General features: G+C 32.0%; 8 protein-coding genes and 1 long non-coding RNA gene across 13 annotated transcripts; 3 read left to right on the forward strand and 6 right to left on the reverse strand.

The window, feature by feature from the left end:
• Positions 1 to 511: 511 nt before the first annotated feature.
• Positions 512 to 1,211, reverse strand: LOC107028407 (RING-H2 finger protein ATL46-like). The gene has a single exon (XM_015229466.2). It carries the CDS (start codon positions 1,139 to 1,141, stop codon positions 707 to 709), a length of 435 nt encoding a protein of 144 aa, XP_015084952.1. The 5' UTR covers positions 1,142 to 1,211; the 3' UTR covers positions 512 to 706.
• Positions 1,212 to 13,477: 12,266 nt separating this feature from the next.
• On the forward strand, positions 13,478 to 14,261 carry LOC107027701 (RING-H2 finger protein ATL72-like). Its single transcript, XM_015228796.2, has one exon. The coding sequence runs from the start codon at positions 13,582 to 13,584 to the stop codon at positions 13,975 to 13,977; it is 396 nt and encodes a 131-aa protein (XP_015084282.1). The 5' UTR covers positions 13,478 to 13,581; the 3' UTR covers positions 13,978 to 14,261.
• Positions 14,262 to 22,771: 8,510 nt separating this feature from the next.
• On the forward strand, positions 22,772 to 25,050 carry LOC107008007 (50S ribosomal protein L18). The gene is made up of 2 exons (XM_015206893.2): positions 22,772 to 23,030; positions 24,506 to 25,050. Exons 1-2 carry the CDS (start codon positions 22,815 to 22,817, stop codon positions 24,899 to 24,901), a joined length of 612 nt encoding a protein of 203 aa, XP_015062379.1. The 5' UTR covers positions 22,772 to 22,814; the 3' UTR covers positions 24,902 to 25,050.
• A 172-nt stretch (positions 25,051 to 25,222) lies between these two features.
• Positions 25,223 to 29,951, reverse strand: LOC107008008 (UMP-CMP kinase 3). Its single transcript, XM_015206894.2, has 10 exons — positions 29,763 to 29,951; positions 28,899 to 28,960; positions 28,182 to 28,233; positions 27,248 to 27,365; positions 26,890 to 27,046; positions 26,708 to 26,788; positions 26,460 to 26,567; positions 26,289 to 26,360; positions 25,572 to 25,622; positions 25,223 to 25,457 (listed from the first exon to the last, which is right to left on the reverse strand). Exons 2-9 carry the CDS (start codon positions 28,926 to 28,928, stop codon positions 25,611 to 25,613), a joined length of 630 nt encoding a protein of 209 aa, XP_015062380.1. The 5' UTR covers positions 28,929 to 28,960; positions 29,763 to 29,951; the 3' UTR covers positions 25,223 to 25,457; positions 25,572 to 25,610.
• Positions 29,952 to 33,191: 3,240 nt separating this feature from the next.
• LOC107016167 (pentatricopeptide repeat-containing protein At1g06270) lies at positions 33,192 to 35,332 on the reverse strand. The gene is made up of 2 exons (XM_015216657.2): positions 34,713 to 35,332; positions 33,192 to 34,509 (listed from the first exon to the last, which is right to left on the reverse strand). The coding sequence occupies exon 2, from the start codon at positions 34,367 to 34,369 to the stop codon at positions 33,368 to 33,370; it is 1,002 nt and encodes a 333-aa protein (XP_015072143.1). The 5' UTR covers positions 34,370 to 34,509; positions 34,713 to 35,332; the 3' UTR covers positions 33,192 to 33,367.
• Positions 35,333 to 35,496: 164 nt separating this feature from the next.
• Positions 35,497 to 37,109, reverse strand: LOC107029345. The gene is made up of 2 exons (XM_015230740.2): positions 36,020 to 37,109; positions 35,497 to 35,744 (listed from the first exon to the last, which is right to left on the reverse strand). Exons 1-2 carry the CDS (start codon positions 36,804 to 36,806, stop codon positions 35,629 to 35,631), a joined length of 903 nt encoding a protein of 300 aa, XP_015086226.1. The 5' UTR covers positions 36,807 to 37,109; the 3' UTR covers positions 35,497 to 35,628.
• Positions 37,110 to 40,242: 3,133 nt separating this feature from the next.
• LOC107002202 (phosphatidylinositol N-acetylglucosaminyltransferase subunit P-like) lies at positions 40,243 to 52,573 on the forward strand. Of its 5 annotated transcripts, XM_015200141.2 has the most exons (7): positions 40,243 to 40,424; positions 41,228 to 41,289; positions 46,359 to 46,401; positions 50,629 to 50,881; positions 51,406 to 51,478; positions 51,926 to 52,044; positions 52,228 to 52,573. In XM_015200141.2, exons 4-7 carry the CDS (start codon positions 50,677 to 50,679, stop codon positions 52,347 to 52,349), a joined length of 519 nt encoding a protein of 172 aa, XP_015055627.1. In that variant the 5' UTR covers positions 40,243 to 40,424; positions 41,228 to 41,289; positions 46,359 to 46,401; positions 50,629 to 50,676; the 3' UTR covers positions 52,350 to 52,573. The 5 variants fall into 5 exon arrangements, with proteins under 5 accessions (XP_015055627.1, XP_027771236.1, XP_015055619.1 ...); XM_027915435.1 differs by lacking the exon at positions 41,228 to 41,289; XM_015200133.2 differs by lacking the exon at positions 46,359 to 46,401 and having other exon boundaries at positions 40,244 to 40,424.
• Positions 47,312 to 48,840, reverse strand: LOC107002227. The gene is made up of 2 exons (XR_001454505.2): positions 48,713 to 48,840; positions 47,312 to 47,558 (listed from the first exon to the last, which is right to left on the reverse strand). It is a non-coding gene; the product is annotated as an uncharacterized LOC107002227 (long non-coding RNA).
• Positions 52,574 to 53,223: 650 nt separating the features above from the next.
• On the reverse strand, positions 53,224 to 60,877 carry LOC107002195 (dynamin-related protein 1E). Its single transcript, XM_015200118.2, has 15 exons — positions 60,491 to 60,877; positions 60,043 to 60,106; positions 57,708 to 57,815; positions 57,190 to 57,291; positions 56,852 to 56,902; positions 56,704 to 56,765; positions 55,782 to 55,872; positions 55,579 to 55,643; positions 55,200 to 55,394; positions 55,000 to 55,119; positions 54,850 to 54,920; positions 54,273 to 54,498; positions 54,144 to 54,194; positions 53,673 to 54,050; positions 53,224 to 53,595 (listed from the first exon to the last, which is right to left on the reverse strand). Exons 1-15 carry the CDS (start codon positions 60,620 to 60,622, stop codon positions 53,467 to 53,469), a joined length of 1,845 nt encoding a protein of 614 aa, XP_015055604.1. The 5' UTR covers positions 60,623 to 60,877; the 3' UTR covers positions 53,224 to 53,466.
• Between the last annotated feature and the right edge of the window lie 2,738 nt (positions 60,878 to 63,615).

Below are 63,615 nucleotides of genomic sequence, written 5' to 3' on the forward strand. Positions count from 1 at the left end.
CTCCCTACCCCCCTTTACCTTCTACCCCCTACCCTTTTACCCCCTATAATATGTAAAAAAAAATTATATTAAAATAATTAGATACAACTAATAGAAAAAAAATAATTATGAAAAAGTACCTAACTGACTCAATAGATTTTTAATTTCCATACATTCAATGAACCGATCTTTCCGGCAGTTGTAATTAACGTTTGCAATTATTGGTGTACTTTATTGATTGGATACTAAAAACTCATTTACTCTTAGTATAATTTGTTTCTCTTCTTTTTTTTAATAAATACAAATTTCAACGTCATTTAAATAGCACATTTTACATATATTTTTGTATAAAATGACAGAATTCAAAATTTCTTATTATTTTTTTAATTAAAATATATACCAAATTAAAACCACGCTTCAATCACGCATTGTTGGTCAAAAACAACAACCGCTCATAATAAACGTACCCCCACCACTATCCACTCTCTCTTTTCCTATTCAATTTTGACTATTAATGTAGTAATAAAGAAAATAACAAAAAAATTCTTTCTTCTTTTTCTTTGAGCAATACATATAATAATTTCTTCAGTTCTTTACCTACAGAGACAGCTCAAACTAACAATTAATAGACAAATATACCTAAACTAAACGAGAAACAAAACATTCTCGTCGAAGGCTAAAAAAAATTAAATCAAATCTGAATTAGTCGGATTACGATAAACAAAATTCAAAGATGGCCTAAAACACCGCTCTCGAACAAAACTAACATGAATTCTTCAGCACGAGTATTGATCTTAGCAATAAATTCTTCACAACGTGAAAGCACAAAAGAAAAAAGGGTGTTTTGACCTTGCCTCTTGGGAAGTTCATCAGTAACTTGCCTTCTGCAGATTGGGCACGTCCAATTCCACTCTAGCCACGCATCCACGCACATCGCGTGGAATGCGTGGCCACACTTGGGCAGTTGTCGACACTTGTCGCCACCGTTCACCTCGTCGAGGCACACTGCACAGTAACAGTAACCGATTTCCTCGACGACGACGTTGAACGGCGGCGGCAGATAGTTGTCGGGACTGAACCAACGGAATTTGATAGTGGAAATTAAGAAAATAGCGATGGCGGTAGCGGTAAACGTGGCTAATGGCTCAAAATCAAAATACATGTTTCTCTCTCTATCTATCTATGTTTTGATGTGAACGCGTTATATTAGAGCCGACAGTACTATTATACAAAAGTTACAAGCAAATAAATACAATAAGTTTTGGATTTATTATTTGCTAGGTCTATCCTGTCCTTTTTTTTAATTAATATCAGTATGATATTTATATTAAGAAATTTATAGTATTACTTTTGAAATATTACTAGTTGGGAACTTCAAAATATAAGTTGCAAAGAGTACTACCACGTATTTCATACACATACCGTACCACCGTAAAAACAATTAATTTTTTATTTTATTTTTTCATTCGATATTTTGTATTTTATTTTTTCACTCGATATTTTGTATTTATATGACTTTGTTAAATTTATATCAAGTAGGGCCTCAAGTCGGAAGGGGTAGCCGGGTAGCACACTTAGTAAGGATATTCTTATACTCAAACTTAAAAATATGTAATTAAAAAAAAATGATTTTATACATTACATTACATTTCTAAGTGATACAGATAATTTTAAATTGCAAAAAGTACTCTCTTTAAAGTGTGGTATGGGTAAATTCGAAGAGAGCGGGCTTTGCTTTGAAACCAAGTCACCTTTAGGGTGATTTTCAAGTTGTAGTTACTTGTAATGAAATGAAAAAAACTTTAATGACTTTATTGAAATGAAAAAAATAAAATAACTTTTACTAGGTAATTTTATTAAATCGAATAATCATTCGAAAAATAAACTCTAACAAAAATGGAAGGGGGAAATTTAATTATTGTTTTAACTAAAACAGAAATCGAGTTGATTGTAGAAAAAAAAATTAATCAAGCTTCCTGATTTGTTCAAAAGAAAAAAAAACTTCTATTTAATTGTATACTAATGTGTTTCTTTTTAATGGTAGGAAAATGCTAAATAATCAGAATTTGGTCAGAAAATTTAAAAAATTATAGTATTCTTTTATGGAAAAATTTCACATATAGCCACTTAAAAATAACTAATTACTCTGCATAGCTATAGTTTGATAATTACAATTTGTAGCTACATGCTATTTGGAGGAGAAAGGCGAGCGAGACTGGGAGACAAAGGAGAGAAGCGAGAGAGAGGGGGAAAAGAGTTGGAGAAAGGTGAATTGTATATGTATATTGGTTAGATAATTGTATATATTATACATATGTAATTGTATATATGGCAAGAGATTGGGAGAGGGAGGAGAGAGGCGAGCGAGACTAAGAGAAAGGGGAGAGAGGCGAGCAACATCGAGAGAAGGAAAAGAGTGGGAGAGAGGTGAATTGTATATGTATATAATTGTATATAACTGCATATTATACATATACATTTGTATAAATGACAAGCGAGTTGGGAGAGGAAGGAGAGAGACAAGCGAGATTGAGAGAGGAAGGAGAGAGGCGAGGGAGAGAGGGTAGAGATTGGGAGAGAGGTGAATTGTATATGTATATAGGCTAAAAAATTGTATATTATACATATTTATTTGTATATCCAGACGAATTATACATATACAAACATGACTAATTATACAAACTCGAAATCAGCCCACGTAATTAATGTATAATGTTAGTCGCGAGTAGTAATTATAGCAAACTATAGCTATAATGAGTAATTAAATAGTATAAATTTGTTTATCCGCGTTATTTTTCTTTTTTTTATTTAAAAATAAATTGATATTCTTTTTTTTTAATTAAAAAATATTAAAATTAAAAGGATAAAAATATTTAAAAGATAAATAACATAAACAAAATATCATTCTGATCAAATTTTCTGACCGAAAGCCAGAGTTTTTTTATAAAATGATTATAGAAGTTTTGCATGGCAAACATCAATGTAATCACCAAGACATTGACTCTCTTGAATTTTGAAAAAATCTTAAATTTAGTTAATTTTTATTATATACGTGGAAATATGAAATTATGCAATTTAAGTGGGGCACAATCCAAGAGTGCATGTGCCGAAGCTCGCAGCAGCCAAATGAGAATTACCGTGTTTGTGAAAAGTGCTGAGTGAGATAATTCACTTACGCAACTATACTATATTGGTCAGAGATAATACAAGTGTTTGAATAAGCAAATTAGACTTTTATTAGGAATTGAAATAAATACCATAATTATACCTTATTATAATTAAATTTATTTAAATCTTATTTCAAATTCGTAAACTTTTTTTTATGACTTAGATGTGTACTTAACAAATCCGGTTAATAAAATAAATTAATTTTTAACCTATTCAAAATTAAATAAATTAGCTGGATCAAAACAAACACGGAACTCATCAATGAAAAGACGCGCACAATACACAAGTACAATAAGTTCAAAAGCATAGAAAATATCAAAGATGCCCTCATCACCAGATATGAGTGGCACTTCGTTATATACTCCCTCCATTTTAATTTATTAGGTAATTTCAAAATTTTGTGATTTAAATAAATTAATTTTAATTTTAATTTTTCATATGACATATTTAAGATCATAATATTAAAATTTTCTTTTGTATATTTACGTAACGTTAGTTTAAAATTAGAAAATTAAAAAAAAAAATTATTTTCTTAAATTTTGTGTCAAGTCAAATCGGATCATTTTTTTGAAACGGAGAAAATACTTTTTATTTAATTTATAAATATAAATTTCATTTTAAAAATAAAATCTCTCACCTATGAATCATCGATCAAACTTCAATTATTTGATTTTTAAAAAGTGAAAAAGTCATATAAATTGAGACAGAAAATACGAGTTACGAAGAAAAAGAGAATTATTGTTCCAAGGGACCTGTTCTAAACCTAACTTTACATCACTGTTTAACTTTTTCAAAGAAATGAGGGGGCAAATTTTTGCAAGACGTCGGAGAAGCGAAATATATCAAATCACTGTACTGCTTGATATTTAAGCTAATTTGAATTTTCAATAGAATGAATGTGAAATAAAAAAAATAGTCAATAATACATATGCTTCGTAATAATCTTTTAATGAATTACAGGAAAAATCATTTCCTCCTATGAATAAAGTTAAATCATGATACTAAATTTGATACATAGATTATAAAAAGAATTTCTAAATTACAGGGAAGGAAAAAAAAAATCAAGTTCGGGGCAAAATTACGCTTTCGATCAAAGTCATCATGAGTTCTTCTGTAAAAGGACTAAAAAACTTGACCATAAAATCTTCACTCCGGGTAATAAGATAGGACAAAACGGTATTTTCACCTTGTTTCTTAGGTAGGTCATCAGTAACTTGCCTTCTGCAAATTGGGCACGTCCAATTGCGCTCTAGCCACGTGTCCACACACTCGACGTGAAAAACATGGCCGCATTTCGGTAGTTTCCGGCAATCTTCACCGCCGATAACATCGTTCAGACAAACGACGCAATTCTCTTCGCTGTAGTTTTCTTCCACCGTGAACGGCGGCGGTAGGCGATTGTCGGGGTTGAACCACCGTAATTTGATCCCGCAAATTATGAAAACGGTGACGGCGGTGATGGTCGTTATTAATAGCTGAAAATTAAAATCCATTGGATTCCGATCAGGAATTTCCCCAAGTGGTATGTTTGTAAGAAGAAAGAAGAAAAAGGGAAGGTAAAGTGGATAAATACAAATGAATGATCTGTCGAATTGGAAATTGGAACTGTGTTTTGACAAACAAAAAAATACACAACGAACTTGACCAGACTGGATGCATCGTAGATTCCTTTATCTTTCTTCCTTTTTATATTTTATTTAGATTTAGAAAATTAATTAATCAAAGCGAAATGGATAAGACTAAGCCGGTGATTAGACTCCTTAAGTCATATATATATATATATATATATATATATATGTCATGACTCGTTTGACGTAAAAGATTAAAAATAATAGATAAAAAAATAGTGATGAAATAAAAAAAATTATATAGTTTGATTGTCATATTTGAGATAACTTATCTCACTATTTACATCATACTGATGAAATAAGAACTCATCTCACTATTTATATCATATTGATGAAATAAGTTATTTCTTATACACGGAGAGATAAATTATCCCACTAGAATAGCTAACCTCGGGATAATTTATCTTGTGATATCCAACAAAATGACTCCTTAATATTCACACAAAAATCTTTATTTACACGGATAAGAAAATACTTACATCATTTATTCAAATTAGTACAACCATGATATTGACATCGAAAAAGGATCACGTATTAACAATGCTTCAAATAAAAATCACCATTAATGGCATAATTATATAAGGTTTTAGTTAAATTTTAAACAAATGTGTGACCTTTTCTTGGATTTAATCACATAAAATTAACCAACCTAAAAAAGTTTGATACGATAAAGAAAAAATTGTTTGAATAGTAAGCACTTCCCACTTTCAATCTTAAAATTATGAGTTTGAGTTACCAAAGAAGCAAAATCATGAACAGAAAATAAATTAAAATAGAAAAAAATTAATGCAATTTAATAATAAAATTTTCACAGACCAATTTGAACTAATAAATTTAAATAATTTGCGTCTCTACGAAGTGAGCATCTTGCTGTTTGGTTAAGTAAAGTGTTAACGTAAATGAGATGAAGCATAATTTGAGTATTTCCCGGGACGTGTACACCATGTTTCATACTTCTATGTCTTAACGTTGTGGCCTGTGCTAGTTATTGTTTGATGAAACAATAATTTATTTATTTTCATTTAGTTGTGTTAATTTAAAAGAGATTTTTGCAATTTTAGGTTCATTTTTTAAAATTATACTGGATAAAATTTTTATGTGGATCAATAGATAAAACGAAAATATGAAAGTAATTTTAAATTCGAAAAATTATCTGAAACACACACAACACATCACAAATTCACATCTGGAAAATCCATTTTACCCTATGAATTCGCCTTAAATTCACATATTTTAAAATTATATAAGAATATTACTTTCTTCATTTCCATTTATTTGTCCTTACCTTTTTTTTTGAAGTCAATTTTAAAATCAAACATGCCAAGTATATATTAGGTGAACTACAGCTGGTGATTGGTATTTGCCATTAGGAGTACTTCTCTTTATAGTCTTGGTTGTATTTGAAACTAAAGATGAATGAATTACGTGTAGTGGTCCTTTTATATTAAATTAAACACCAATTTTATTACTATGTTGTTCACCTAATTAACTCATATATACAAATTCTAGATCGCCAAATAATTTGGAAGGAAATGTAGTGTAATCGTCATTCATATTCAAATCGTGTTCAAGTTGAACATTCGACATAAAATCTTATGATTCATATATTATTATGCATTTTATTTGTCACTTTGTTCTATCATAAGATTTTTAGTTGAATGCCTAAATTCTATGAATTAGGAGTAAGAAAGGTAAAAAAAAATAATCAAAAATTTCAAAAGAGCAATAAAATTCATTTAAAAATAAAAATAACAATATTTAAAAACTCAAATTAACGCTTGAAATGAGGTTTAACTGAAATAAGGCTCACCTTACCAGGCGCATAGAACTTGGGCCTTCCCTAAAAAAAGATATTTTAAAAAAAAGTTTTTTCATTACTTTTCTTTTGGAAGTTAATTTTTTTTTTTTAAAAAAAAACGTTTTTTAAAAAAGTTAAAAGAAAAAAAATATATTTTCGCACTCAGACATGTGGTCCCAAGTAGCTACTTAAGTTATTGTTATGACTTATACTATATGTTAAAAGTTAAAAATAATGGCGTAAATATCTATCTCTCTATAGGACCATCTTAATTTGTTGTGGTTCTCTTTGTTTTTAGTCCAAAAAAAGTTAACCCCGAGGGATAGCTTGGCTGACAAAAGTCTGATGACAAAGTTTTTTATGTCGTCAGTTTAAGCCTCAACATGATTACTGGAGGTATTACAAATCGATCGCGTCTTCAGAACTTCGTGAAACTAATCGTGGTGAACCCGTCTTAAAAACAGCGGAACCCGATGGGTACATCTAGTCGGATTCGCAAAATCATATTCGAAAATCACGGCAAAAAAAACAAAAGTTCAAAAAAAAGTTGAAAATATACAGGCGGAACCCGATGGATACAGCTAGTCGGATTCGCAAAGCGATATTTGAAAACCACGGAAAAAAAAACAAAAAGTCCAAAAAAAGTTGAAAATATTAAAGAGAGAATATAATCGAGGTAAACGTGAAATAGGGTTACACTTACTAGTCCTTGTCAAGTGTACGATATAAGAGTCTCTTAAATGATATGAAGCCACTATATTAATAATGTAAAAATTAATAGTTTTTCATATAATTTCAATTTATGAAAATTGAGTCTCTAACAAGAATTGAGAATGCAGTAGTTTTACTAACATAGAGAATTATAAAGTTAGATATGTTTCTCCTCATCTTCTTGTCGGCCATAGTTTCTACATCTGCATATAAACAAAAAAAACTTTACTTTATATAATAAAAAATGAAATTCTATAGTGGCTTGACAGTAGAATGTCTCTTAAAAGAGCTGAAAATGGACGGCAAGGCACATGCTTCATCGACTTCCTCAAGGAGACAAAATTCCATTAAATTATTAATTTATCTATAATTCTTTAGATCAAAATAAATTGAGTTAAAAATAAGTTAAAGTATGATTATGATTCAATCATCTAGCTTTAATTGTATAAAAGTTTCTTTGTTTGTTACTATACGATGAATAGAATATCAAATTAAAACAAAAGATATTTTCAAAAATTATTTTGGTAACATTTTTTTATAGATTAGTTTGGCTACATATTAGCTTAATTTTTGTTATTATTACAATAACCTGTATTTATAAGGTTAATAAACAGAAACAGAAATAAGATGAAGCAGAAAAAATATAAAATACAAGAATGAATCCGAGTCCACTGAAACTATTGTGTGTCCTTAAGAAATTTAATCCCCTCACTATACCCAAGGTTATGGATTAATTTCCCCCAAGATAAAACGGATTAAACCTGTTAAAGAAATAGCGGTACCTCAAACTTCTTTAACTTCAACGAACTTAAGAACAGTAACAAGTAACACAGACTCAGTCGATCGACAGTTTGATTTTTATTTGAGAGAAAAATAAATGCAGAGAAAGAAAAATTTTCAGTCTTTGAAAAATCGAAAATTGACTTCCTTTTATAGACATTTTCAGCAAGGAACATGTCTGTTCAGTGAAATCTGTTCAGACCCATTTTATCCAGAAAGTTGTGTCTTTTGGAAAAAATAACAACTTTTCGAAAAAATGTGTCTGTTAGAAAAATAACTACTTTTTGGAAAGTAACGACTTTTTGGAAAAGTAACGACTTTTCGGAATGTTACCGTTACCAGCACATTTATAAGAGATAATATTAACAGGATTTATTTGATTTAACAAAAACTGATTAAATAAATTTTGTCCAAAAAATTTATCAATCAATCACATCATTTGCCAAATCCAAATCCAAAGCCAAAGCCGAGCCGAGCGAGCAACGACGACGGTGGCGCGAGGGGGCATCTTCTTCTTAGCTCTTTTAAGAAGTAATGGAAGTGTTTACTTCTATAATGACAACAATTTCCATTTCTTTTGCCGATATGGGAGAAGTGACTTTTCATTTGCACTTTGCAAATGACTTTTCATTTTCCCTCCAAAGTAGTTCCCTCACTTTTCATATTCTCTCTTTTCTTTTCCCATTCACACTTGCTAAAACCCAACAATCCCCCACATGAATGGGAAAGGCTATTGTAAAAACATATGCATGAAAAAACTTGTGTGTCTTGTAGGTAAAGGTTAATCGCATCTGGATAAGTAGGTTTCCCTTTAAACTTTCCGTAGTGAACATATATCGGATATACTCGGTCAATCGGTAGATTTGATATCTTTGAACCGTCGAGCTTTGGTGTATACCTAGACAACATATGTCACACAATCAACCCTTGAACTGTTCTTAGTTCTCATTGTTTTGTTCGTTTCAGCCATGAACACATCTTGGATAGTAAGTGCTTAAAGAACTGGCCTTACCGGATTCTCCTTGAAGCGGCTTACACTTCACACTTACATAGGTGATTTCTAAATGTGTTATCCCATAGATACACCATTTGATATTCCCTGTATCAAACTTAGAAACCATTAAAAAGTCCTTATGTCTTTATCCTGGTTACTAAACATTGTCTCATCATGAGAATGGACCATAAAATAATAAAAATTTTTTTTTTTTCCTTTGACAATGTTGAACCGTCATCAATGACTTTGTTTTATCTCCTTGAACCTAGATCTTGGGATCTCCAGTCTTCTAGGTAGAGTTACCGCCACGATGACTTGTTCTCGGCCATAGTCCCATTCCCGTCGATGATTTCTCAACTCCCTCTCTATTTAGGCCTTTTGTAAGTGGATCCGACACATTATCTTTTGACTTCACATAGTCAATTGTGATAATTCCACTAGAGAGTAGTTGTCTCACAGAGTTATGTCTTCGTCTTATGTGACGAGACTTGCCGTTATACATAATGCTTCCAGCCCTTCCTATTGCAGCTTGACTATCACAATGTATGCATATAGGGGCCATTGGTTTGGGCCAAAATGGAATATCTTCTAAGAAATTCCGGAGCCATTCAGCTTCTTCACCTGCCTTGTCTAAAGCAATGAATTCAGACTCCATTGTAGAGCGAGCTATACATGTTTGTTTGGATGATTTCCAAGATATTGCTCCTCCACCAATAGTAAAAACGTATCCACTTGTGGATTTTGTTTCAGTTGACCCAGTAATCCAATTTGCATCACTATATCCTTCAAGAACGGCTGGATATTTGTTGTAATGTAAAGCATAGTTTTGAGTGTCATCTAAGTATCCCAAAACTCTCTTCATTGCCAACCAATGATTATGATTAGGATTACTTGTGTATCGACTCAGTTTACTGATAGCGCAAGCTATGTCTGGTCGTGTACAATTCATGACATACATTAAGCTTCCCAATACGCTAGCATAGTCCAATTGAGACTGACTTTCGCCTTTATTCTTTGCAAGATGAAGATTTACATCAATTGGAGTCTTTGCCCTTTTAAAATTCAAAAATTTGAATTTTTCAAGTATCTTTTGAATATAATGAGTTTGAGACAATGCTAGACCGTTAGGAGTTTTAAGAATTTTAATTCCTAATATCACATCAGCAACTCCTAAATCTTTCATATCAAACTTACTAGCAAGCATACGCTTTGTAGCTTTTATATTAGCAATGTCTTTGCTCATTATAAGCATATCATCTACATATAGGCATAAAATAACTTCCTGATTTGGAGTATCTTTAATGTAAACACATTTATCACATTCATTGATCTTAAATCCATTTGACAACATGGTTTGATCAAACTTTGCATGCCATTGTTTTGGTGCTTGTTTTAGCCCATAAAGTGACTTAATAATTTTTTTAGAGCTTAAACATATTAAGTTAATAAATGATAAATCAATATTAATACAAACTTAAACGAAATTAATTTTACCACCACTCTAAAGGAAGCTAATATATCGAGAAGATTATCTAAATTTTGATAAAGAAAAATATACATACTCAAATCAAAATTATTTTTAATGTATAGTTAGTTAATCTTTGTATCTTGAATCCTCTAGAAATTTCAAGATTCTCCGACCCACTCATTACTCATTAGATTGTCGTCTTATCATACCATGCCCTCCGAGTATTAAATTGGCATGATATTTGACATAATGTATTAAAATTACGATATTAATATTTTTAAATATAGTGGACTAAATATGATAATTTTTCATGAAAATTAAGTAATTTTTTAAATTGAACAATAACCACATCAAACCCAATAATTTTTTTAATTATAAAAAAATATTTAAATTTTAAAAAATATTTAAAATAATATATATATATATATATATATAAAAGACGGAATTTAACAATATATTTTCAATATAAAGAGAATAAGAGATAGTAATTGACAATGATACTCAGCCAACTGTTTGTACTAATATATTTTTCGGACATTTCTCGAAATTTAAAATTTATATCCACTAAAATCTCCCTAAATTAATATTTACTTATTAATAATTTCTAAGATTATATTCTCCTTGACCATATTTTTACTTTTAATTGTCTCAATTTACTTGTCTATTTTGACAAATTAAAAAAGGACAAAAAAATTTTCTATTTTCTTATTACATCCTCATTTACTTTTTAAAAGTTTAAACTTCCTACAACATTGATTAATTATCTTGAGTAAATTTATTTTGAAATCATAATTAGTAAGAGTAAAATTGTAATTTCATTATGCTAATCATTATTGTTTTAATATGTTTGTCATTTCTAAAATGAACAACTAAATAGGAACAGAGGAAAATAATATCTTTCAATTCTAATTTGAGTCAATAGAAAAAATCATCATTTCGATAAAATAACAAAATATTATTTTTTAGAAGATCTATATAAATATATCCCATTAATATATTTTTTTGGTAACTAATGGTTTTATTTAATTATAAGAGCAAGCATTTCAAATCGAGTTGCCAACACAGCAAGTTTAGTTCTTTAGATGAATCTCATACCACTATAGCTCTAACATATCATTGTTCAACACTTATAGCTAGGTAAAATATTCCTAAAGCAAAGCTGGGATGTTACGATAATTATGTAAGCTAACTCTTTTGACACATCAAAATATAACATGATCCTTTGTTGTTTCGACTATAATAACCCTCCCATTAAATTTTAATATTGTCTTTTCTAATCGCATCACAAAATTGGGAAGAGTTCTAGATGTAAGTGCTTCCTTTCGTGTAATTTATTCCAAATGTATTGTAGCATATTCAACTTTATCATTAACATTGTTTTTCAAATGATATCGACAATTTGTTCTAAACTCTGGACCTTTGAACATGTATTATTTTCACCCATCAAATAAGTTATTGACGTCCATTATATTGTCCTAATCGAGATCATTAACCATTACCTCAAGTTTATGAATGACGTTTCACAAGTGGATTCTTTCAAATTCTTTGAGATTTCATCCCTAAATAATTTTTCGGTGTCGAAGCACACTTTAAATTAATAAATATTAATTTATTAATTAAATAATTCCTATACAAAATAATAATATTTTGTGACCCCGCCTACTAATTTAGAGAGGTTTTAATTTAAGTTATTTTGATCGTATTTTTGTTAAAAATATTTTGATTTGTTAATTATTACTTATACTACGTGTTATGTATTTTATATATATATATATATATATAAATTTCACAAATAACTTGATAATTTATGCGTAAATTTTTGCAAAAATATAAACGATGAGACTCTTGAAAAATTAAAATATCACAAAATTTTAAATAACAATTCTGAAATAAAAGATATGATTATAATTGTATCCAATATTTGATTGGGATATTAATTAGTCTTTGAATTACTTATCTACATTTTCATCATAATAATAATATAAGTTTCTAATACACATGATATACTTAATTCAAAATGATTAATTTCTACTACTTATTCTTAATTGAACGACAATTTATTTGGAAAACTTATCCAACCATTTATATCACAGTGGTGGATAAGTTATCTCATATACATGATGAGATAAGTTATCTCATTATAGCTAATTACCCAAAGATAATTAATCCTGAAATAACTTGTTTCCAACTAAACTTGTAACATAATAGATTCCACCTTGTTTTGGTTGAGAACTTGTTATCCCACTATGTGTATGAGTTAACTTATCTATCATAATTGTATAAGTAGTGGGGATAAGTTATCCTAAACATGACTATAAACTAGACACGAAAAAATATCACATCACTATATCTTATTTCATAATTATTTATTTTTATGACTCGCACCAAATTAATGATATCTAAATTAATTATGTAATTGCCAAAAATAAAAAGGATTCTTTTACTGCTTCTTGTCCAAATTATTTTCACCTCGTTCTTGTTCAACACTAATGAAGCATTAGAGATATTCATCAATGGCGATTTTTTAGTTTTTCATAGATTAATAATCTCATAAAAAAAATTATTCATTACTTATTAAATTTTCTTCACAACATAAAAAGTTTTTTGGATCTGTGCTTCTGTTGCTTTAGAATGTGGTTGCCCTTCTTAGTTCGTTCAATCAACAATACAAAAATTAATTATAAACAAACTTGATTCATATACATTCATATGTACTTCAATATATTTAAATAATTCTCAAAGTTGTTAGTATCAAGATTATTTGAATGTTATTTAAAAAAATAAATGTTAGATCTATAAAAACGTGTTTTAAAAAATAAAAATTAAAAGAAACACTGAGAAATCATTAATCTTAAATTCAAAAATATTAGAAATTATTTTTTTTTTAAAAAAAATATTTTCAAAAATGATCTTGTTGACTATCTATGAATAATAGTTAATCTCTTTAAAAAATTCGATTTACTTTCATATGTGTTTTCTCTATCTTAGCCTTAGGACCTCAATAGTCAATACGGACAACTTACGCAGCGTTTTGGACGTTTCCTTTTAGGAAGCTATGGATTTTCAATTTGAGGTATTGCTCGCTGCCACAACCACCGATTTATTGATTTGCGGCATCAAATTCCGGTGGTTCTGCCGCCCCGACAATCACCTACCACCTCCGTTCACCGACGAAGCCAGATACTGCGCCGTGTGCCTCTACGACGTTATTAGCGGCGAGAATTGCCGGAAACTGCCGAAATGTGGGCACGTATTCCACGTGGAGTGCGTGGACGCGTGGCTACAAAGCAATCGGACATGTCCACTCTGCAGAAGGCAAGTTACTGTTCAGGGAAGAGGCGAAACCGTAATTTCACGGGCGGAGGATTTTATTTTGGAAAAGATTTATAATCCTATTACTGAGATAGTCACAGTGCTTGTGTCCGGCGGTATGTCTCTTGCACATCCATGAATCTATTCATCTTTTTTTTTTTTGGATCGGTGAAGAGAATCGAGCTCTGTATGATTTCTTTGGATCCAATCTAGCTAATTTTGAGATGTAAAAATTGGGGAAGTTTCTTTTTTTTTTCCTCTCTTAGTTAATCCATTTGTACCAAAATTTAGCCATAATGAATTGTATTAATATTAATTATCATAGTGAAGTTTTTTATACAGTCAATTGGATGGAGGAGATGTTTCATTTTTCGCTTCTTGTGTAAGCTTTGTTCAAAGAAAATTATACCCTTCCAGATCTCATTCAGTGGATATGTTATTGTTGCTGTTATATCGAGAAGATGATCAAAATAGTCCTATATACACTGGGCGATTTTGATGCTGTAAATTGTATCATGGATGAGATAGATCTAGGACTCTAATGGAAATATAGATGTTAGTTGTAAGGGCCTGTTTGGCCGTAGATTTTTCAAATAATATTTGGGAAAAAGTTTAGCAATTTGTGTTTATCTATATAATTTGTTATTATTTAATAATATTTTTAATAAATATTTTAAATTTTTAATTTTTTTAGTATTTTCGTCAGATCTCATTATTTGAGATGTTTTTGAAAATTGAAATTTTATCTCAATTTTTATCTTTTACAAAAAATACATTAATAATAGTTGTTTGTGTTGTATTACATATGTTTTTACGTGGACACCAATGTAGTGATGAAATATTAAATGACGATATGGTTATTAATGAAATAATGAACAATCAAGATAAAAAGTCATGTGTTTTGTCTACTTAACGATGTATGAAATGATACTTATTGGACCCACTTTAAACTACCACATTGTTCTAATGTCCATAACACTATTTGTTATTATTACAACGAATAGTCAATTAACTTATAATACAAATTTATGGTTAGTTTTGATAATTTTAAAAATTTATGAGTGTAAATCATATTTTTATAAAATAGTGAAATATATTTCTCAAATATTATAACTAAACACATGATTAAATTTCACTTAATTCTTATCCAAATAATATTTGTTAAAATTTTTTGAAAATATATAATCAAACTGTAACGAAGGAAAAAAATAAAAACTGAACGGACAAAGGTAGAAATGAAAATTTATAGGAACATATTTTAGAAATTCGAAGAAACTTTTGTATATAAGAAAACTTTTACAGTAACTAAAAGAATAAATCAATTTTTAGAAGAAAAAAAATGGCGCAAGTGGGTAGAAATGGCAGAAGAAAGAAAGGGTCCACCTTGTGTGGGACCATATTACATTAATTTTTTATATTTCATATAAAGGAATACTATTTTGGATAAATATAGAGGACAAAAATAATTGAACAAGACTACTTTTATCATTTTCTCTTGGTATATCTTGTCAAACTAAGTAATGATTTAAAATTCTAAATTTAAATAATTATTATTAATAGTTTATGTAAAAAAAATTTAGTACAAACGGAGCCAGGTTAAAATAAAGTGAGTGGGTATATATGTTATTGCCTATTGGTGAAGAAAGAAGTGAAAATGAAGTTTTTGGGTTGGATGTCTTGTTTCTCATTATGGAAAATAAATTACAATCATAAATAAATATGAAAAAATATATTTTTATTGATATAATATGGGTATATAATTTTGTTTCTCCTTTTATACTTTTCTCATGATAGATAAGGTCATTCATGATTTGAGAGATATCAGTAACGTATTTCTCGAACTAAAATAATTTGAATTTGATTTTTTTATAAATATTTCATGAATTTACGAAATGTTCGACATGACTTTTTAACCTTATATATCGACATAAACTAGAGTTTAGAATTAGAATAATCTAAAAAAAAAAATTAATTGGAATCGAATATTTGCAGACTTGCAACTAGAATTAAATCCATAGTAAGAGTATGAAATTGTGAGAATGAAGCTACATATTTTTATGGGTATGAAGAAGAAAGTATGAAAAAAATAATTAAAAAAAATGAATGTTTAAGGCAGATATATTTTCAACAAAATTGTATTCTATGGTCCAAATTATCTCTGCCAGGAAATGACATTTTAAAATTATGTGGAAAAGTTTATTCAAGCTCCCCAGTCTGGACAGTTAAATCTAGCTTGAGTTATTTTTTCTTTAAATTCTATAATTTTTTTATCGGAAATTTTCAAAAAAAAATTACCTATAAAATGTTTTATAATGCTGTGTTCTTCTATTACTACTTGTTTAATTTATGGAATCAAGAATTTTTCTATTTATTTTTCTCTTTTTATCTTTGGTAGATAAATTTAGAATTTAAAAATCTTATTAATAAAATATATTCGTAATAACTTTTTTTTAAGAATTGTATCAAGTTAACTAAAATGAAATAAAGTGAGTTCCAAAAATGCAGGTTGTGATTTACCTTATTCTGAACGAGTATTTATAGTTGTGGTATTATAATAATAACATATATAATATAATTTTATAAATAAAATTTGAATAGAGTAATGTATATGTAATTTTATCACTACCTCGTACAGAGAGTTATTGTATTGAATTATATAAAATTATTGATAAATTATTTTAAAGTTATTGTATTGAATTATACAAAATTATGTATAAATTATTTATAAATTGATGTTGATCTTTGGTAGGACATTTCAGGTGGGAGTGGTGATGGCATGAAACATTTAAATGGATGTACGGAATATATTAGACCGCCTAATCTTAATTAAAATACTTAATTTCATTTTAGATAAAGTGTTTTTTTTAATGAGATGAAAGATTCTTTTTGTTCTCTCCAATAATGGGTACTTCTATTATTTAGAATAAATAAAAATATTTTAATAGTTTAAGATGAAACATCAAAGTGGAATGCATTGGATAATGGATAACATGTTAGCATGTTTTCTGTCACTAAACAAGGTTGGATTTTTCCTTAATCATGTGTAGGCAATAATGATTAGAGAACTTAATTAATTGTTTTACATTTGTCAACCCATTTTTACATCTCCAATAGATATAATTACTATACTCCTTGTGTGTTAGTCTGATTCATGGGTTGATACATATTTCCTCTGTCGCAAATTATCGTTTTTTTTTTAATTATATTTAATTATTGTCCATTTTGATAAATTTAAAAATAACAAAAAAAGATTATTTGTTATATCCTAAATTAATTACTTTCAAAAAAAAAATGTAAAACTTTTTGAAAATCTTAAGTTTTTCAATCATTCACTTCGTAATAAGTAGTGTAAAATGATAAAACTGACTATGTCAATTATTGTTTTCTTAATAGGTGTATCTATTCAAAAGTGGACAAGTGATTAGGGACTGATAGAGTATGAAAGACCAAGGAAGTCGCGTAATTCTTAAAAGTAGGTTTGCAAATATGAAAATATGTCATAAAAATTGTGTGATTATACGAAATGTTTCCCCAACTCTCTACGGAGTCCTTGTAAAAATTTTACAGAAATTTTTGGATGCTCCAAGGCGCTAAATTCATGGGCTAATACACATGAAAAATCAAAAAAAGCGCGTATTCCTTAAAGTTGGCTCGTAAATACGAAAATATGTCTTAACAAATGATATGACTATACGTAATGTTCCTTCAACTCATTATGGAGGCTTTATAATGTTTTTTCAGAAAATTGTTTAGGGTGCTCCAGGACATCAGTCCGTCAGACCCATGGACTACAATAGACACGTAAAATCAAGAAAGTCACACAATTTTTAAAAATAGGCTCGTAAATACGAAAAAAACCTTAGAATGATGTAATTTTATGTAAAACCATCCCAACTCACTACAGAATGTTCTTAAAAAAGTTCTGAAACTTTTTTAAGATGCTCTTAGTCGCCTGATCCATGAGCTGATAAATACGAAAAATCAATAAAGTTGCGTAATTTTTAAAAATTGGCTCGTAAATGCAAAAATAAGACTTAAAAATGATTTGACTATACGTAATTCTCTCTCAACTCATCACAGAGGTTCCCATAAAGTTTTTTCGAAAAATTTCTGTGGGTGCTCCAAGACGTCATATTCATGAGCTAATACACACGAAAAAACAAGAAAATCGCCTAATTCCTGAAAGTTGTCTCTTTATTGTGAAACTATGCCTTAAAAATAATGTGACTATACTAATGCTCCCCAACTCATCACGGTGGTCCTTATAATAAATTTTCAGAAAAAAGTTTGATTGTTTTAAGGCGTCAGATCCATAGGCTATAACACATAAAAAAAATCAAGAATGTTGCATATTTCCTAAAAGTTGACTCGTAAATGTAAAAATATGCCTGAAAAAAGTGTGGCTTACACAATGCTCCTCTAACTCATTACAGAAGTCCTTATAAATTTTTTCAAAAAAAAGTTTAGAGTGTTTCATACACATGAAAATCAAGAAAGTTGCGTAATTTTTAAAACCTGGCTTGTAAATTGCAAAATATGCCTTCAAATGGTGTGATTATACATAATACTCCCTCTAACTTAGTGCTGGAAGTCATCATAAAATGTTTTTAGAAATTTTTTTTGGATGATCCAAGGTGGTAGATCTATGGAATAATACACGCAAAAAACAAAACAAAAAAAAAACCTTGTAATTCCTAAATATTGGCTCTTAAGTATAAAAATATGTCTTAAAAAGACAAAATGATATCATAATCCCTTATGTTTATATGAGTTTGTATTTTGAATCCTCTTACTTAACTATTTGTCAATTGAACCTTTAAATTCAATTAAATGAGACTTCCAAACCCGTCTAAATATGTGTGTACCTTACTCTCACTTAAATTAATGACATGTCATATCGATTAATGCCATGTTATTATTATTTTTATAACTATTTTAACTATTGACCAAAACGTTAAAATTAAAGAAAAATAGTAGTAATACCTTTTTTATTTTAAAAAAATAATAAAATTGTTATTTCTCTCCCATTTCCCCACCTTCCCAAACCAAGATGCAGCGTCCTCAATTCACCAATTCTACCATCTACATTCCCTTAAATTTTTTCTTCTTTGGGAGCTACTAAGCTCTAAAATTCAATAGGAGAAGATTTTCACATTATTTATTGATCTACTTATACGATATTATATCTCGATAATTGACAGTTACTAATTCATTTGAATTAATTGTAATTTTTTTGGATCTGAGATCTTGTGGTAAATTGTTGGGGGCTTCCTCGAATAAGAAGAAGAAGAGCACACGTAGTAAAAATCAGAGCGAAACGCAGAAAAAATATTCTTTTTCACTATGTGGTACGACACACTTTAAGTGAGTCAGCAAAATAAATGTTACGTAAGCTAGGTCAATAATTAAAGGAGTTTAAAATTTTCAATTTATTTAAATTTGAGGGTTTAATTGTCAAATGATTAAGTAAAAATGTTCAAAATATAAATTCATACAAATATCAGGATCCATTAAATCATTTCGTCGTCTTAAAAATGATTTAACTATACTTAATGTTGTTCCAATTCATAATGTATTTTACTTTCTTACATTTAATTGAATGTCTCGAAGAAAAAAGTGACTATAATAGAGTAAAACTTCATACATCAAATTGAAATTGATTATAGTCATCTTTGGTAAATTACATAGTAGTCATTTTTATAAGTTAATCTCTAAAAAAAATAGACAAATAGATTTTGTCCTCGGCTTGTGGGCTTGTACAAAGCACCAACATAGGACGAAGGTCCAACAGGTTAGAGCTTAGTAACATTAGGAGCTGGCCTCTTAAATGGTCCTATGCAAGTTCATTTGGGCTTCTTGGGCCAGTACTTTGAATACATAGAGATCCATATAATATGAAGCAACTTTCATATATAACAAATACAAAATTTATATTTGTATGTTATAGTAAAATTTACATAATTGTATTCCATAACAAACATAAATATGTATAATTCGCTATACATATACGAAGAAACCAATTGTATATTTCATATACAAAAGAAAACAGTTGTATACAAATCAATTGTATAATTTGTGTATCTATAAAACGAGAAAGAGAGAAAAATAAAAGAGAACTGAGAAGGGAAATATTCGTATTGTATAATTATAAGTGTATGGGACGAAGATATATGTATTTGCATGTGTATATACAATTTTCGCTCGCTTTATACAAACAGAAACGCAATTTATACATTTCGTTTCTGTTTGTATAAGCGATAGAGGCGAGGGTGGCGAGCGAGATCTGGGAGAGTGGCCAGTGAGATATGGGAGAGGGAGAGAAGGGAACGAAAATATATGTATATATACAATTTTTTCTCGTTTTATACAACCAGAAGAACAATTTATACATTTCGTTTCTTTTTGTATAAGCGATAGAGGAGAGGGTGGCGGTGAGATCTGGGAGAGTGACAAGTGAGATCTGCGAGAGGAAAACGAAAATATTTGTACATATATAATTTTTTCTTGCTTTAAACAAATCCAAACACATTTTATACATTTGTGTTTGTATAAAAGTGAGAGGGAGAGTGGCGAGCGAGAGTTTGTGGCAGAGAGGTGACTAACAAACAGTTTGCTACAAGGCACAATTAAATCAAAGTGTGATTATAACATTTAATTTGATTTATTAGTTTGCCTTTATATACAATTTTCCCTATAATATGACACACCTCGTTAAGTACTTATTCACCTTAGAGTCCATTTGGATTGATCTAAAATAAAGAGAAAAGTACGCGGCTAAGCAAACTTATACTATTTAATTACTCACCATAGCTATAGTTTGCTATAATTACCACTCCTGACTAACATTATAAATTAATTACTTGGGCTGACTTCGAATTTGTATAATTAGTCACGTTTGTATATGTATAATTCGCCAGGATATACAAATACATATGTATAATATACAATTATTTAACCTATATACATATACAATTCACCTCTCTCCTACTCTTTTCCTCTCTCACTCGCCTCTCTCAATCTCGCTCGCATCTCTCCTCACTCTCCCAATCTCGCTTGCCATATATACAACTGCATAAGTATAATATACAATTATATACATATATAATTCAGCTCTCTACCACTCCCTGCCCTCTCTCCTCCTTCTCCCAGTCTCACTTGCCTCTCTCCTCCCACTCCCAATCTCTCTTGCCATATATACAAATACATATGTATGATATACAATTATCTCACTAATATACATATACAATTCACCTTTCCCCCTCTCTCTTTCCTCTCTCCTCTCTCTCCCAGTCTCGCTCGCCTCTCTCCTTCATATTACTTGTAGCTACAATTATCAAACTATAGCTATGGAGAATAATTAGGCTATTTTTAAGAGGCTATATATGAAAGTTCTCAAAAAAAAAAGTGTAAATTATATAAATCCCATAGTTTTAATATAAAATTACAATCTACCTCTAATAAGTTTCTAATCACATTAATTCCTTAGAAATTAAAAAAATTGGATTCAATAATTGAAGTTTGGATATATTAAATATTGTCTCAGATACATTAATATGTAGTTCAGATACATTAAAAGCTAGCTCGGATACATAATATGTAGCTCAGATACATTAATATGAAGTCTGAATACATTAAAAACTAGCTCAGGTACATAAAATGTAGCTCAAATACATTACATACTAACTCAACACATTAATATGCAGCTCAGGTACATTAAAGAAATAAAGAGATTTTGGAGATTTTCAAAAGTAATACGAGATAATATAAATAAGTGAAATGAAAAGTGTGTATTTCTGTAATTTTTCCCAAAAAAATTTAGGGCAAAAAAATCGGTACATAATTAGACATACTTAACTATCATATTTAATATAACATAAGTTCTAAATTCGAAATAAAAAATTGAACACAATACTCTTATGTCAAATTTTAACATAACATAAATAAATATGGTATCAAAGAAAAAGGAAAATATAAGTTCATAAGTTTATTCAACAATGAACTGTACTTTAATTTAAAAATTAGCATACTAACAAAATTATCCTTAATAATTTTTATTTTTTAGATAATAAGAAAAATTAAATCACATGAAGTAAAGATTGACAATGTGAAGGAATAAAATATGAGTGTGTATCTTTTTTTTGTTAAGTAAAAGTCGGTCATTATAGATATTTGAATTTTAAGATAATTATTCAATACCATATTCAAGAAAATGTGTATCTGATTTAACTTTTTTAAGTATATGGTATGGTAATATTATGAGTAATATTTTAAAATTATAGATAAATCAATTTTATTTGTTTTAAGAGTTGACTACTCGATGTTTTACATTGCAAGTTAATTTTTTAAGTTAGACTTGATAATTATCTTTTTGTCATATGTTTTATAATTTTTTGTTATTATATTTGTAGTATTATCTTTTTATCAAACATTCATTTCATGATGCTTATATAAATTTTGTACTTTTAGTTCTTATAATTAATTTAATTAACATATACTAACAAAAACAATATAAATAAACTTTTTTATGATATCAACTAAGAACATTAGTATATTTTCAAAAGATAAAATATTTTAAATATTCAATTTAATTTTAATTTTAAATAATTAATTTTTATTTTTAAAATTTAATATAACCTTATACTATAACAAATAAACAAATTAACATAATTATTAGATCAATAATTACTATTCTAATAATTACAATTATCTGATAACTTTTCAAAAAGACACTAACACGATTAGGAAAAGAGAAATGAAGAAGAAATTATATATAAAAAAAATGATTTGATATATCCCTCAACTTTGACATTTGAAATTGATATACCCCTCGTAATGACTCATATAATTTCTACTTATAAATAAATGGCTCACGTATAACAGACCCTTTTCCCTTATATGTATTAATATAGAAAACCGAATACTCATCGGTAAGGTAAGAGTAAGAAAAAAAAACTATTTTTGAATTAGGCCAATCCGATGTGTTCTTTGGTTAAAACAGATATTTCTCCCTTTACCTTAGTGAACAAGACTTCACCAAGAATGGCTTCTTCATTGGCACCTCTATCTTTCTCTCTTTCCTCCGAATTGCTTCCATCACACAAACCCAATTCTCTTTCATGGTCTTCTTCATTCCCCCAACTCAGAATTTCTGCTTCTTCAATTCCATGCCCTTCAAATCTCTCTTTTCATAAGGTATATTCTTTATTTCTTCAGCTCTTTCAACAATTTTAGTTTATTTTTTGGGAGAATCTTTTGTACTGTGATTTCTAGTTAATTCTGTCAATTTCTTGCCCTAATTTGATTTAATCTGCATACATATTTCTTTTTTTTTGTGTGTGTGTGTGTTATTGACTTTGGATAGTAACTAGGTCAAACAAAATGTGAAAGAGGGAAAAGTAGTTGGTGATATTTCTGCTCAAGTGCAGTCATATGTTTCCACCTTATCTGATTGAGAAAAACATAGGAAAATGTGATATTAGAAAGGAAATTCAGCTGAAATGACAATGTTCCTTTTGAAAGATTGGATTTTTACGAGATTTTAAGGGTCAATTTGAGGAACTCTGAAGCAAAACTCATATGACACAAATGTTAGTAATTTTTTAGGCAAAATAGAGATTGACCATTGTGGTTTCTAAGTTTTTGATTGAACAGCTACCTCTCTTGGGGAAGGGGAAGGGGAAGGGGAAGGGGAAGGAGAAGATTGTCGAAGTGAGGATGTAAAGATGGGCAAAGGGATTGTACAGACAGTTGCTAAATATGTTCCTTCTTTTCAACATTGCTTTTTGCACTCTTACGAGTTTGAATATCTTCACATTATCATGGTTAAGTAGAGAGTGGTCGATGAAGTCCCTGACCTGTTTTATATTGTAAGACGAGAACTGGAATGTATCTGCTTAATCATTAAGGCCTTTTTATATTGTAACTCAATGCTCACTGCTGCTTTATTGTGTATCCTGATATGAGGTAAGCTCGATCGACTAGTATTGCATTTACAATGTAGCTCTTAACATAAAAGATTCTCATAACTTCTTTTCTTTCAGAATCGGAAAACAGTTTTAGAAAAAAATGTTTTAAGATAGAGTTGGTACATACCAAGAACGAGATAGATCTTCCAAAGATAAAGTGGCTCTGTGTTTTCTCACCGATGGTTTTTTGCAGAGAAACCTTGTTGTAGTTACATTCACGATCTCACCTTTGCCAAGTATTGAGGCATCGTGTTTCTGTCCTCTTTACCCGCAATTATACTCCTGAAAGCAATACTCACATGCGGAGGTCACTTGGCTTGTTTATATGTTGTTTTTGTTACTTAATTATTAAACAGATCTGCTGATTTATGGGAAGTATCTGCTAGAATTGGGCATATGTGATGTACAGTGATCGGTGATGTGAGTGAAGTTTGAGTATGTAGTTGACTTCTAAATCGTATCCATTGTGTTTCTTCGTTGCTTACCTGATAGCATAGCTGCTTTGCTCAAAGAAGAGATAAGAGTTTGGATCAAAATATGAGGCATTCATATACAGTACAATCTCTGAATGTATAGCATATTCCAACATGTTTATCCTAGCTTAGCATGGATAACAGATCAGAAACTGCGGCATGGGTAACTGTTTCATGCGGATTGAAGAATGTACCTGCTCATTTTTTTTTATTATTTATTTTTTTGTAGAAATTTGTCGTTGAGGCTGCATGGACGAGAAGATCTCGGAGTGAAGCTGCAAAAAAGCCCAACAGGAAATCATGGAAACAAAGGACAGATATGTATTTGAGACCTTTTTTACTAAATGTTTTCTTTTCAAAACGATTTATCCATGCCAAAGTCATGCATCGAGGAACCAGCAAGGTGATCTCTGTAGCTACCACAAACTCGAGAGACTTGAGGAACACATTGCCATCGCTTACTGATAACGATGCTGCTAGGGTGATAGGCAAATTGATTGCGGAGCGATCAAAAGAAGCTGATGTATATGCCATTGCATATGAACCTGGGAAGAATGAAAGAATAGAAGGTAGACTTGGGATTATTCTTGATACTATTCAACAAAATGGCATCATATTTGTTTAAAAATTTCACCTTGTGTACACATTTTACTTGCAACTAGCTATATTAGTTATTTTCAGGATCAGTTATTCCCAACTATTAGAACATATACGTTTTCTTCTGTATTCTTCTGAGCTCGTCTTTGTTGCATATTATAATGTTACTTGCCAAAAGATTGTTCTGTTATTGTGGTCCTGTCTTCTTGGAGAAAATCCAAGAGCAAGATAGGACATTGTTCTTAAATTTCTGCAAATGAGAATGCCAACAGAGCATGCCCGACTAGCCAAATAATAATTATTACTACTTCTGAGTTTCAAGGATTTGTTCGTTACAAAAAGCACGAGAGACGAGAAACTCTTATAATCTTATTTATCAGATATCAGAATCGACAAGGATAACAATACAGAGACAATAAGCTAATAATACAACATTGTGTTTCCTTCAAAAGAAACAAAAAAATAGAGGAAAAACAAAGAAAATTTTGCATAAATTCGTATAAAAAAGTAGAATCTATAAAGATACATCGTTTTGCTGCTGAAGACACACAGCAAGCACCAATATTCAAACAATACTGATATACCTGGAGAGAAAGAAATGACAAAAGAAAATGTTAGTTATCAGTAAAATCAATTCACAGCAGCAGAAACAGATGCACACATTTACGCAAGCCCAAGTGTAGGGTTCTTTAAATTACCATAGCAATTAATTGTGATGCCTCTCTACTAATGAATTCTCAGGCAGCAACCTGTTACATACAAGAAAAATATGTATAAAATAACAAGAAAAAGGAAATAAAGGATATGCAGAACAACAATATTGTTTTTTGACAAACAAATAAAGACATCGTATAATGGAAAGACAGAATATATGCCCATACCAATCAATTGGTAATAGAAGAGATTCTTATGACTGCACAAAGTTAGAGAACTTCTAGTACTTTAAGTTTTATTTTGTATAAATGCTGGTCTGAGATGAATATTAATTGGATTAATATGGTTAATGAGGATTTAAACTGAAGATCAGCTCATATTATGAGCTCAATTAGCAGCCAACCACAGCGAATCATCCCATATACTCCATTATTATGGAGACGATTCTCCTGGATAAGGCAAATTTTTGGAGCAAATCTAACCATATCAATAATGATAAATAAAAATAATGCTCCATGAACTCAATATATATGCAGAAATTGTTTGAATTGTAAGGCAAACATTCACAGGATTCTCAACACTAAGTGATAATTTACTGATCTCATAATGTAGAATAGATCTAGCTATGCATAAGCCCTAACATTTGCAACAGAGGACATTTACTTCCCAATTACATTACATAAGCCAGCTATCCTTTTCCATGCAAGTTACTAGGTCTTAATATCATTTAAACATTCACTAAACCATCATTTCTACTTTACCTTCTCATTAGATGGGGCAAAAACAGCTTTAACGGCTTCAAATACTTCTCCAACAGGCTTTACAGCATCAATCTGAAGGCAAAAAAGATGTCAATTTCTGTTTAATATGCAGAGTCTCTCTCTCTGGAGTGGAGGGGAGGAAGAAAAAGAGGCTGAAAGATAAAACAGTACCTTTCGAACCTTCCCCTTGGAGTTGTAATGTTCAATAACAGGTAGACTAGATTCCATGTAAACGTTGAATCGCTTCTTTATTGTTTCAATATTATCATCTTCTCTTCCCTAAAGAACGAAAATTTTAAAGTTTTTGAGAAGAAAATCAATCACAATACTAGAAAAGAAGATTAACATAGAAGAAACAAGAATACCATAAAGGTTTGAAGAACTGTAAGCATGAGAAGAAGTCTTATAATATGTCTAACCTGGTTCCGACCTAAAAGGCGTTTCTCCATCTCTGCTTCAGGACAATCAAAGAAGAGCACAAACTCAGGCTCAATTCCAGTCTGGGAGACATTAAAATGTGATAGTTGAATTTCAATAACTCTTAATAAATAGGAGAATTATCAATATGCAGCTAAAAAGAGCTGTGGAATGAGGAACTCACGACCAACTCAAAAGCAGCACGATTCTCCTCATTCCGGGGGAAACCATCAATAAGAAATTTGTCATTGCCATTTTCCTGAATTGCTCGTTGGAGAAGCTTAATTGTTACCTCTGACGGAACAATCTTCCCTTCTTTAATCATGTTCGAAATCATCGTCCTGTACATTCAAAAGCACAGTACTGAGGATTAATCCTTTGTGTGCAATAAACACTGCTTGAAGCTATTGAACAAAACTCAAAGAGATGATGCAACTTAGCAACAGCTGTTGATCTACTACACAGAATGTTGGTTGAAATGACAAAGGGTAAAAAGTAAGGAGAAAGATAGAACAAGACACAAACAAAACAAGATATCCTACCCATTCTCTGAACCAGATTTTATTTCTGCTCGGAGAAGATCACCAGCACTAAGATGGGTGTACCCAAAGTGTTCAACAATATTAGCACATTGGGTGCCCTTACCACTGCCTGGGCCACCTGTCCAAGTTAATAGAGGAGACAAATCTTAGCACAGGATAAAAATCTAACATCAATGGTACAGATTGCATCAACAAATATGTATGTGCAATGAGGATGTGTATTTGATCCAGAAATCCGCACAGGTCGCACCCCCATAATAGGATATTTCCAAATAATTGTTTTATTCACAACGCCCAAACACAAAAAATCTTTTTTGAGTGAGTTAGATAAATAAGTAGAGCAATTAGCTTAACAGTATATTAAGTTTTATGGTGAAATAGATATACCTCCTTCAAATTTTCTCAAGTAACCCTCACAAGTTAATTACTACAAAACCCTCCTGTTAACTTGTATGTAAATAATCACAAAGATGAAGCCCCGTTACTTCAGAAAATCAATTCTACCATCACAATCTAAACTGGAGTAAAAAAATTTCAACCAGTCCAATCTGATCTGGCTTTTACACAATATAGCTTCTTGTTTCATTTTGATCAAAATTGGATGTAAATGCCCAAAGGATTCTTGCAGTCATACAGGCAATAGTTTATTAATACAATAAATTGGGGGCAGTTTCAACCAAAGAAGCTATAGTTACGGCGTCAAACCCTAAAAAGTTAGACATATAGACTGCCAAGAGCTGCATTTTAATCGGTATTAGTGGCAGCACTAACTGAACATGTAGATCAGATAACATATGATGGCAAACATATGATTCAAACATGTTCCACCTCTAATCCTCACAATTACATACAGGGACAAAATACTTTGCCAAACTATGAGGTGCCGTATCAAGAATGCCACAAGATCATGCAATGTTGGTGTCGAAAAACTCACCTAGAACAAAGATAACGGTGACCTTCTTGTTGGTTGGCAAGCTTACTGCTCCCTGCAATTCATTATTAAGAAGATATCAAATTAAGGAGGATGTAGCATCTGCGTGACACTGTGCAGGAGCAGAAATCATGGATAATTATACTATTTATTAAGAGTGGTGGTGGTAATTTATGTACGGGGAGGAATTTTTATATTCAACATAATGTTCTTATGATAATAGAATTAATGCCTAGCAAGAAGAACTCATAGAACTATATGAGAACTTCTATAAATAAAGAACTTCAGGGAGGAGAATGGGAGTTAGACCCCTATTTCCGTTCTTTCTTGGTGTCGCTGTTGGTACATACATCCTGCAAATCTAGAAAATCGGTATCTAATTTCACAGTGCAATTGTTGTAGCCCCATATGTTGTAAGACACACCACAACTCCACTATTTTAAGTCTTTAAAATCTCATAATTTTTTCTGCAGGTTTCTTTAATTATAGTAGAAGTTCTTATTTGCATTTGACAATAGAGAAGTTAGTGATAGCTTAAAGGTCAAGCATCCCTCCAATAATGTCATCCAGGGTAAAAAACATTTCACTTTTGTTTAGATTCCAGATGCTTAGACGATATGTTAATTAGAACTCATTCACAAAGGAAGTGGACACCAATAATCAAGGTAATAAGAATATTCTTTAGATATATGAAGCACATTTAGTTGTAAAGAAAGCTACCTGGTTAGCAGACTCGACAACAGTCCCCATGGATTTCTGGTAACTTGGTCTTACAAAATTGTCTGCAGAAAGACAGACTCAATCAATTACTCAGGAATGTTGACACTAAAAATAAAGGAGGGGGGACTGAACATCTAGAAGGAAAAGACTTGCACTTTCAGAGATCAGATGCTGGAATCTTCACTTAATATATTCCAGCTTCAGATCACATAAGAAAAATGAACATGTTCACATCAATAAGCTTCAGATAATATAACTGCTAGAGTTAAAAACAGAATCTTTCATGTCTCCAGAAAACGTACATCACAAAGCTTGAAGCAACACTTTTAATCTAAAGTATAAAACATCAATCTTCATAATAGATGTCAATCAAAAGCAAAAAAATCCAGAACCCACGTCTTTACATGCACCCGCCCCGCTTCATCATGAATTTATTCCTTCTCACATACATTCCCAAGTACCAGCCTAAACTATTCCCAAGCCTCGATACTATCCTAAAACAGTAGAAATTTTCCAGCAACTGAAATTAAAAGAGATCAAGTCAAGTTAAACAAAAAACCCACAAGTATTTAAAAAAAAATCAAATCTTTAAACAATAAATGTGTCGGTGCAAAATTGAGCACGCGCAAACCAGATAAAATTGCATGAGATCTGTTCAACCATAAACAAATTCCTAATCAGATCAAATCAAAACTAGCTCCCAAATACAAAATCAAATCTCAAGAATTCCAAAACAAAGAGATAAAATTCGGGTCAGATCGGAGCAAAGAAAATGCAGTAAATTGAAGAATGCAATGTATGAAATTGAGGAGATGAATAAAAAAGCGTAGATCGGGAAAAGAGAAATCAAGATCTGAAGCTTACCGAAGGTAGAAGAATGGTGGATTTGTGAAGACACAAAAAGGGAGGGAATGGTAATGTGAAGAGCTCGCGAGGCTCTTTGAGATATATTTATAGGCCTCGAACTAAATTTGGGAGAACCATTTTGAACGGTAAACTCTTCCCTTTTTCCTTTCCCACTCCACACGTTGCGTTGAATGGTTACTCTTTTTTTCCTTTTTCACTTTATAGTGAATTGACTAACCTAACAAATTTATACATTTCGAGCGACGTTTCGATACGTGATTTGAAATTATAATTTTATTTATATGTTTACATACATAATTTAAGAACATGATTTCAAATTCTCCTTATGAAATAAGTTTAGATATTTTTAAAAAAATTTAAAATGTAAAACTTAACTCATTCGTTTATATTTTGTAAAACAAATAATGATGGATGTGAAGAATTAGATTGTGTTATATCACATGAAAGAATTACATTAAAAGGATAATTAGCTAAAACTATCGCGAACTAGTAAAATTTTATGAAATTATGTGTATTTAAAAGTTTATAATTACAAATGTTTATTTATAAAAGGATCATGAAATAAACGATTTATCAATGTAGCACCTCAAGATATTCCAATATATCTTGATCGTGAACTATAGTTTGCTTATTTTTATAATATTATATAAGATTTAAGAAAATTTTGATAGATTTCACAACTTGTGGAATGAAAAAATAAATTAATTTAAAATATAAAAAATGAAAAATTGCATGTAACTTCAAATTAATTTGATTTCAAATAATGCCCTGTTATCCACTTTTAATCAGAAAGTGCACTATTTTTTTTTAATCTTTTCTTTTAATCTTGTACATCATTTTTGGCATAGACTAAGAAAGAATGGACCTATTCAATTTTAGATAGGATTATTTATTTGTTTACATTTGGAATCATACGAAAAAGAATTTAATTGTTTGTACCAGAATATAAGAGCTAGAAATAAGAAAATAATGTGTGACTTGTTTGTGCTCGTTGATAGCTACTTTACACTTGTTTTTTCTCTTTGTTTCTTCTTTTTGGCAAACTAATTATTAATTAAAGATATGGCAATATTTTTAATGGTACGTGAAGAAAGAGCTGGTTTGTTTTTTTGGTCTTTTACGCTATATTTGGATCATTGTTACCTATTATATTATATTGTATCGTTACTATACCTACAATGTTTATTTTTATTGTTATTTAAAATGTATTGTATTGAATTGTTAAATTTGATTGTTACTAAACAATGAAAACCCTCCTATTTTATGAAACAACGATTTGGTGTGTTCCAATTGTTACTTAATTTCTTTTTTTTAATTATATCTTTACATAATATTTCAAAATACTATTTTACCCTTAGCTTTATCTTAATTATTTGAATTTAGTCAAACCTCCTACTCTAGCATAATTAAGAATATTATAGTAAATTTATAAATTATAATATAGTAAGATACTACCAAACCAAACAATTAAAATGTTATTAAACAACAACAAACAATACAGTCTAACCAAATATTGTATCTACCATACAATACATTATAAAACAATGAATAACAATGATCCAAACAAAGTATTAGATTAAAGATTGTTTACAAGCTTATTTGCAAGGAGATGTTGTTTGCACTTTATAAAGAGTTAAATCTTAATTATTTATATTTTTTCTTTTATATACGAGTAGATATCAAATATTTTTTATATTACTTAAAATATATTGAGTTGAAGATGAATTGTATTTGTTCATACTAGTCGTAGAAAAGGATATTTATAAATATGTGCTTAAAATTCATAATTGAAGTTCATGGAAGATCAAACACCAATTTTTTACATAAATCGATCTATATAAAAGTGTAAAAAAATGTGTATAAGCATCTCTTATACACTTTTATACCGGATGTATGTAAAATATCGTGTATATAAGTACTGCTATGATAAAAATAATATTCTTGTAGACCATATATTTTTGTAAAAATCTTCATTTAGAAGTCAAATACACTCAAAAGGAAGAGTGTGAATAGAAAAAAAAAACTAATAGAAAGTAGGTATACTAAATGATTATGATTGTGGCACTTCACCCTTAGGCCTTGTATTCACCAGAATTACAAAATTTCACATCAACCCACTTTCAAGGCCGGTCTCATGTTAGGGTTAGGCCTCTGAGTCGACATCGGGTCCCTAGTCATGGTGGGGTCGTTGTTGGGTACGGGTTAGGCTTAATCCAGGTTTGGCTTGGATTTTGAGTCGGAGTCCGAAGCAAGGGTTCGTGTTTAGGGGGGGGGGGTCATAGTATTTGTCACTACTATATTTAAATGCTTTTGAAAAAAATTTTCCTTACAAATGGAACACTCAAAAACAAGTAAAATTTCGCTTATTTGTGCAAAAAAACATTTTTATATCATACCAAACTCACCCAAAGTGTGTATACTTTTTCCTTCCTATGAACTACTGTTAAAAGGTCTCGACTTCAAGATTGAAATACTTTTGACATTTTTATCCAAATGTACAAAATATTTTAAACAATTACATATAAGAAAATTATAGAACTTTCTTTTGTGACAGAAGAAAAGGTCAAAAGAGTACTTGTCAAGGCACCAATTTAAAAATTCAATGCTAACTTTCTAGTCAAGCAAATTCGAAAGTTCAGAGGAACGCTTAAAGAACCTTCAAAGTTGATATATAGCTAACATGTTTTCATGTGATAAAAGCTTGTTTTTTAAAAAGTTCTAAAATAAATTATTTTCCATACTGGAGTAATAAAAATTAAAGGGTCTTTATCATAAATTCCTGAAATAACACACACCCTGTCAGAATATGAAACTTGCGTTCAAAAGAATATGAATATTACAATAGCAAATAGAATATTCTTGCTCTTTTACCAATCAAAAATTACTCTTACTTTTTTAAAAAAATTATAATAGTAGTGTACTGGCCAGCTTGCCGTACCTTAACTATTTCATTGGGTATATGTTTTCTTCTATCAACATATATATATCAGGTTAATCTTTCGAAAAGAAAATATTGTTTCTTGCCTTCACTAAAATTTAATTGAGAGATCATAATTTGTTTCATTTGAGTGACCACTAGATCACACCGTGATTGTTGGAATATTCTTGGAATTTTTTCTATTGATGAACGTGGAGTCCGAACCAACACACTGCAACTAATTCCATGGACCCACGAGCCAAATTTCAAATCCTTGTAGCTCACTTCTCTTGTTGATTTGCTATATACTAGCACTCCACCTCTACCTAACTGTTTCTCTATTGGGGAATGCTGGTAAAATGACCAGCTGACATTAAATACCAGATTGCCAAGTAGAACTTTTCAATTCAAAATTTAATCTCTTATGAGACTTATACTCATTTTATTTAAAACTTGTTATGGTTTTCTTTATAATGTAGATTTCAAAGTATGACATTGGACAGCGTATGAAAATGCAACGAGCTTTGAGTTTCATAAACTAATCAACAAACTATAAAGTGATATACAGTACCTAAGTTCTGAGAGGACTCCCAACGGAGTTGCTGATTTTACAGTCATACCTTCAGTCTGGATAATGATCTTGATCCCTTTCGATAAAGCTTACTGATTCACAGTATGCATCGAACTACGACCTTAGCTCTGCAAACCTCTGTCTCACGGCATTGGCAAGTTTCCACTCACCAATACTTGTCAGGCCTTCGACAACCTTTTGCCTTGACCTTATGTATGGTATAAAGCCTCTCTTGGTCATTTCTATCACAATCTTACCAGCTAAAAGAAACTGCCGGCTCTCTAAGCACCCTTCAAGGACTGACTGGTAGCACTCGAATCCAACATGCACACCCTCATTTGTTAAGAACTCAATTACTTCAATTGCTCTCCTTATCTCTTTGTTAGCCCGTATTGCTGCCAAAGCTTTGACCAAAGTTTCATTTCTGGGGCTCAAGCCAAATATGGCAACCATTTCATTCAATGACTTTATGATAGCAGACGTCAGTCTTAGCTCGGACAAGTTGTCAATTAAAGAACCGTAACAATCCAAATCTGGACTACAACCAGCACGGCCCATGCCCTTCAATACATTAACTGCTTCATCTATCTGATCAACCTTACAAAGCGATGAGATCAGGTAATTGCAAGTGCCACAATCAGGTGCATATCCAATATCCTGCATTTCCAACAATATGCTTGAAACAGAATGGGATTTACTCCGACGTTCCATCCATGCAGTGGAGAGTAGGAGGTGAGTTTGAGGTACCGGAATGCAGCCAGAGCGAAGGGTACGCTGGAGAATGGCAAGAGCAAGTGGGAGAGGATTTGAGGTTTGGAGACTGTAGGAAAGGAGGCAGGAATATGCAATTTGAGGGCGATAACGAGGCCTGATCGGAGTAAAAGACTGTAAAATTTCGTCAACAATTCTGACACCTGTGTTTTCAGGAAAATTGGATAAAAATGAAAAGGGATTCGAAGTGCGGTGAAACCCTTCCGAAGAGCTTAGAATATCAGGAATCTGTTCATATCTTTTATCTTCCACCACAGCTTTAATGGATTCTTCAAGCATTCTTGCTGAAGAGATAAAAGAACGACAAAGAGGACGAACAGAGAATTGTAGCTTTGCAACAGCCATCACCCTGTTCCAGTTCTTCTTATTTTCCTCTCAAATGTAAATAAAATTAGTCGCACATAAACTGATCAAACACGAAAGCTGATCTTTTTAATTGGAATGAACAGCTTAGTCTCGGCTCAGAATGCTTGAATTACCTACACCTGCAGAAGGGGTTTACAGCAATTGGACACATGATATAGCAAAATGAATGAAGAACAGAAAATATGTCACAGTTTTCATTGTGGCATAACATCGAACAGGTTGCAGGCATAAAATGGGACACAAATAACAAACTCTATTTTGGAAAGATTCAAAAACATACAAATTCAACATTCTATCGAGTGGAAAAGGAGAGAAGTTATACCTGATCTGACTAAACACTATCACGCATCCGTATGCTTCTGCAGTTTTTCTTCTTCGGTTTCCAACATTTTACAACTTCTATACTTACTTTAAACTATGAGGTGTTGTTATTATTCTCCTAATTTATTTGTTTATATTTTCAAATCACAATTCAATTTAATCAATAACGTTATATTCAATTAAAAGAAGGATCAAATGCTTGAGTGTTTTATTTTTATTTTTTACATTTAAGATTATAATTTTTTTAAAAATGTAAAGAATACTACTTATCGTATGAAGTTCTCTTAAAAATACATATTATACAAATTACAATGAATTAGCTAAATGAAAAGAAAAATAATACTTTTGTATAATTCATATAATATCTTCTTCATCTTCCAATATAATAATTATTGCCTATATACAATTTATATGAGTTTGTAGACTAAATAATTGCCTCTGAGTTGTTACTTCATCTTTCAACACCTCTTTTTTTCTTTTTCTTTTTCTTTTTAAAGTCTACCCATTGTGAAACTTCCTGTAATTGCACTTTGCACTTATATTCATTGTTACACGACTTTCGTCAGTGATCATAATTCATTTAGTTGATTATGAGACCATTTTGTTGTTTTAATTGATCATAAATTATCAGTGCTCTGATAATGGAAAAAGAAAAACTAAACGTGAAAATAAATAAGTTGAATCCTCGTAATTAAATAGACACATATCCTAGTCACAATATTTCAAAGACATAAAAGTGATAATTCCTTAAAAGTTCTGAATTCTGGCATCTTTTTTTGACTTTTTTCCAAGTGTAATACCGCAAAAATATATATATTAAAAACACCTAGTTTAGGGAACATGAAATAGTAATAACTAGTTTAGAAAGATAAATTACAAAAGAGAAGAAAAATCAATAAAACTTAATAGAAGGTTCGTCATCTCAATATGATGATGTAAGAAATGGCCACAAGAGCCAAAATGTACCACAACTGCAATGGCGGAAATGAAGACGCTCTATAACTATCAGCAAAGTTTATTTCTCTGCCCCCAGCTGCAAAATTCAACATTAACACACGGTTAAATATATTTTAATTTCTATCAATTTTTTAAAATAGATATACATATATACATATGATTTTTGAAAGTTAGCGAGTGCACGTACAACCCTCCAGATTCACGCCCCTGACTGATAATGTCTGGAGGGCCGAAAGAATTCTGAATCATGTTTACTCAGTGTGAAATCAAGTTATGGGTTCAGCTTCATCAAATTTAGATCGAATAAATTATTTGAATGAACAAGAGAAGAAAATGTTATGTCTCACTTACCACAATCTCTAGTAGAATTACTAGTGATTGAACAAATGCACTGCGACATCTCAGTCTCTACATCAAATCCACAAGTCCCACCAGATTTAGCGCACCGGCCACATCCAGTGTCCGGCACGCTAAATGACAATTTCATCCCATAAAGCCAATCCAACGGCCCAACACCTTCCAATCTATCCGTATTATAAACACTCGTATAATGCGTGCAATCCAATATATCCATACTCATATACTTCACCGTTTCATAACTCGTGAAACAACACGCCGGCGTACTGTTGGACAGCAAATGAAACAACTTAAACGATGTGCACGAACCGTAGAGTTCGTCACACGAATGACCGGAGAAATTAAAACAGAGCGACTTGTAATGGTTAAGTACCGGCGAATCAATGGAGCAATTGACGAGGACGAAGACCGTGTCAGGCGTAGGCGGGATTATAGCTGATTGAATTTCTGACATTTTGAAGTCGTGGTGAGGTTGTAGGATTGAACAAGTAGACATTGAAGGATCGAATATCGTCATGGTTTGCTTTTCGTAGTCGATTGATTGGACTTTGTAATTTCCTGACGGTGTTAGGAAGAATAAATCAGTAGCGGAGCAATTCAGCATGTGACGATACTGCGGGGCGCCGCAGCCATCGTCGATGCTGAACGGGTAGTTTATGGGAATGTTGTTACAGAAATTGCGACATGTTGAGTGAATTTGTGGGGATTGTGATAGTAGCAACAGAATGAGGTATATTGTTAGATGATTGAATGTGAGAAACGATGATTTTGAGCTAGCCATTGGTAAAGGTGAAAGAAAGGGAGTTTTAATTTGTTGTGAAAGGTTTTAGATTTGCAAAACACAGATTTCAATGAGTAACTTCTTTTTTTTCACACGAAAATTTCAAAGTTCTTGCAGAAAGCAAATGGTGAGCAGCTGTCCGCAATTTTCTCCTATTAACAGTTAATTTTTTGACCGTTGGGCCCGCCGTTTCACTGTCTTTTACAGGGCTCCACACTGGAAAAAAGAATCAGTATTCGATGATCAAGAAATGAAGAATTCTTTTTTCTTATTCAAGGGAAAGGAATAAAGGACAACCACTTTCAATTTCTTTAGCACATTGATCGATTCCCGATCAACGCTTCTTAGTTGAGCTTGTTGCAATGTGGTATTTAATGTCAGCTGGTCATTTTTCCAGCATTCCCCAATAGCGAAACAGTTAGGTAGAAGTGGAGTGCTAGTATATAGCAAATCAACAAGAGAAGTGATCTACAAGGATTTGAAATTTGGCTTGCGGGAGGTGACAGCTATCCATGGAATTAGTTGAGGTGCATTGGTTCGGACTCCACGTTCATCAATAGAAAAAATTCCAAAAATATTTCAACAATCACGGGTGTGATCTAGTGGTCAATGAAATGAAACAAATTATATGATCTCTCAATTAAATTTTAGTGAAGGCAAGAAACAATTTTTTTTTTGTCGAAAGATTAACCTGATATATATGTTGATAGAAGATGACATATACCCAATGAAATAGTTGAGGTACGGCAAGCTGGCAGTACACTACTATTATAAATTTTTTTTAAAATGTAAGAATGATTTTTGATTGGTAAAAGAGCAAGAATATTCTATTTGCTATTGTAATATTCATATTCTTTTGAACGCAAGTTTCATATTCTGACAGGGTGTGTGTTATTTCAGGAATTTATGATAAAGACCCTTTAATTTTTATTACTCCAGTATGGAAAATAATTGATTTTGAGAACTTTTTAAAAAACAAGCTTTTATCACATGAAAACATGTTAGCTACGTATCAACTTTGATGCTTCTTTAAGCGTTCCTCTGAACTTTCGAATTTGCTTGACTAGAAAGTTAGCATTAAATTTTTAAATTGGTGTCTTGACAAGTACTCTTTTGACCTTTTCTTCTGTCACAAAGGTAAGTTCTATAATTTTCTTATATGTAATGTTTAATATATTTTGTACATTTGGATAAAAATGTTTTTAATTTTTGAAGTCGAGACCTTTTAACAGTAGATGAGGAAAAAGTATACACACTTTGGGTGAGTTTGGTATGATATGAAAATGTTTTTTTGCACAAATAAGTGAATTTTACTTGTTTTTGAGTGTTCTATTAGTAAGGAAATTTTTTTCCAAAAGCATTTAAATATAGTAGTGACAAATACTATGCCCCCACCCCCCCCACCCCCTCACCCCCAAAAAAAAAAACACGAACCCTTGCTTCGTGACTCCGACTCAAAATCCAAGCCAAATCTGGACTAAGCCTAACCCGTACCCAACAAAGACCCCACCATGACTAGGGACCCGACGTCGACTCGAGGCCTAACCCTAACATGAGACCGGCATTGAAACTTCAAAGTGGGTTGATGTGAAATTTTGTAATTCTGGTGAAAACAAGGCCTAAGGATGAAGTGCCACAATCATAATCATTTAGTACACCTACTTTCCATTAGTTTTTTTTTCTATTCACACTCTTCTTTTTGAATGCATTTGACTTTTAATTGAAGATTTTTATAAAAATATATGGTCTACATAAATATTATTTTTATCATAGCAGTATTTATATACACGATATTTTACTGTACATCCGGTATAAAAGTGTATAAGAGATACTTATACACATTTTTACACTTTTATATAGATCGGTTTATGTAAAAAAATTGGTATTTGATCTTCCATGAACTTCAATTATGAATTTTAAGCACATATTTAAAAATATCCTTTTCTACGACTAGTATGAACAAATACAATTCATCTTCAACTCAATATATTTTGAAGTAATACAAAAAAGTTTTGATATCTACTCGTCTATAAAAGAAAAAATATAAATAATTAAGGTTTAGCTCTTTATTAAGTGCAAACAACATCTCCTTGCAAATTAGCATGTAAACAATCTTTAATCTAATACTTTGTTTGGATCATTGTTATCCATTGTTTTATATTGTATAGTAGTGTATTGTATGGTAGATACAATATTTTGTTACACTGTATTGTTTGTTGTTGTTTAATAACATTTTAATTGTTTGGTTTGGTAGTATCGTACTATATTGAAATTTATAAATTTACTATAATATTCTTAATTATGCTATGGTAGGAGGTTTGACTAAATTCAAATAATTAAGGTAAAGCTAAGTGTAAAATAGTATTTTAAATTATTATGTAAAATTATAATTAAAAAAATTAAATAACAATTGGAACACACCAAATCGTTGTTCTATAAAATAGGGGTTTTCATTATTTTGTAACAACTAAATTTAACAATTCAATACAATACATTTTAAATAACAATCAAAACAAACATTGTAGGTATAGAAAAACAAACTAGCTCTTTCTCTACGTACCATTAAAAATATTGTCATATCTTTAATGAATAATTAGTTTGCCAAAAAGAAGAAACAAAGAGAAAAAACAAGTGTAAAGTAGCTATCAACGAGCACAAACAAGTCACACATTATTTTCTTATTTCTAGCTCTTATATTCTGGTACAAACAATTAAATTCTTTTTCGTATGATTCCAAATGTAAACAAATAAATAATCCTATCTAAAATTGAATAGGTCCATTCTTTCTTAGTCTATGCCAAAAATGATGTACACGATTAAAAGAAAAGATTAAAAAAAAATTAGTGCACTTTCTGATTAAAAGCGGATAACAGGGCATTATTTGAAATCAAATTAATTTAAAGTTACATGCAATTTTTCATTTTTTATATTTTAAATTAATTTATTTTTTTCATTTCGCAAGTTGTGAAATCTATCAAAATTTTCTTAAATCTTATATAATACTACAAAAATAAGCAAACTATAGTTCATGATCAAGATATATTGGAATATCTGAAGGTGCCACATCGATAAATCGTTTATTTCATGATCCTTTTATAAATAAACGTTTGCAATTATAAACTTTTAAATACATATAATTTCATAAAATTTCACTAGTTCGCGATAGTATTAGCTAATTATTCATGTAATTCTTTCATGTGATATAACACAATCTAACTCTTCACATCCACGTTATTTATTTTACAAAATATAAATGAATGAGTTAAGTTTTACATTTCAAAAAGTTTTAAAATCTCTGAACTTATAGAATTTGAAATCATGTTATCTAAACATATAAATAAAATTATAATTTCAAATTACGTGTCGAAACGTAGCTCGAAATATATAAATTTGTTAGGTTAGTCAATTCACTATAGAGTGAAAAAGGAAAAAAAAGAGTAACCATTCAACGCAACGTGTGGAGTGGGAAAGGAAAAAGGGAAGAGTTTACCGTTCAAAATGGTTCTCCCAAATTTAGTTCGAGGCCTATAAATATATCTCAAAGAGCCTCGCGAGCTCTTCACATTACCATTCCCTCCCTTTTTGTGTCTTCACAAATCCACCATTCTTCTACCTTTGGTAAGCTTCAGATCTTGATTTCTCTTTTCCCGATCTACGCTTTTTTATTCATCTCTTCAATTTCATACATTGCATTCTTCAATTTACTGCATTTTATTTGCTCCGATCTGACCCGAATTTTATCTCTTTGTTTTGGAATTCTTGAGATTTGATTTTGTATTTGGGAGCTAGTTTTGATTTGATCTGATTAGGAATTTGTTTATGGTTGAACAGATCTCATGCAATTTTATCTGGTTTGCGCGTGCTCAATTTTGCACCGACACATTTATTGTTTAAAGATTTGATTTTTTTTTAAATACTTGTGGGTTTTTTGTTTAACTTGACTTGATCTCTTTTAATTTCAGTTGCTGGAAAATTTCTACTGTTTTAGGATAGTATCGAGGCTTGGGAATAGTTTAGGCTGGTACTTGGGAATGTATGTGAGAAGGAATAAATTCATGATGAAGCGGGGCGGGTGCATGTAAAGACGTGGGTTCTGGATTTTTTTGCTTTTGATTGTCATCTATTATGAAGATTGATGTTTTATACTTTAGATTAAAAGTGTTGCTTCAAGTTTTGTAATGTACATTTTCTGGAGACATGAAGATTCTTTTTTTAACTCTAGCAGTTGTATTTTCTGAAGCTTATTAATGTGAACATGTTCATTTTTCTTATTTGATCTGAAGCTGGAATATATTAAGTGAAGATTCCAGCATCTGATCTCTGAAAGTGCAAGTCTTTTCCTTTTAGATGTTCAGTCCCCCCTCCTTTATTTTTAGTGTCAACATAATCCTGAGTAATTGATTGAGTCTGTTTTTCTGCAGACAATTTTGTAAGACCAAGTTACCAGAAATCCATGGGGACTGTTGTCGAGTCTGCTAACCAGGTAGCTTTCTTTACAACTAAATGTGCTTCATATATCTGAAGAATATTCTTATTTACCTTGATTATTGGTGTCCACTCCCTTTGTGAATGAGTTCTAATTAATATATCGTCTAAGCATCTGGATTCTAAACAAAAGTGAAATGCTTTTTACCCTGGATGACATTATTGGAGGGATGCTTGACCTTTAAGCTATCACTAACTTCTCTATTGTCAAATGCAAATAAGAACTTCCACTATAATTAAAGAAACATGCAGAAATTTTTTTGAGATTTTAAAGACTAAAAATAGTGGAGTTGTGGTGTGTCTTACAACATATGGGGCTACAACAATTGCACTGTGAAATTAGATACCGATTTTATAGATTTGCAGGATGCATGTACCAACAGCAACACCAAGAAAGAACGGAAATAGGGGTCTAACTCCCATTGTCCTCCCTGAAGTTCTTTGTTTATAAAAGGGGTCTAACTCCCATTCTCCTCCCTGAAGTTCTTTATTTATAAAAGTTCTCATATAGTTCTATGAGTTCTTCTTGCTAGGCATTAATTCTATTATCATAAGAACATTATTGTTGAATATAAAAATTCCTCCCCATACATAAATTACCACCACCACTTTTAATAAATAGTATAATTATCCATGATTTCTGCTCCTGCACAGTGTCAAGCAGATGCCTTTCTATTCTTGGAAAAACTCAAGATCCTCCTAGGGCTATTAACGGAACGAGGATCTTCCCAACCTTTATCTTCCAGCATCACGATATCTAAGAAGGTCCAAGGTGTCACTATGAATTAGAATTATACCTGTCCCAACAATTGCCAAAACGCCCAAAACAGAGATGTTAGTGCACGGGAACTGCCACTAGAATTAAGTGATTTCCCAAAAAAACCCACCAAGCAACTCAGAATAATAACAATGAAGATCATTAGTTCCCTTGAAGTTATGGAATGAATGGAGCTAGTGACCAGGAATTCATCCTTATTAAAGAGTATGTTTCAATTATGATTATTTACGGATTTAAAGGTCTTTAATATTACCGTAACTAAAGAAATTAATCAAGAAAAGGAAAATAACTTATTAGTCAATAGTGTAACAAGATGTGTTGCAAAACTTTCAATGGAGATGAGCGAGAAAGAAAAAAGAGATATTGAAACAGAGAAGAGAAAGAAGAAAAAAGAAGTCGCTAGCAGTAGGGATATAGCAGAAGAGAAGGAGCCATCTGAAGCGCAAGACCCATACCTGGCTTCACTTCAAAGCTTAGAGCGAGGCTTTTTACAACACTGAGTTTAAAAAGAACTAGGATTGGCAATTATACATATCCAGCACGCCACATGACACATGGTGATATTTTAATTGCTTTGTTTAAATCAACAATGCTCCAACACAAAACCACTACATATCAATTCTCATTTGAAATTAAGAGTCTAAATCAATTTTTTCTGTCTCACAGAGATTAATAAATGGACAAAATATTAAAGATATAATGCAGCAGAAGCAAATTGGATCTTCTTTTTTCTATCCTCCGAAAAGTTTATTGAGACTTCCTATGACTCAATTTAATCAAACACTTTCTTTCTTTTAGGGACATTGCCATTGCTAATTGCTTGCCATAAAATCAGAGTTTCTATCTACGAAAGATCAAAATGCGCTACAATGTTACTACTTAATCACATTTCCCTCTATTCGCATACTTATTAACTATTAATACAATTGAACTATTGTATAATCAAAAATGTAATAATAATAAACCACCTGGTGTTTCCTTTTTTAATCTCCAAACTTCAACAAGTCATTCAATTTGGCACTGAGGTAAAACCTAAGCTAAGTAGGTGAGTCCAACCGAGATGGACTCAGGATTCACCATAATCTCAATCTCAAGTAATCCCAGAAATAAAATGGACGAAACAAATACAACATAAAATAGAGTTGCAATCAGATTAGATAAACTCAATGCATATTATAATTTCCAAAAGCAATTAGATAGACATGTATGCATTAAATCCACAGAGAAAAACTGCTTACCGAAATACTTGAGCTGCTACGAAATTTGAAGACATCTCAGCTACTGAAATTGAAAAGGATAAGGAGATTATAGAAATTTTTACGGAACCCAAATAAGTATCATTTTTATTTGTTTCCCTAGTTAATTTGTCAACACATTAAAATAATTATATTAGGTATATAAAATCCAGAGGAAAGGGCCAAAATATACTAATTAAGTTTCATCAAAATTTTAATTACTAGTAATTTGGGAACAATAATGAACGGGCCAAAAGTACCTAAAAACGTGTTTCGTTTCAATCCCTGCTATCGTTTGCCCAGAAATAAAAGTGGAATGCTCTGTCATTTACCGATCTTCTTCATAAATGCACAATGGAACTCAAAAGGTTTATAAGATCCCATTGCTGGAATTCAACGGTTTCTTCAACAAAATTTCTTATCGCAGATCCTTTTCTTACTTCGATTGCACTAGAGTTTGATGATTTTGGGGGGAAATAACTATATCACGATCGGGTAAGGGCAAATTTTGTTTGCCGGAGAAGAAAAACTCAGGTGAAGTGCACGTGGTTTCCTTACCCTAAAAAATATTAACAGTGGTTAAGGTAACTTCCCTTTTTCTTTTTTCATCAATTAACAGGTAAGGACTGAGTTGTAAACTTGTAACATTAGTACCATCCTACATTTTATTAGTCAATATATACTAATGCATTGTATCATGAGAAGGCTCAGATGCGCTATTGAGTATTGAAAAAATAATTTTCCTATGTTATTATTAAAAATATTGTTCATTTATATCATTTTTATTTGAAAAAGAGATTCATTTTCGAGCTATTTTTTTAAAGGATAACATAGATAAGCAGTTTTTGAAAATTGATAACATATTTGTATCTTTTCTTTTTTTTAAAAAAAAAATAATAATTAATGATGTGATTGAATCATAATTAATCACACATAAAAAAAGTAAAGTTACAAAATCAAAATTATTTTTAATTAACAAATAATAGTACGAATGAGTTTTTTCTCAAATGTGAATGACATACATGGAAATGGCCTTTTAGTATTGATAATGTAATGGGTTGAACATTCTATTGCCCCTCAAAATATTTTAAACATTCCATTATAATTGTTTGATAATATTTTTATAAATAAATAAGTATTTTTTTATCATGTATGTTATTATTAATACAATAAATTAAATAACATAATTAATATAAGTATTACTAATACAAATATTATTAATATTTTTTATTATATTATAGAATCAATCCCGATATTATTATTGTCGAATGTCAGTTATATTCGCATCACAAACTATTCTTTTTCTTAAATATATAGTATGATTGTAAGTAGATTTGTATACTATCTGACTCCTTTGACTTTGAGCTCCAATATGATGTTCTTTAGGAGACATTATGATAAACTACTGCTACTTTTGATTGCTTCATTTTCTTTCTAGTCCTGTATCTAATTGCTTGGTCCTTTTGCTAGCTTTGTCATATGCGTTACCTTTTTAAAAAAATTCATTTACCTACGTGTTTATTTGGTGTTCCACGAAAATTAGTAGTAATTGATTCTTTTCGAGCGTACACTGAGCTAATAGCTCTTATTGGATAACCTGTAAATCACATAAAGTTATATATCGTATAACTGACATTCAAGAACAATAATATCGAGATTGTTTCATAGAGCGTAATATAATAAAAAATATTAATAATATTTGTATTAGTAATGCTTATATTAATTATTTTAATTAATTTATTATATTAAAAATAACATGCATGATAAAAAAATACTTATTTATTTATAAAAATATTGCCAAACAATTATAATGGAATGTTTAAAATATTTTGAGGGCAATAGAATGTTCAACCCCATTACATTATCAATACTAAAAGGCCATTTCCATGTATTATACATAGTTGAGTAAATAGTTATATCGGGAAATGGAGACATGGAAGATGTGGCTTGAGAGGGATTTGTAGTTATTAATAAATCTAATGTGTATTAAAATCTGGGGAAAAAAATGTAACTATGTCATTGAATTTTGATAAAACGATTATTTATGTCATTCGGTAAAAGTTTGACTTATTTATGTCATTTGCATTTGAGAAAAAAATCCTTTCATACTATCATTTGTTAATTAAAAACAATTCCGATTTTATAATTTTTTTTTTACGTGTGATCAATTATGCAATTATGATTCAATCACATCATTAGTTATTATTATTTTATTTTATTTTTTTAAAAAAATACAAATATGTCATCAATTTCCAAAAACTGCTTATCTATGTTAACCTTTAAAAAAATAACTCAAAAATGAGTCTCTTTTCAAATAAAAATGATATAAATGAACTATATTTTTAATAATAACATAGGAATTTTTTTTTTCAAAACTCAATAGCTTATCTGAGCCTTCTCATGATACAATGCATTAGTATATATTGACTAATAAAATGTAGGATGGTACTAATATTACAAGTTTACAACTCAGTCCTTACCTGTTAATTGATGAAGAAAAAAAAAAGGAAAGTTACCTTAACCACTGTTAATATTTTTTAGGGTAAGGAAACCACGTGCACCTCACCTGAGTTTTTCTTCTCCGGCAAACAAAATTTGCCCTTACCCGATCGTGATATCGTTATTTCCCCCCAAAATCATCAAACTCTAGTGTAATCGAAGTAAGAAAAGGATCTGCGATAAGAAATTTTGTTGAAGAAACCGTTGAATTCCAGCAATGGAGATCTTATAAACCTTTTGAGTTCCATTGTGCATTTATGAAGAAGATCGGTGAATGACAAAGCATTCAACTTTTATATCTGGGCAAACGATAGCAGGGATTGAAAAGAAACATGTTTATAGGTACTCTCGGCCGTTCATTATTGTTCCCAAATTACTAGTAATTAAAATTTTGATGAAACTTAATTAGTATATCTTGGCCCTTTCCACTGGATTTTATACACCTAATTTAATTATTTTAATGTGTTGACAAATTAACTAGGGAAACAAATAAAAATGATACTTATTTGGATTTCGTAAAAGTTTCTATAATTTGCTTATCCTTTTCAATTTCAGTAGCTGAGATGTCTTCAAATTGCGTAGCAGCTCAAGTAATTCGGTAAGCAGTTTTTCTCTGTGGATTTAATGCATACATGTCTATCTAATTGCCTTTGGAAATTATAATATGTATTGAGTTTATCTAATCTGATTGCAACTCTATTTTATGTTGTATATGTTTCGTCCATTTTATTTCTGGGATTACTTGAGATTGAGATTATGGTGAATCATGGGTCCATCTCGGTTGGACTCACCTACTTAGCTTAGGTTTTGTTTCAGTGCCAAATTGAATGACTTGCTGCAGTTTGGAGATTGAAAAAGGAAACACCAGATGGTTTATTATTATTACATTTTTGATTATACGATAGTTCAATTGTATTAATAGTTAATAAGTATGCGAATAGAGGGAAATGTGATTAAGTAGTAATATTGTAGCGCATTTTGATCTTTCGTAGATAGAAACTCTGATTTTATGGCAAGCAATATAGCAATTGCAATGTGCCTAAAAGAAAGAATAAGTGTTTGATTAAATTGAGTCATAGGAAGTCTCAATAAACTTTTCGGAGGATAGAAAAAAGAAGATCCCATTTGCTTTTGCTGCATCACATCTTTAATATTTTGTCCATTTATTCATCTCTGTGAGACAGAAAATTGATTTAGACTCTTAATTTCAAATGAGAACCGATATGTAGTGGTTTTGTGTTGGAGCATTGTTGATTTAAACAAAGCAATTAAAATATCATCATGTCTCATGTGGCGTGCTGGATATGTATGATTGCCAATCCTAGTTCTTTTTAAACTCAGTGTTGTAAAAAGCCTCGCTCTAAGTGTCACGACCCAATTTCTCGAGCCATGAAGGCACCTACTATAACCCATCAGTAGGTAAGCCAAACCACAACCCAGCACAACACTTAATGGGTGTGAGGGTAGAAACTAAACACGACTAAGCAAAATTACTATAACAACATAAGCAAACCAAAACATAAATACAATTAAGGATCCCTCCCAGAGCCTGGAAGTCACTAATACAGAGCTACCAACAAAACGAGTACAAGTCCCAACAGTGGACCACCGAAACTAGACTGTCTCGAAAAGTAAAAGACAAGTCTTTATATAAACAGATGGAGACTGAAATAGTACAAAACGCTGTGTGCTCACCCCTGTCTCCAGACTAGAAATGCTCCAAACTCGATCAACGCTGACTACTGGTGCTCGGACCTGCATCACGAAAATAGATGCAGAGTGTAGCATGAGTACCAAATAACAGGTACCCAGTAGGCATCATAGGCCGACTGAACTAGAAAAGTAAAGCACTATGAAAAGACGAAATCACAAAACTAGAGGTCAAGAACGGAAGGCTAAGTAACACAATAATGCACACGAGTGTATAAAGATCTAACTAAATTAATATAAATAAGCTAACTACACCTAACTGGACCCACCATAAGCCCAGAAGGTACACTCGTGCACAAGTTTAAATAAAAACCCGAACGGACCCCCATAAGTCCGACGCGTACACAAAATAACTATAACTTAAGGAGAATAGAACTCGAGGCCAAAGAACACCGAACCAAAAAGTAGAATCTGACGGTACGGAGGTCGGGCCTTGAACCGGACACTCACCAGAATTACACAAGTAGCCAATTGCAAAATATAAGTAACTGAGGCCGGACCTCTAACCGGATGCTCTACATACTTGAGGCCGGACCTCTAACCGGATGCTCTACATAAGTATGTGGATGGTCGAGGCCGGACCTTAAATCCGGATACCCGACAAAGATGTCGATATAGCATGCTGAAAGAGTCTTTATCTATCCATAATCATATAAACCCATGGAACACCATCCAGACTTAGCTAATCAATGTAAGACCTTACAGTCGAATAGAAACTCAACTTTGAATCACGGAGCGGAATTCATTGTCACTGACGTAACTCGAGAAGCCGTAACATCTAAGAAATAAGAGTAACTATCGCTAGAGCAAGCTCATCGTCTAGCTAAATACCAAACTATCAGACTCAAGTCTGCTACATCAGTCTACAAGGATTTAAGCCGGCCGAGCGACGTCGGGGCTAAACTAAGTCCTACCGACTTTGAATCATGCATTTCTATGGAAAACCCTAGTCAAACCTAAACTAAGGCTCAACATACTTCTGACAACCAGCATTCAAACATACAAGTAATTCATACAGCAAAGAAGGTCAATTAATGACAATAAACATGCTCACAGTTACCCGATAATTCTCAGAAAAAGGGCGAAAATATGATTTTTAACACCTATGCATGATCCAATAACTACCCAACCCAAATCCCAACTAATCAACATGCATTCACATGTTCGAGTTCAATCTAAGAAGAGAAACCATCGCCTACCTGAACGCAGATCACGCGCGCTCCAAAATTCACTCCCCGGATCTTTTACTTTCTAAAAGGCCTCGAAACGTTGATACACTATCAGAAATAGAGTCACAACGTTATTACAGTCATTTAAACACTAAAATCGCAAGAAACGGAGACGGGTCAATTTCGCGGTCAAAAAAGAAAAAGTGGGATCCGCGTTGAGAAATCCCGAATTAACCCCAAATAAAAGTCCCAAATAACTCTCGGAACTTGTATACCAGAATGGAACACAATTCAGGACTCAAGACAGTCCCAACATGAACATGCAACAAAAAAAAACCCAAGTTCTAAGCTAAAAATCAGCAACAATGGCAGCAGCTACTTACAAGATTTTACCAAACATGAAGCTCCAACAGCCAAAACCAATCACACCACGACGATCCTCACGAAAAACCCCACAATATAGGCTCTTGAATCACTAGATTCGGACCTAAAATGGCCAAGAAATCACCCTCTAAAATTTCCCAAAACTTGTGCTCGAAAATGAGCTAAAACAGCAGTTAAAACCCAAAATTTACCTCAAATCGGGTCCCCAAATCAGATTCCAAGCTCACCAATGCGTTGCCCTCGAAAAATCTCACAACTTAGCCTTTTGAATCGCCCAATTTGGAGTTGTATAGCTCAAGATATCAAGATTTCAAAGTAAGACACAAAGCTGAAAGTTGGGTTTGTATAAGGACGAATCTGGTCATTAAAAACCGAATTTCTGGTCGTTAAAACCCCAATTTCTGGTCGTTAAAATGGCTGCACCAGATTCAGCTTTGCCTACTTTCTTTAAAGTCTCCGACGGGTGCTCGGAATCCGTTCGGAACCTGATAAAAATAAAATAGATATGCTACCCTACCAAAGTCGACATTCCGGACTCAAAGGCGCAGTCGAAATTTTCATCAGAGGTCATCTCGATAAAATGTGGGTCCCACTTCCATTGGCCATTTTAAGTCAAAAACCACAAAAGGGCTCGGAAAAATATCAAAAACCTCAAAACTCGAAAGAAGGGTCAAACTAGACCAAACTCGACATTCCGGAGCTAACCGCGCTGACGGAATTCTCATCCGAGCGCGTTTACTCCGAATGTTGACTAAAGTCAAACTTAGCCTTTAAACTTAAAGTTAAAACGCCTAATCCCACCAACTCACACTGAAAACTTTGGGAGTCATGTCGACAATGCTACTAGACTAAAATGACCCTTCCGGAACTGATGGAATCGTCAGAATTGGATTCTGATGTCATCTTCTTGAACTTTTGATCGAAAATGATCGTTCAAGGTTCAAAAGCTTCAAAAATACTAAAGCTCACACAATAACAAAACGAATGACCAGGTGACCGATCTGTCAGTCCCAGCAAGTCATAAATGATTTGGAATCGCTATAGGAACGCTCTAACCGATGCACAGAAGATAAAACACTAAAAATGACAAGAAGGGTCATTACACTAAGCTTTGAAGTGAAGCCAGGTATGGGTCTTGCGCTTCAGATGGCTCCTTCTCTTCTGCAATATCCCTACTGCTAGCGACTTCTTTTTTCTTCTTTCTCTTCTCTGTTTCAATATCTCTTTTTTCTTTCTCGCTCATCTCCATTGAAAGTTTAGCACCACATCTTGTTACACATTTGACTAATAAGTTCTTTTCCTTTTCTTGATTAATTTCTTTAGTTACGGTAATATTAAAGACCTTTAAATCCGTAAATAATCATAATTGAAACATACTCCTAAATAAGGATGAATTCCTGGTCACTAGCTCCATTCATTCCATAATTTCAAGGGAACTAATGATCCTCATTGTAATTATTCTAAGTTGCTTGGTGGGTTTTTTGGGGAAATCACTTAATTATAGTGGCAGTTCCCATGCACTAACATCTCTGTTTTGGGTGTTTTGGCAATTGTTGGGACAGGTATAATTCTTACTCAGAGTGACACCTTGGACCTTCTTAGATATCGTGATGCTGGAAGATAAAGGTTGGGAAGATCCTCGTTCCGTTAATAGCCCTAGGAGGATCTTGAGTTTTTCCAAGAATAGGAAGGCCACTGTGTTCTTTCCAGACCCAGACGACAGAGATTCAGGTTTTGGTGTTTCTGGAGATCAGGGACCCAAGACTTCTGAAGTTTACGGATTTGTTGGCTCCATTACTACTGTTGTTGCTACAGGTCTACCCATCCTCATCTTTAAGAAGCTTAGTCTGTTACTTAGAACATATCCCTATGTTTGAATATTCAATGTTTTCTTCTGATGTCATAGTTTTGGAATACAGTTGAATTGTTAGTATTATAATGTGATGTGATTTTCTTCCTTGGTAATGCTCATCATGGCATGAAAGTTACTTATTCTTATCTTTTGGTTAGACTCCTTGGCCTTCCTGGAAATGCTTGTGCCCAGGCATCACCAGTATCCGTATATAGGGCAGAGTATGCTAATTGATTTTTCTTGGGAGTTGAAATGACAAGGCTGTTGAAATCTCTGTATATATTACTCTGCAAATATTGAAAACAGATGCAAATACTAATTTTTGTTGTCTGTAAGATGCTGTCTGTTGTTAAGTATTGAGCTCTCATATTTTGTATGTATAGCTGCTTTGTTTAACCTAGTTTCACTGGTATTCCAGTGGTCACAACATTCATTTGTTTTCATGCATACGGAAGTCTGATTGGTTTCTATTATTTTCGATGAGCAGTTCTTTTTCTGGTGTGGGCATATCTTCCCGAACATTGGTTGCACTCTTTGGGAATTGTTTACTATCCAAGCAGGTAAAGAAGATGTACTTGCAGGCTTGTGTCATATTTACATAAAAGATCCTTTTTAAATTAGGAGATATTATGAATTTCGTAGTATCATAGTTTCAAATTCACTTAGCTGGTTTGTCTGACACCAGAGCCAGAAGCTGGTTAGTGTATTCCAGCCTAAGTTGGGCTTAGTTTATTCCAGTTTCTGGATCTATAATGGCATTTGGTTGTTTTGAACAAACGTCTTGAGAATAGAATCCACAGATTTTAAATTGATAAACCCTTTAGTTGCATTTCAGAAATTGATATATTGGTCCTACACTTCAGAAATTACAAGTGCATGAAAGCAACTTAAAGCATTTGCAGAATGCACAAGATGAAAAGAATTTTCTTGGCAGAACTTAGCTGGTCACATACTAATTGTCACAAGATATATTCAACATCCTGTTAAATTGTTCTTCTTTTTATCAGGTACTGGGCATTAGCTGCGCCAGCTTATGTGATGATGACTATAGCACTAGCTGTAGGATTTTACATTGGTCTCAACTTCTTGGCTACCCCTCCTCCAACTTCTTTCAGCATGATATATGGTAATTGTTACTTAGACTTTCTGGGAATGACAGTAGAAAGGATTTTCCTAGCATCTCTGTCTCGACTCTTGATGCATGCAAAACCCAAATTTAGCATTGTTTGTTGAGAACACAATATGAGTAGTTGTTTTTACATAATCATGGGATTGAGCACGTAATGTTTTCTTTCTATCTGTTCTGCAGATGAATTCACGAGAGAACCTTTGCGCAATGGGCCTTCAATAGACAATGATGAGCAACCTATAGAGCCTATATCTGATATTCGGATTGATCAAATAAATGATCTTATGTTCAATCCAAGATGAGAAACAATTTTACTGTGCAGTTATTTTGCTTGGGTAGATTGTATCAGTTTCATTTCCTTCATTTCTCAGTGTTATCTCTTTGATTCACCCAATTCAGGTACTTCACATTAAATGTAATTTAGATGTGGCTTCTTTCACAATCATGCATAATGGTTCTGGTATTCACAACAAGTATATTGTTTAAAGACGCCATATTTCTACATCATGAAGTAATGTTTTCTTAATCAAGTCCATAAGCAGTAGAAAGGATACAATTCAAGTACAAAAATGGAGCAGCAGCCTGAAGCAAAAGGGCAACTGAATGTGGTATATTAATTCAGTTCACAAATACATAATAAATACTGAATTGATACAATACAATGAAGGAGATGACTTCTATTTATAGAAGTATATATTAGTAGAAAAAATGTGCTAACTAATTCTGCTGTAACTAACTTGTGCTAACTAATTCTGTTATAACTAACTGCTAACAACTTCCTCCAACACACTTTCTGCTAGCTTTTGGGGTGTGAGTTAGGCCTAAGACCTAATTTCACATGGTATCAGAGCAGGGCCCGTCTCACCCGATGTTGGGGTCCCCAAAATTGAAATTGCCCACGCACCAGATGCTAAGCACTGGGCGTGAGGTGGGGTGTTAACGAAAGACAAAAGTCCCACATCGGTGATTAATGAGATGGGTGGACTCTTTATAAGGCATGGGCAATCCTCCTCCCTTTGAGCTAGCTTTTGGGGTGTGAGTTAGGTCTAAGACCTAATTTCACAATGCATAATGGTTCTGGTATTCACAACAAGTATATTGTTTAAAGACGCCATATTTCTACATCATGAAGTAATGTTTTCTTAATCAAGTCCATAAGCAGTAAAAAGGATACAATTCAAGTACAAAAATGGAGCCAGCAGCCTGAAGCAAAAGGGCAACTGAATGTGGTATATTAATTCAGTTCACAAATACATAATAAAGCAACAATTCATACAAAACCAAATAATATGACAATAAATTCTACAACAATCAAAGAATTTAGGCTGTTAAAATGTTTGAACAAGCAGCGATATCGATTCACCCAAGTCGTGAATTCGTTTGTGTATCGTAGAAGAAAGGTCTCAAGTGCAATTTATCTCATCGTACCCACGCTACAGAATCAATCTCATCTCTTGCTTTCTTGTACAGTTCAAGCCTCTTGGCACATTGCATTCTTCTCTCCATCAATGCAGGATCTTCATCTAACAATTCTGAAAGTGCCTTGCCCTGAGAAATATAAACAACTGTCAGCACTTGTACTATAAAAAAAAACTGCTAATTTGGGATGAACACTGAGATAGTACCTCTTTCTTCCCAATCTGGGTGTAGAAGTAGTTCAACAAAGATTGTTTAGCCTCCTTCACTTGACAATAAACCACTGCTTTGGGGAGTGTGTTCCTCAATGTATCAGACACCATATTCACATATGATGATACATTTGAACCTATCCGACGAAAGTGAGCCTCTCCGTACCGGTCTACAGCAGCAGCAGCTTCTGGCTTTCCCCCCTTGGGGGTTTCCATCTCCTGAGGTAGTTTTCTGAAGAAATCCACTGTCAAGTAAGAAGATTCCATGTCCACTAATCTGACTACCGTCTTTCTACCTTCATCACGGAATTTTTCCAAGGCTTCATTAGAAGCTGCAGCTATTGTAGATTGCAAACTGGGAAACCGCTTCAATTCCTGCTCCACCAATATATTTAGAAATAACCAGAAAAGGGAGAAGGGGTTATGTAGCTAAAAGTAAAATTTAACACAGCTGCCCGGCACCATTACCTGACATTCTCCAATAGATTTCCTCACTAGTTCCTTCAGCACAAAGTGTACCTGATATATTTCACATAAATTAGAGTTGATAGGAGGATTAACTATTTGACCCCTGATAAATTTTGGATAATTACTTACAGCATCAACAGAGGCTTCAGCTGGGCCTCTAAAATAATTCAAGGCCCCTTCAATTAGACGTCTATAACCTTGCTCAGGTGCTATCAAGTGAGGCTGGTAACCATCTGCCTCTGAAACAACTTTCCTCACATTTTGCACAGAGAGATATCGGTCAAAAGGGAGTTTTCTCAAAGCAGCAGGTAGTTGGTTGTCAAACACTCCATATATTCGATCACCACCAGGTCGACTGATTAACAAAAAGAGATAAATGCATATTATATATAGTCTAGGTGCAGAGCAATAAACTGGAAGTTCATTAAATCAGTACAAGCATTTACAGACAAGTGTGACGTGTCTACTGGAATGTGTTGCCAATTCGTTGAGTTTAATGGGTACATCTTTTTCATTTTACAAGTTCTCATGAGTGAAGTTTCTTCAAATTCTGTGTTTTATGGGTACTAGTCACATTTGGTGGTCTCTCTTCAGCCTTTGCCGAATCCCTCCTTGTATTTCAAGTTCCTTTGGATTTTTTGAAGTGCTAACGATCATTAAAGTTAGATTTGGAAAATTAAGGAAAAAAAGAAAACAATCCACTTACCCTCCATCTAGATGCTCCTTAAATATCTTATCAAAAGCACGGCAAAGTTCCAAAATAGTATACAGTTGAGCCTGAAATAAACCAGTTCACATACTAAGATAAAGGAAAATATCAACAGTAGCAACGAGAGATATAGAAGTCGAAGCTTACGCCTGCATCAACAGCAATAGGCCTTCCAAGGTGGTCCAGTTCCGATTCAAGTTCATCTATGCTTTTATTAATAAGTGATGTGATACTTGGTATTCTTGCCTTAATAAATTGTTCCAAGTGCTGAAATGGAAACAATCTGAATATGAACTCTGCTCAACTTATTTAGGAACTCCTTACATTAAAAGAACTATTAAGCATACCTTTGACAGAAGTTTTGCAAGGTACTCCGAACCCATTTTACTAGCCAGATGCCCATAATCCGGACTGGTAGCAAAATATTCACGCTCCTTTCTTCTTGCATAGATCATGTCTACATTTTTATTGATGTCAGCTTGTGAACGATTCACAATACCAACCCAGGGATGTTGCAAACGATAAGCTCTTCCTTCAAGAACCTTAAATTCAAGAAAAAAGAATCAACTGCTAGTACAACAAGCTGTGCTGCCAAATAATAGCATACACCAGGAACCAAGGACTCAGAGAGTTAGATCTGGATAGGCTTATCCAATTTATGAATCAAGTAATGTAGAAATTAACCAAAATAAGTTCACAGGTACTATAACAAATAATAAAACTCACATCTAGAGCATTAGTGCCTTTGTCCATCAAATCTAGCTTGGTCAACACTCCAAAAGTCCGTTCACCTGCAGGGGTTGCAATGTGACACTTCATCAATGATAATGACAAACATTAGACATTCTCCCAAAATATGGACACTCTTTGACAAGTACTCAAGCTACTGGACTTGGAGTCCCAAAACTATAAGTATCAAAAGATTATACCTGTTGGATCCACTTCTCTTGCAAGTTTTATTGCGTCAGAGGTGGCGATATCCTGATTGGCAGGAGAAACTGCTAGAATGATGCAGTTGGGCTGCATGAGAAGACAAAGATCAGATGAATAGAAGACACAACCCAAGAACAACTCATGTATGGGAAATGAACGCGATAACTAGCAAACAATGTGAAAGGAAAGGCAACCTATTTTACACACTGATGAATGTAGGTAGCAAGCCAACCATGCATGGAGACAAATGGAAAAACTAGCAAATAATGTGAAAGCAAAGATTTGTCCTAGTTAAATTCAGGTAGATTTTCTTGAACTGACAGCAACAGAAAACCGAGCAAGGGAATATTGTGCTCATCAGCTCATAGTCATCATTCACTCAACCAAATATAAGAATAGTTGTTATTTGGCATTATGTTCCACACTAACTGAATATTGTTCGGTGATCCAGTCAAGGGAGCGGGAGACTTTAGGTGATTGACATTCAGAACAATTATTCTGACTGCAAGAGGTATTTATAAAGTAGTTTTCAGTTACTCATTATTTAGTTTCTCACAATCAGTGACATGTAGCATTCTGTTATTTTCTTTAAATGCACTATTCAGACTAAATTACCAGATGTTGAGGAATGTTTAGTATATAATCAAAACAACGGTATTGTCCCACATAATTTGTGGGTTTTATCTACAAGAACAAGGTAAACTTCCAAGTTAAATTTTGTGAGGACTGTAGTCATTTGGTAAATGTAGCCATTGTGGAAATTTTGGGACTCCTAAATCCTAACTAGTTAAATCTCCAAGCATTTTAACTCTTTTAAGGGAGTAATACCTACATCACATATATCATTTAATATCTCCACTCTTTTCACCAGAGAATGAAAAATGAGCATATCAGAAAGTTAAATTAGTATCTCGTTACCTTCCCAACATACGTTCGAACCATGTTCTCAATGTCTTCGACTATAGTCTCAGACTGCCCCTCTGCAGTAATGAGTATTGTTGCATTGAAAACAGGCTTGATAAGACTAAAAAAGAATGCAAATAATGAAAGGACGTATGGAGCGTACCAACAGCCACTTTTGTTAAACCAGGTAAATCAATCAGCGTTAAGTTGACCACTGCCAAGAAAATACACATGGTATGGAGTTAGCATGATAAAGAGAGAAAGAAATGCTCTGTAGAACAAAGGAGCAAGAGAAAAGACCATACGTTCTCAGCAATAAATCAAAATGTTATAATGAAATACTACAACATCAAGCCTATCTTCAATGATATTTAGAAAACAGACATGTATGTGAAATAACCAACTTCAGAAACAAAAACTAAGAGCATACTGCAGTAAGTTTACTTTTTGGGACCATAAGTGAATCCTTAAGCACGTATAAAGAACTCATGGACATCATACCATTTGGAGAGTATATGCTCAAGTGGATCGGAACAGGGGAGATCTGCTTAGTTTTCCCTGTGATTCGATCAGTTTCATCCGCGATCTCCTTGCGAACCATGCCTGTTAAAAAAATAATAAAGAAACATATATTGTTGAATCAGAATCTACAATTTAGTACTGATAGGTAAAACTATTGATAACATGTGTTTGAGGGCACACATACATGTCACTTCACAAGCACACATACACTAAGAGAGAGAGAGAGAGAGAGAAGAGTGAACTAAAAAACTAGTAGAACTAAAGTTTAATAATAATCTGTCTCCATAACTACCAATCTATTAAGTTACTGTATATGACTACTCTTCTATGCACAAGTAATCATGTTACACATTTACCTCACTTGTAAGAAAAAATGTTTTGTAGCTACTTTGATATTTCATTAATTGTCATGAAATAGTAAAGAGTTCAGATAAATTCAGAAAGTGGTAAAGTAATGTCCCAAAAGAAGAAGAAAGAACAGAGGTCAATTGATATACCGAAATCTGTGAACCGTCTTCTTGGCAAATGACCAAACTCTGCATATTCCTGCTGTCCGTCATCAGTCTTATGAAGCTGCAACACCAATGGTCTCCTTGTGACAATTCCTGAATGGATACAACAGACCATTTCACTCAGCCAATGTAATTCACAAAATCTATATTATATTAAAAGCAGGAAACCCTTGACTTAAAGGGTTAAACTGCGGGGATCTTGGTAGTCAGTTGGTTTGGCTACCTGAACTTTCATGGTTTCACCTTGTTGGGAGGGTTCAATTCCCAAACTTATGATCCCTCCCCCATTTCTCCTTCCTAATCCCTATGTAATAAATTAAATTATAAAAAACTTAAAGTTATGAAGACGTGCCACCGTTTCTAATGTTACTCCTGCACAAGTTGTCACAACTTATGGTCACTTGGTTTATCTTAGTGCAAATGAGATTATTATCATTATCTTGCAGATTCATAATTGGTAATGATACAAAAGAGGTTTCTAATTGTACATTTAAGGCATATTGCACTTAGCTTCTTCTAGCAAATACTTTTATCTCTTTTTTTTCTTGGTTGACTACTTTTTATACTATAAACCAACAGATCCCCAGAATCGAATGAGAGGTTATTTAAAAATCATCTATTTTTCCTTGCTGGTGTTCAATCAAGTATTGTTTACATCTAATATGATTTTAATCATGTTTGGCGCAATCACATGTTAAGTTGTTTTGACTGACTTTACTAAAAGACGAGGACTGTTTATCGGTTGGTCCAGCTCGGCTATGAATGTTATCGGTTATCGGACTGTAGACATGCTAAATTGATCCAAACCACTACGATTGATTATCAGTTATTGGTTAGCAGTCCTTACATCTTGGTTCTTTGAAGTGAGGCAGTGACTTTTCTTTATAAATTTATTATGATATTTTTTTTCTTGGAAATGTTTACTAGATAAACGCAATGATTAAAAAAAAAAGGGTAAAGGTGTTGCGGGAGTTAAGAAGGAGAAAATGGTCTTCACAAAAAGAACCAAAATTTTTATTTCAATTATCGGTTGAATTTGATAGATTTTAATGGGTTATAGGTAAAACCATTAAGAAAACTCAATAACACCATTAATCGACCAATAGGCCAATAGAATAAAATACTAAAATGTTCACAAACCGTGAAACAGATATCAATAAACAAATAATTTCTTTTATTCAGCTTATCGGTTTAATTAAAATTAAACATATTAGTTGATATGCCTACTAATAGCATATATGTCGTTGAAGGAGAAGGAATTGTTATTTATTGGTTGGATCAAAACTTGATTTGCCCATAGAAATTTGATTCAATCAACAAATCCTATAAGATAGAGCTAACATACAATTTGGTAAGGTTTAATTTTTAAGTTATTTGGTAATGGTAACATACAAATGCTAGCCTTCTAGCTAATATGTAGACAAACTGATACCATTGTGAGCATCTCGATTGTGACATATTGGTTACAGCCAATTGGTATGGGATTCGTATTGCACCCAACCTTTATTTGTTCCAACAATTTTTCGGGTATGGTATCTTCTTCTTTTTTCGTTATCAACAGTAACTTTTGGTGTTGCAACTTGCACCACATTGATATATGTCCGAGCATTACTATTATCTCTACTCTTCCTAATTTTATTTTCACCATTTCATTTTAGTAAATATCATTTGATATTATGAAAAAAAATATCCGTAGCAGATAGTTTGTTCATTGCAGGACAACTATATAGAAACAAGAGTAATACCTATTTGCTTCTATATGAAGTCAGGTCATTAAATGATCTAACTCTATTGATCCTGTGCACCTTTCAAACTATGACTCAACACTGCTAATTTAAGTGAGTTTCGTAAGGAGAAGATTATTTAATCATGAGTTTATTGTGAGACAAGTTTTTTCTCAATAAATCAAGTTAATTTTATAACGGCAGTGTTTATAAAGGTGATGACCACAAAATCAAAATAAGTAAAAATAATCACATGGATCTAATAAAATTTTGATGTTAATCTTAGTAGATTCAGACAATATATGCAAATATCTTGACCTCAACAAACAAGTCATTATACAAAGATTTGCGGCGATTACCCACAAAAGCTTGCACTTTATTCTTTTCTGTATAATTATAACGCAATTTTAATAATATTGATATTATTATACATAACCATATATCGCATCACTCAACATACACGTGCACGTAAGGAGAAACTAGTTGTGTATAATGTAATAGAAGTTCTAGCAACCCACCGCTTTAGTACAGTTAGAATGATCTAAGGAATGACAGAAAAAAAGTATGATAAAGATAAATTAATCAAAGCAGCTTACCTGATCCACGAGGAAGAAAATCTCGGGCTACTATGCTTTCCAACACAGATGACTTTCCAGAACTCTAAATTAATACAAGCAACCAGCAAAAACTGTGTTAGCCCATTTCCTTTGAATACACAATAAATTGAGCAACAAAAGTTACTCAAAACAACAATCAATAGCAGAGGTAAAAATAACCAAAATTCCACCATTACAATACTTAAAAAATCTAAATCAGCACAAACCCATTTCAGCAACCAATAGCAGTGGGGGAAAAAAATCAAGATTTCTCAATTTAACAAGTTAAAATCAAATCCAACACAAACCCATATACAAAAGTCTCATCTCCACCATCACTAACATGGATCTACTAATTACCCAGCTCCCCAAGTTAAATCCTAGTTCCATTAAAACCCATCGGGGGGGAAATAATCAAGAAACCGAATAAAGATAATGGATCACCAACCTGACCGCCGACAACAGCAACTGAAGGAAGAGCATCCCATAAAGAAGAAAACGCATTATCTCCACCACCATAATCACCAAGAGCAGTACAAGCTCTCTGAATCCGATTCACCAAACCAATTAAACTCTCCATAGTATAAATCTCAAACTAAAAACAATAAAATTCTAAAACCCCAGATCTATATTTATTACAAGAGAAAAAAGATTGGTGATTAAGCAATCAAGATTTGGACTTGAAAGTGGAACTGTGTTTGCTTTTTTACAGAGAGATAGGAAAAAGGGGAGAGATAGAGAAGAAGAAGAAGGGGTCTTTGAAATTGGACTTGGTTTTTAATTTTTTACTCAAAAGAAAGTAAATATAAGGGGTATCGATATATGCGCGTTATTGTCTCTTTGATTTATGTATGGTTGATATACAACCTGTACCCTTTCCATTTTTATCTTTTTATAACGTTTCGAAATTTTGAAATTTGAATATTTGTGGGTCACCTTGATCTAAGCTATATCAACAAGAAAGTGTCTTTTTTTTAGGGTGTAAAAGATTTTCAAATCAAAACTTTGTGTGTGAGGTTATGTATTGGAGTTTGAATGGGTTGGTTTCATCTCATAGTTTCAAATTACAAGATGAAATTTCATATTGAGATTTGGCTAATAAATCAAGCAAAGTTAAAAATTATCTCGTTTCTAAATTTTTTTTGAACATTTTGAAATGTTACAAATTCAAGTAGAAGCCCATCAAACTTAAAGAATAATGTTAACAAAGTTAAATGCTCCATGAACAAGTATGACAACACAGAAGAAACCAAAAATTATAGTAATTTTGAAGCTTTTTCTACCAAAGACAAAGGAAATTCTCATTTTGTCCTAATACTAAATGTTCGTTTACAAATTTGTGGACGGCATTATTATTTACATAATAAAACTTAAAAAAAATTGATTGTTATTTTTGTATTCCATCCGTCCGGCATTATTTGTCATGATTTCTATTTTTAGAGTTAAATTGTAAAAATAACTTTGACTAACATTATAAGATGTATTTTTTCATCATATTAATATGCAAAAAATTTCAATTTATAATAATTTTCATGTAGTTTTGGAATATCTAATTTTTTTGTTTTAAATATCAAATTAATTTGATCTAATTTAACTTTGAAAATTAGCCAGGCTTTCTAAAAACACAACATAACAAACAATTCCGGATGGAGGAAGTATTATACATAATCGTGGAAAATCCCAGAAGCACTAATACTTGTGAATCAAATTCTTCTATAAAGAAGAAAAATGAAGAATATAAATTTGGTCAGGAATTAGAATGGGTACTAGTACTTCTAATTCAATAAAATCTAACTCTAATACACGAAAAAAAAAATTGTTTATCAGTGGTTTTAAAGCAAAAAAAAAAAACCATAAAAATAAATGGTAAGGTATACACACTTCTTTTCAAATTTATGCACACTGTATTAAAATTTAAAATGTCACACGTACATGATTTTAGTGCTATAATTTCACATTGCAACTAAAATTTAACTTCCGCATATGATATACAACCATGTCAATAATGATCCAACTAATCAAAAGTAGAAAACTTTACACAAAATCTTATCGTGATAAGTACTAATGACAATCTATTTTTACTCTTTTTCAAATTACAAAAAAACATTAAATTTGGTGGATTCGATTACATCTCAAACTATCTCAATACATCGTGTTCCGATTGCAGATGCATCCCTTAATGTCTCAATACATCGCATTTCAGTTTCAAATACATCACTCAACGTCCCGATACATCGAGAATAGAAGAGAGTAGAGGTTTTTGTAATATTTTCAAATGGTATGAAATTTTAGAAAATATGATAAAAGTTGTATATTTAAATAATTTTTTCATCGAAGTATAGACTTGGGCTAACGAAGCTGATCGGTTTACACACTGGGCTAAATCTCCTGATCTGCTAATGTTCAAGTTGGGCCTTTAGTGGGCATTGGGCTCGTATCTCTTCTGTAGCATGTTCTACACTAGTGGGCCACTTATTATTTAGAGACCCATTTACCAATGAACACAAAAAGGGCAACGTTAGAGGTGTTAAATGGGCAGATTGGACTGAATTATATTCGGATGTGGTCGAATGAGGATCAATAATGTTAATAAAGAAAGGTCACGCACATGATTTGTATAAAAATTGGGCGAGTTTCAGACATTGACGTTAGACAATCCCAATTTTTTCATTAGAAAAGTACGTTTTATGGGTACCTTAAGATGTTTTTTTTAAGAAACTCACCCCGCACCAAGATCTAATTTTCCTATATAGCTACAAATATGTAATTTTCCTTTTAAAAGAACGAATTCGCAAAATAATAAACCGATAAGAACCGACATTTCATAGTGGAAAATAGAGGTGCGTGCGTTGAAATAGATGGGCCAGCCCAAGCACTGATTGGGATCTCTCAGGCCCACTTGGATCTCAAACTTCAAATTTCAATTTTACTTCATTTTCCAAGCCTTTTTTGTATTTATTTTTGAAAAAATAACTTAAATACACAACTATAAGTTTTATATTCTCTAATTTTCCCTTCTTTTTTTAAATATTACATAATTTCCTTTTTTTTTAATTTTAGTGTAAGTTTATAGATACATTACATTCTCTCTCCTATAATACACAATTACCCATTTTAATGCCTATTTTTTCTCCATTAAAACACTCAACCTTTTAAATCAGTTTTTGGATTTTGAATTTTCTCCATTTAAACACTCAACCTTTTAAATCAGTTTTTTTATTTTGAATTATTAATTTTAATTAATTTTAAATAAAAGAAATAATTTTGAAATTTTGAATTTCAAAATTCAAAAAATTTCAAATTTCAAAAATCAGGACAACTCTTAACATCTCCCGTTTTTCTTACTCCATCAAGTTTCACTTCCTTTTTTTCCATAATCATCTTCCTTCTTCTTAACCCAGCAAAATTTATTGGTTTCCTCTTTTTAATCTTAATCCATCATCTTTTTCTTCTTAATCTGTAATCGTCTTAACCCAGCATCTTTTTATTATTAATCCATCATCAGTTCGTCTTTTCTTCTCTTTTTTGTTTTTGTTAATTGTTCTATTACATCATAGTAATGGATCCGTTAAT

This window comes from Solanum pennellii, chromosome 1, assembly GCF_001406875.1.
Source record: "Solanum pennellii chromosome 1, SPENNV200".
Classification (NCBI taxonomy): Eukaryota; Viridiplantae; Streptophyta; class Magnoliopsida; order Solanales; family Solanaceae; genus Solanum; species Solanum pennellii.

Bases quoted from the DNA above. Each gene is read 5' to 3' on its own strand.
- LOC107008007 (XM_015206893.2), top strand. From the start codon at position 22,815: ATGTGTTCTTTGGTTAAAACAGATATTTCTCCCTTTACCTTAGTGAAC. The intron at 23,031-24,505 runs GTATATTCTTTA...ATTTTTTTGTAG, and splicing joins CAAATCTCTCTTTTCATAAG to AAATTTGTCGTTGAGGCTGC.
- LOC107027701 (XM_015228796.2), top strand. From the start codon at position 13,582: ATGGATTTTCAATTTGAGGTATTGCTCGCTGCCACAACCACCGATTTA.
- LOC107008008 (XM_015206894.2), bottom strand. From the start codon at position 28,928: ATGGGGACTGTTGTCGAGTCTGCTAACCAG. The intron at 27,047-27,247 runs GTAGGATATCTT...TTGAATGTACAG, and splicing joins AAATCTGGTTCAGAGAATGG to GACGATGATTTCGAACATGA. The intron at 26,789-26,889 runs GTGAGTTCCTCA...AATGTCTCCCAG, and splicing joins GTGCTGCTTTTGAGTTGGTC to ACTGGAATTGAGCCTGAGTT.
- LOC107002202 (XM_015200141.2), top strand. From the start codon at position 50,677: ATGCTGGAAGATAAAGGTTGGGAAGATCCTCGTTCCGTTAATAGCCCT. The intron at 50,882-51,405 runs GTCTACCCATCC...TTCGATGAGCAG, and splicing joins TACTACTGTTGTTGCTACAG to TTCTTTTTCTGGTGTGGGCA. The intron at 52,045-52,227 runs GTAATTGTTACT...TCTGTTCTGCAG, and splicing joins TTCTTTCAGCATGATATATG to ATGAATTCACGAGAGAACCT.
- LOC107028407 (XM_015229466.2), bottom strand. From the start codon at position 1,141: ATGTATTTTGATTTTGAGCCATTAGCCACGTTTACCGCTACCGCCATC.
- LOC107016167 (XM_015216657.2), bottom strand. From the start codon at position 34,369: ATGGCTGTTGCAAAGCTACAATTCTCTGTTCGTCCTCTTTGTCGTTCT.
- LOC107002195 (XM_015200118.2), bottom strand. From the start codon at position 60,622: ATGGAGAGTTTAATTGGTTTGGTGAATCGGATTCAGAGAGCTTGTACT. The intron at 56,766-56,851 runs GTACGCTCCATA...TCATTACTGCAG, and splicing joins TTTAACAAAAGTGGCTGTTG to AGGGGCAGTCTGAGACTATA. The intron at 54,921-54,999 runs GTAAGCTTCGAC...GGTTTATTTCAG, and splicing joins CTATTGCTGTTGATGCAGGC to GCTCAACTGTATACTATTTT.
- LOC107029345 (XM_015230740.2), bottom strand. From the start codon at position 36,806: ATGGCTAGCTCAAAATCATCGTTTCTCACATTCAATCATCTAACAATA. The intron at 35,745-36,019 runs GTAAGTGAGACA...TGAATTTTGCAG, and splicing joins TAATTCTACTAGAGATTGTG to CTGGGGGCAGAGAAATAAAC.